This window comes from Pongo abelii, chromosome 11 (assembly GCF_028885655.2).
Source record: "Pongo abelii isolate AG06213 chromosome 11, NHGRI_mPonAbe1-v2.0_pri, whole genome shotgun sequence".
Classification (NCBI taxonomy): Eukaryota; Metazoa; Chordata; class Mammalia; order Primates; family Hominidae; genus Pongo; species Pongo abelii.
In genome coordinates, this window is record NC_071996.2 from 137,575,853 (window position 1) to 137,647,941 (window position 72,089).

A 72,089-nucleotide genomic window follows, 5' to 3' on the forward strand; every position below is an offset into this window, starting at 1 on the left:
CTAGTGGTTACCAATTGTTGAGCAATTAATTGCCAAGTACTCTTCTGAGAGCTTGTTATTTAATCTGTATATGATGACTAATTTAATGTGTCAACTTGGCTAGGCCACGGTACTCAGACATTTTGTCAAACACTATTTTAGACGTTTCTGGGAAGGTATGTTTAAAAATGAGATTAACATTTAAATTAATAGACTTCGTGTAAAGTAGGTTACCCTCCATTATGTGGGTGGGCCTCATCCAATCAGCCAAAGGCCTGAATAGAAAAAGACTGATGTCCCCCGAGCAGGAAGACATTCTGCCAGTCAACTGCGTTTGGCTGAAACAGCAACTCTTCACTGGGGCTCCAGCCTCCCAGCCTACACCACACACTTTGGACTTGCCAGCTTCCACAATTGTGTGAGCAAGCTCCTTAAAATCTCTCTTTCTTGTAAATTTGTTTAAGTTCTTTGTAGATTCTAGGTATTGGCCCTTTGTCAGATGGATAGATCATAAAAATGTTCTCCCATTCTGTAGGTTGCTTGTTCACTCCGATGATAGTTTCTTTTGCTCTGCAGAAGTTCTTTAGTTTAATTAGAGCCCATTTGTCTATTTTGGCTTTTGTTGCCATTGCTTTTGGTGTTTTAGTAATGAAGTCTTTGCCCATGCCTATATCCTGAATGGTATTGCCTAGGTTTTCTTCTAGGGTTTTTATGGTTTTAGGTTTTACGTTTAAGTCTGTAATCCATCTTGAGTTAATTTTTGCATAAGGTGTAAGGAAGGGATCTAGTTTCAGCTTTCTGCATATGGCTAGTCACAAGGAAAAAACAACCAACCCCATTAAAAAGTGGGCAAAAGATATGAACAGACACTTCTCAAAAGAAGATATTTATGCAGCCAACACTCATATGAAAAAATGCTCATCATCATTGGTCATTAGAGAAATGCAAATCAAAACCAGAATGAGATATCATCTCATGCCAGTTAGAATGGTGATCCTTAAAAAGTCAGGAAACAACAGATGCTGGAGAGGATGTGGAGAAATAGAAACACTTTTACACTGTTGGTGGGAGTGTAAATTAGTTCAACCATGTGGAAGACAGTGTGGCAATTCCTCAAGGATCTAGAACTAGAAATACCATTTGACCCAGCAATCCCATTACTGGGTATATACACAAAGGATTATAAATCATTCTACTACAAAGACACATGCACACGTATGTTTATTGTGGCACTGTTCACAATAGCAAAGACTTGGGACCAACCCAAATACCCATCAATGATAGACTGGATTAAGAAAATGTGGCACATATACACGATGGAATACTATGCAGCCATAAAAAGGGATGAGTTCATGTCCTTTGTAGGGACATGGATGAAGCTGGAAACCATCATTCTCAGCAAACTAACACAAGAACAGAAAACCGAACACCACATGTTCTCATTCATAAGTGGGAGTTGAACAATGAGAACAAATGGACACAGGGAGGGGAATATCACACACCGGGGCCTGTTGGGGGGTGGGGGACTGGGGGAGGGATAGTATTAGGAGAAATACCTAATGTAGATGATGGGTTAATGGGTGCAGCAAACAACCATGGCACTTGTATACCTATGTAACAAACCTGAAGGTTCTGCACATGTGCCCCAGAACTTAAAGTATATATTTAAAAAGTCTCTCTTTTTCTCTCACTCTATATTTTGGTTCTCCTTTCTGGAGAACCCTGACTAAGAACACACCTGACATCTAACCATTTACGCCCATTTTATAAATGAGAAAATTGAGGTTCAGAGGTGTTGAGTGCCATGCCCAAAGGTATACACCTGGTACATGGTAGAGCCAAGATCCCGGTCCAGGTCTTTCTGAGACAAAACACAGCTTCTTATGCATGAAATCCACAAATAAGAACACAATGGCCTACATACAACACAAACTGTACTTCCAATTAAGTAGTTCTCCTTTTTAATCATTCAAAAACTACCTTGGGATCTTACAGTACACGGGAATCATCAATATGTAAATACCTTATTATCCAGATGTGCAAAAGTGTCCAGTAGCACAGAAGATTGGTTAATAGGATGGTGTGTCCCAGCTTTTTACTGCACTTGTACTTGCTTCGAATATTTAGGAACCCTATATAAAATTATCTTCTCCAAAGTCATAATTTCCAAGAAGATCTTGTACCCACACTATTTTCATAAGCAGTCAACTGCAAGATCTTTAGAACCATGAGGGGATCTCAATACACAACAATTTAGGATTAACCATTTTGTTGAATGTAAGATTATATCCCCTCCCCAAAAAGAATGAAATTAAAATAGAGAAAAATAAACAGCACAAGTGGAATCCTGAGCCTCTTGATGCCTTTTGCCTTGGGCTAAAGTTCTCTGGTGAGTTGTAAACTTCAAAAGTGTCCTCAAACTGGAACCTTTCCATAGGAAAAGTCAGCAGAAAATATTGACCCCAGGATCAATTGTTTCTGTTTAAGTTACAGATTGCTGCAGTCAAAATAAGCAGCCAGTGTTTGATAAAGACAGCTCCTCTTAGGAAGAATTGTCATCCCCAAACACATAGAGAGACACTGTCTGTCTCTTGATTACAATCATGATTTCCAGAATGGAGAAGATGACGACGATGATGAAGATATTGATTATGTTTGCTCTTGGAATGAACTACTGGTCTTGCTCAGGTAAGGTATTCACCAACCTGGCCACCTGCTCTGGATGATGCAGAGCCACGCTGGCGCCTGTGTCTTGTCTCACTGTGCCCCATGTGCTTGCGTGTCCAGGTTTCCCAGTGTACGACTACGATCCATCCTCCTTAAGGGATGCCCTCAGTGCCTCTGTGGTAAAAGTGAATTCCCAGTCACTGAGTCCGTATCTGTTTCGGGCATTCAGAAGCTCATTAAAAAGAGTAAGTGCACAATGAAATCTTCTCTACTCCTCCTTTCAATGCTGTCTGCCTTTTGTCAGTGCATTGGATATACTTTTAAGAAATTTTCTCCAGTTTAAAAATGATAGTAGCTAGTCATCTCTTTCATACTGTCGCTTTTCTTTGACAGAGAAAGGATTTAATTACAATTTTTGTCATGAGGCTGTCCAAACCACTTTTGATGACTGATTCTTCTGCTGTATTCTCCTCTCTAACCCTGTCTTCTGGTTCCCTGCGTCCTGCTTTTGTACTTGAAGTCCTCGTGATTCTTTCTGAAGTGTTTTATTAAGAACTTCTCATTTACTGGAAATGAGCCTCCTTTCAAATTCAGCAGTTCTGTTCCTAATACCTACTGGAAATAATCTGGCTTTTGAGCCAAAGAAGTCCACCTTTCCTTGTCAATTTCGTAATAATCTGTTTCCTCTTAGCTTTGGGAGCTAAAGAAAGAGTAATCACTTGGGCTTCCAATGACTAAGTCTGTGATATGCAAGGAAAGAAATGTAAAAATATCCTTCAAAGGAAATGAGAAACATAAGCAGCAAGTCATCTCCCTTCTTCCTGTTCCCCAGGTAATTTCACTGCCTTATTATCATCTGCATGGGACTCATTTGGAGGTAGGAATGAACGTATTTTCAAGCAAATTTAGGTTAAGGTGGGAGGTAGAGAGGTTCTATAAAGTTGCACGTCTTAGGAATGAAGGCTCTGTATAGCCAGGCAGCATGGGAATGAGAATGAAGACACGGCTGAAGGTCCAGGCAGCAGAGGCCAGATGGGCATTGTTTTCTCTCTGTCTGCCTGCTGCCTTCTCCCATCCCTCCTGGACTGACTCTTAGCTTGTTCCCTCTGCTACTCTGTAGAGCACATGGCTCACGGTTTCCTAGTTCTAGTCTCCAAATACAACATATTCAGCTTGATCTTCTTCAGAACCTGGCTCCTAGTTTCTCTTTCCCAAATTTCAAGGGAAATGAATCAAAAGGACCCAGTTTTCTTTTCTAGTTTGATTATAGTTCATGAAGACTACAGGCTATGCTTTTTTTAGGTGCCATTCCAGAATCATGGCCAGAGTGGGATCACTTGCTCTGGATGTTGTGGTGTGAAGGCCCTGGTCAGCTGCCACACCAAAGGTTGAGCTGCTCCTGCATCAGAATACAGAACCCCCTTTCCTTGCTTGTATTGTATTTCAAATGCCAGTTTCCATTGGCATTTAATGAAATCCACTTGTGGTGGTGTGGAATCAGGGTCTTGTTGCCAACCTTGCAGATGAACAGTTTAAATGTACTTTTGATTTAGCTATTGGTCACTACAGAAGAAATTTAGCAGTTTATTAGATGAATAAGAGCATGAAGACAGATCCCAAGAGAACCAATTACTGACATCATGGAAATCTGGCCTGTGGAGATGAGCTATCGTGAGGCACAGCCACTAGAGCATGTTCTGGCTCATGCGTCGTCTTGGTATTGTCATCCAGATTTGAGCCCATACACACATGCACCTAAAAATAGATACAATTATATGTGATGTGTGTGACTCTTGATGAGCACATGAAAAATGTTGCCTCTCCACCTCAAGTACACTGCTCCTTTACCTGGAGGTCTGCCTATTCTTGCCTCTCCCTAGCCTTTTCTTATTATTCAAATTCATTGGTCAAGCTACAGTCACTGTGCCCTCTTGTTGAGAACTCTATTTCTTCTCCCACTGGAAGGGAGATTCTCTTCCTTTGATCTCTCCTGGTGATATTTTTTCCTATTGGGAGTGTTTCATATTTTAATTTATGTTGTGTGTATTAACCATGTCTTCTATAAACACCCTATAGATGGCTCCAAATATACCAATTCTCTCTACCCTAGTAGACATGAGGGATACACTAAAAGGCAAAGCCCTCAGGAAAGAGTTGAGTGAATAGATCACTAGCACTGGGTTTACAAACAATTCACAAAAGAGGAAATACAAAAGACTAAGAAAGATTTGGAAAAGTATTCAACCTCTCTGATAGAAAAAAAGTGCAGAATTAAAATAGCAATGTGAAAAAGAAGAATAACAAGGTAAAAGAATAACAGGGTGAAAGAAACATCACAACTACTGCTCGAGAGTTTGTAATTTTGTAAAATTGTATTTGAAAAGCAAGTTGGAAATATGTGTTAAACATATTTACTAGCATGTTAAACGTTAAATTAGTAAATATTTAAAACTTTCAATTGCATAGTTTCACTTCTAAGAATATGTTCAAAGCAAATAAGTGGTTTAGTCATGAGTATTTGGGGGTACAGTTCAATGGTTGTAGGGAGAAGGGTTGGGCCCTTCTGCTTTGCCCCCAGGTTTGCTTACCAAGTGCAGTGTTTCTCTACTCAGACTGTACATCATCAACGTGCGGGAGCTTTAAATATTTCTGATGTCCAGGAGGGATGGTCGACTCCTTAAATCCCAGTCTCTGAGGGCGGGACTCATATTCTTAAATGTTCTCCTGCTCATTCTAATGTATGGTCTGGGTGAAGAACCACTGGGTATTACCAACAGACCTAGATCAAATATTCTTGTAATTGATTTCAAGTTACTCACCTCCTGGGCTCCAAATTTGAAAAAGGATGAGAAAGGAAAAAACCACATGACTTTAGCACTGATGGTTTTCTTGCTCCAACCTTGACATTAGGCTCACTTGGACTGTTCCCTCAGTGGACACAAGCAGAGAAAGGAAAGGTGGGCACTGGCACTGTGCTGGGGAGGAGGAAGCAAAGAGGACAAGTCGGGCTGTGGTTTCATAGGGAGCAGTTTCTACCAGGGAAAGAGAGGGAAAGGAGATGGGGAGGGAGGGGAAGGGGAAGAAAGGGGAAGAGGAAGAGGGCACAGTTAAATAAACCAAATTCATTTCCAATAGTGGAGAGTACCATAGAGGAGGGTAAGCAGGTTGACATGATAGGCCTTGCCTGGGGCAGCAGTCAGATGGGGCAACAGTGTCCTCCGATGCTGCATTTTTGAGCTAAGACTCACTCCAGTGACAAGAAGTTCCCACCGTGGAAAGACCTTTTGAGGAATATTGGGGTGAGCTGGCAGAGTCAGTGGGAGGGCCCTGAAGGACAAAAGACCTCGAGAGGGAGGCTGGCTAGAGCCAAGTGGGCCTGGGAGAGAAAGGTGGGAGTGGACAGAGGTCAGAGAAGTGGGCATGAGTGGGACATGCCTAGGTCATGATTTTGAGGAGTTTGAGGTCTGTTTTAAGGGCAATGGGTAGCCCCTAGGGACATTTGTATTTGCAAAACATCTCTGTTTGGCTTGGGCCACCGTAACAAAGTACGATGAACACATAACAAACCATGGTCTAGGTGGTGCATAAACAACACCATTTTATTTCTCAGAATTCAGGAGGCTGAGAACCGGGATGAGGGTGCCAGCATGGTCCGGTTCTGGTGAGGGCCCTCTTCTGGGCTGCAGACTGCTGATTTCCTGTTGTATCCTCACATGGCAGAAAGAGAGCTAGCTAACTCTCCAGCATCTTCTTGTAAGGATGCTAATCCCACTTATAAGGGCTCTACCTTGAAGACCTAATAACCTCCCAAAGGCCCAACCTCCAAATATCACATCAGGGATTACAGTTTCAATATATGGATTGGGGTCCATTGCAGTCTCTCTAGCTGCTATGTGGAGTGGGGTGTGAGGGGAGAAACTGAGCATGGTGAGATGCTGGTGTGGGGTCTCAAGTCAGGGCAGGGAGGATGCGGGGAGCAGATAGATTTGAGGTACATTTGGAGGCAAAGCCATGGAGGTTTGGGATCCTTGAGTTCTCCATGCCTTTTTTGTGTGTCCATTTTACCTTTCAACCCCTTTGCATTTTTTGGTTTTTGGCTTTCTAAATTATTTTCAGCTAGCCATTTCTGATCTTTACTTTTTGTCCATTAATAAGGGATTCATTTGAAAAACCTAAGTAACCAGTGATGCCCTATTAGTGAGGGTTCTCCAGAGAAACAGAACCAATATGACATGCATACATATATAAATGGATGCATATGAATATATGAGAGAGAGAGAGAGAGACATTGAGAGAGAGAGAGAGATTTATTATAAGGAATTGCCTAATGCAATTTCAAAGGCTGGCCAGTCCAAAAGGAAAAAAGAAAATCTGATGAGGTAGGCCAGCAGGCTGGAGATTCAGGGATAATTTATAGTTTAAATCCAAAGGCAGTCTGCTGGCAGAATTCCTTTCTGATGGGAAGATTTCTGTCTTTATTCTATTAAGGTCTTCAACTGATTCAATGAGGCCCACCCACATAATGGAGGGTCATCTGCTTTACTCAAAGTCCACTGATTTAAATATTAATCCCATTCAAAGAATAGCTTTACAGAAACATTCAGAATAATGCTGACCAAATATCTGGGCACCATGGTTCAGTCAAGTTGACAATATAAAATTAACCATTACAATTGTCAAATGGAATTGCTATGGGTCTTTAATTTTTATATATTTGTATTTCTTTTAAAAATAAAAACGAAAATGTAATCATTACAAAAAGTCAAAAAATACAAGAAAGGGAAAATGAAAAATAACATTCATTATCCATTTCTCTGAGAAACACTCGCTATAAACCCATGAGAGGATATCCTTTTGGAGTTTTTTTATTCTTATGAAGGTATACAATGTATTTTTAAAGAAAAATAGGACCATACTGTAATACTGCTTGTAAATTCTCATAATTTATTTCAGCAATAATGCTGGGTTTTTAATTTTCTCCAGTTGACTTCTTATTTTTTTTTTGGAAATGAATTATTTTATTTTATGAGTATCTTGGTAAGTTTTTTTATTATACTTTAAGTTTTAGGGTACATGTGCACAACGTGCAGGTTTGTTACATATATATAAATGTGCTATGTTGGTGTGCTGCACCCATTAACTCATTATTTAACATTAGGTATATCTCCTAATGCTATCCCTCCTCCCTCCCCAATTGACAAATGGGATCTAAAGAGCTTCTGCACGGCAAAAGAAACTACCATCAGAGTGAACAGGCAACCTACAGAATGGGAGAAAATTTTTGCAATCTACTCATCTGACAAAGGGCTAATATCCAGAATCTACAATGAACTCAAACAAATTTACAAGAAAAAAAACAAACAACCCCATCAACAAGTGGGCGAAGGATATGAACAGACACTTCTCAAAAGAAGACATTTATGAAGCCAAAAGACACATGAAAAAGTGCTCATCATCACTGGCCATCAGAGAAATGCAAATCAAAACCACAATAAGTTGACTTCTTATTGTTCAGCTTTTAGGCTGTCCCACATTTCTTGAATTACACAGAATAGAAATTTACTGGCAGAAAGTGAGTTCAAATGAAACAGCAAAAATGTTAGATGTTTCTCCCTATTCTTGAAAGACCCCTTCAAGATGCAAAAGAGGTTGCAAAGTTATCTCATAGCTCAATACAATGATCTGTACCCCTAAAAACCCCACATTTTCATCTTTTCAGCTAAGCTTTTGTGTTGCCAGTTGCTTCCATCAAATTGCTTTTAGGTGAATTGCTGAAGCACACCCTGCAGTGGAGGGCCCCAAACAATGGACTTCAGTTGATGGGAGAGGTTTTTATTTTTTAATTTTTGAATGAGACATGGATTTAACGTTCAATATATTAAAATTATAAATATATGATGTAGTAATTAATGGTGAGGTTGAGTTTTTATTTCTACTTGTTTTCAGAAAATTCTACTTTTATCAGCACTCATTATGTGTCCTATGTTAGGAGACATAAAGATCCCCATCCTAAGCTTGGAGTTTTGCCACTTTTTTTACAAAACAAAATGTTCTGCATGTGCCTATTATTCCCCACTTGTAAGTAGTTCTCGCTCTCACAGAAAGAGCGCTGCCTCCATCTCTCTCCTCCCTGGGCAGTACGTTCAATGTGTTGCTGACTTCAATTTGCCGCAAGGTGGGTTCAGAAACTAAAAGGCAAGAAGTGACTTGGATCCTGGGGGTGTTGTCAGGTACTGGACCGTGGCAGGCTCCCCACTGGCTTCCTGCTGCCCGCTTGTTCCTGCCCCAATCTGTTTACCTTGCAGCAGCCACAGTGATTCAGGTGCCGCTCTTAAAACCCTGTGATAGCATCTCACTGCAGTGAGAATGAAATCTAAACACCTTCCAATGGGCTCCAAGACCATACCTGACACGCTCCATCTCTCCAAAGTCACAGTATATGGTTCCTGCCTTGGTCAGGTTGCTCCAGCCACAAGAGTCGGAGTTGTCCCTGCCCCAGGGCATTGGCTCTGCTTTCTATTCACAGAATGAGCTTCTTCCCATCCTTCAAAGGCTCAGTTTAAATTTGCCTTCCTTGGGAGGATTTTTCTGGCATTTTCTCTAAAACAGCTGCTTCCTTCCCTCACCCCCATTGCCATGTTGTTGTTTTTCTTGATAGCCCCATAACTATCTGGGATGATCTTGTATAGTTTTCTTTGATGTGTCCACTGTGTGAAACCTCCTCTGGAATTTAAGCCACATGGCATCTTCCCTGCTCTGCCTCTGGTGCTGAACACACAGTGAGTACTCAAGAAGTCACAGGAATTTGTGACATCAGAACTCCCCAGATTTGTCATGGAGTTTAGATTATTTTCCTTTGTGGAAAGGAGAATAAAATCATTTAAACTCATTCACATATCACATATCATTCACATATCATTCACATATCACATTTAAACTCATTCACATTCCTGCTCAAGCAGGAAGCTAGGGCTGGAGAATAGTCTGTACTGCAGAGAGCACTTGTTGCTTAATTATTTATTTCTAGAATTATTAAAAAATTATGGAGCAGTCTTTTAGGAAAATGACACTTAGAAATATGTACAGTTGATTCTTCTTACCTGTAGTAGTTATGTTGTATAAAATCACCATGAACACTGAATTAGCAAACACAGAATCATTGCTCCTAGGGAAAATAGAAGGTTTGGTTCCTGTGAGCCTCGGGTCACAACATTTTCATCAACCCATCAATACTAACCTTGTTTTTGTGAGTTCCTGCTTAAAGATGCTTAAATTAATATATATTGTTGATTCATTAACACTGAACTCACGACCTACAGCACTGTGACTCCTGCCTGAACAAAGCTTACCTTACTCACATATTTTCCATGTCAGCTGCATCACAGACTTGTACTTTGGAACACTAGTGGGTTCTTCCACACCAGGCTTGGGGGCCATCTTAAATACTAAAGCTACTAACAAAAAGCACAAAAATGCAAAAAAAGCCACTAAATAGACCATAAAAAGCACATCTGTTTTCAATATGAGAGTTGAAACAAGAAGGAAGAATGTCTCCTTGTTCGGCTTCTGTTGGTAACATGCACGTTGGGTAACTCAAGATTTTTGTCGTTCTGCATTTGTCCCTAGATGATTGCCAAAGTAAGTGCTACTAGTATTGATTTTGGGGTTACAAATAAATTTTTGTGAGTAGGTGAGTTTGCCAATATGGAATCCACAAATAGTGAGGATCAATTGTCACTGTAAAGTGTTAGAAGCAGTACTGGCCTTGGAGTTAGAACACCTACATTCTGGTTCCATTTTTGTCACTAAACTATTATACGACTTTGTTAAGTCACTTTTCCTCTCTGGTCTGCAGAAGAAAGGCATGGAACTAGGTGATTGCTAAGATAATTTATTGCTTTCATGGTGGACAATTCTGTAATATTTTTTCCATGGGGCAGAAAGAATGGTTTATAGCATCATAAACTTCAGAAATGCATTGATCACACTCTGAAACTTTATTTTTGTGAAGGTTGAGGTCCTAGATGAGAACAACTTGGTCATGAATTTAGAGTTCAGCATCCGGGAGACTACATGCAGGAAGGATTCTGGAGAAGATCCCGCTACATGTGCCTTCCAGAGGGACTACTATGTGGTAAGTGGGAGGAGACCCATCCCAGAAACGAACAAAAGGAAGAGCCTCACTTCTTCCATGACCTGGAGTCACACAAAGAACTTGGTCGCTGCCTGGCTAGCATCTGGCCACACTGCTAACATGTGGACACGGTGTCCCCTGGTGGGGGAAATGTTACTCCAAGGCTGAGCATTAAGCTGTGAAGTCTGAGATCCTGAGTGATCCTGACAAATTACTTTATCCCTGGTGCCTCAGTTTCCTGCTTTTTAACATGAGGATGAATTTGTATCAGGTAAAGTGAATACAACACCAGAGACAAATCCCAGACACACTTAAAATTCTTTTACAAAGGATTATGAATCACTGACTTTTCCTGGCACATGTCACATTCTTTTGCCATTGACTGTTGAATGACATCTGTCTTCCCTACTAGTTCAGGCTCAGTGAGATCAGGAACATGGCATGTTCGTTTTCGTGTCTCTCATGACCAGAGCATGTACAGCACTGTTCCATGGTGAGCAGGTCCATGCAAACCTAACCCCAAAGGCCAAGGGAGCTGAGAGGCTGAAGAAAGAGGCTCCCAAATCCAGTTTCTCAGAAAAACAAACAAACAAAAAACACTTCATAGGGACTTACGAACAGAACGCAAGTCTTGGGTGGAGGTGAGACAGTGGATCCCTGTGCCATTACCTTCCAGATCCAGGGCTTACATACTGTAGGGAATTTGACCCAAGGCCAGGATTTATGGTATGCTCATGAAAGTGGAAATCTTAGAGAGATTCCCAGAAACGGGTTAATCAGAAGTCATCATGGCAGATTGGCATCCAAGGTGGAATAGCTTTAGTCTCCACAGACACTTAGTCAACACTCATGGGCAATAATCCCATCTGAAAAGGGCAACGCCAGCAGTCCAAAATTTGCTTTCCAAAGTGTTTGCATTCTGAGGTTCAAGCTTGTGGGTTTTGTTACTTAAAAGAGGATTGTTTGATTTGTTATTTGTTTCATGAAACTACTCACTGTGACTCTGTTTTACAAAGGACTCATACCAAAGTGTCACAAGCTTCTATTTCTAATGAAATCTGAGGGCAAAGAAGAAGAGAGTGAAGTCCTATGGGGTTCTTCATCATATCTTTTTGTCCAAATGAAAATTGACTCAGGGCAGCCCCAGTTAGCACTCATGGGGGAAATGTTTGCTTTTCCTAGAGACTTGTAATGGGTCAAACAGCAAAGAGGTGTTTAAATATTCCATTTGTTTCTGCTTTGGTCTTGAGGAATTTTCATTTTGAAAAAATAAAATGCCTCTGTGAAGTTTTTCTTTGTCATTTCATCAAACCTGACATTTATTTCCTGATTTACTCAATGGAGGCTATCCTTTTTCACAAGCAGCTGAAGAGAGAACTCACCACTTTGTCTTTTCCAGCCCACAGCTGTTTGCAGAAGCACCGTGAAGGTATCTGCCCAGCAGGTGCAGGGCGTGCATGCTCGCTGCAGCTGGTCCTCCTCCACGTCTGAGTCTTACAGCAGTGAAGAGGTATGACTGGGGCCTTGTCTCCTCCCAGACCACACCTCTTAGGGTCTGTGTGGGTTTGTGAAAAACAGTGGTTTGCTGGGTAGCTGGATCATCACCTGGGCTTGGGGACGCAGAACTCTGCTGACACAGTGGGATTCTCTCTTGGACACCTACAGCCTCATTGTCCACATCCCCTACTTCTCCCAGCTTATTCTTTCACTCTTGTACGTCCTCTCTCTTTCTCTCTCTCTCTCACACACACACATGCACACACACACACATGCACACACACACATACACACACGCACACACACACGCACACACACTTGATTTCCCTGGGATTGGGAAATGGCCTTCAAGTAAAATTAGCAAACCTTTAAAGTTTCAGATCTAAGTATGTGGGTCACTGGCACTGTGGTTTAGTGCAATCAAGAAGGACGTTTTTGTTGGACCAGTGTTCAAAACTATTTCTCAGCTCTGTAGTCCAGGTCAGGATACTTGACTTTCATTTAACCCTCATGATCCACGGCTTCTTCATCTGTTAAATGCTAGCAGTCATAAAGACCACCTTATAGGTTGTTGAGAAAATCTGGTAAGCTGATGGACATGAAGGATCTGGCCTGGCACTGGGATACTCAACGGATGGCAGGACCCTTATTTTTCCTCAATTGCATTGAAAGTTTGATTTGCAATAATACCGTAATATTAATAATATATACATTTTTTTCCTTGAAATTATATTATATGTGTCCAATTATTGGCTGCTTTCCTTACTAGACTGTATGTCTCATGAGGGCAGGGAATGTTTGTTTTTGTCAGTCTAGGGCAATGTTTGATGCAGCACAATGTTTGACACAGCTCACTAAATACTTGTTGTATAAATGCAAGAAAACTGGGGAAGAAATGGACAAGAATATGATAAGAAGAGGCCATCTCTTCACTTTAAACTAGGGATAAAACATGACATATTGTTTGTTCATGTGTAATAGGATAATATTATTGACAGATATTTTAAAAATATTTCCAACATTATATGGATGATTCTGTCAAACAATCTTTCTTTCCTTTTTATATTTTTGTTCAGTTTTTCAAGATTTAAATCTGTAGTGAAAATTACATTAAAATATTATAAAATTTCTACTTCAAGAATTACACATAAAAGTTAATTTTCCCATATAATTAATATAATCCTGCCTTAACTATTTTGTCTGGAGGTACGTTTTAGAATTAGAAAGTAATGAAACTAATGACTGAGACACTCCTATTGCAGAGGATGGCCTTATTGGTACAAAGAGAACTTCACACAGTTTATTAGGACTTTCTCCACAAAAAGTTCAGTTGAGCACGGCCTTATTGATTGATCCCGTTCACACTGGCAACTTTTGAAGGTCAACTCCCAGGTGATCTCTGAACTTGTCCTGGAGCCATAGCTGAAGAATCTTTTCTCAGTGCTGGGGCGAGTACCACGGGCCTCCTTTCTTAGACCCTATTGAAATATTTAGGAAGTCAAATACATTCTGCTGTAACACACTCATACACTGTGGCCCAGCTAACCAGAAATGACAAGGACCAAGCTTATCACTTCACAAGCCTTTTGTTAGTCTTGATTTGTGGTTCATATGAGAAAAAAGACAGTGGGGAGGAAGACAAGCAGAGTGCTAGCCTTTGTGGAGTTTATAGACATGTCTTGGGGAAAGATGCCCACTAAGCAAGAATTACCCTGACTATCAGACAGGCACTGGGGGCCACATAGTGAGAGGAATGCATGTCACCTGGGGAGCAGACAGCTTCCCCCAGGAACTGACCTTCCAGCCAAGAACTGGAAGGTGGGTAGAAGTCAGAACAAACAGGGCAGAGTGTGGAGGGGGAAGGGTATTTCAAGCATAGGGGAAATCAGGTGGGGTACCCTGAATTGCCAGGAAAGCTGGTGGGTTGAAATGAACAGAACTCCATTACAACAGGAATGAGAAAAACATGGGGAGAGAGGCACAAGGTGGAGCTGGAGGAACATTAGCAGTCAAGACGGACTTTGAGGGTCTTGTCGAGGATGTCTGGCTCTATCCTAAAGACACAGGGGCTATGAAAGAGTTTTAAGTGTGTGTGTGTTGGGAGCAGAGGAGGGTAACAGAATCAGATGATGAATAGATTGGAACTAGGTAAGAATAAATATGGAGTAAATATGAAATAAATAAGAGGTGAGAGAGAATGCTAACTGGGTCTAGGGCTTAGTAGTGAATGTTGAGAGAAATGGATTCTGGTTCATTTTATGACCTTTAACACAAAATGAATTTAGTAAATGGCCAGCTAAGTTAACGCTTCTTCCACCCCTGATTCGGAAAGTGGGTTCTGATTGTTTGCAAAGCCTACAAATCTGTTGCAGCTTTCTAATTGCTTGGTGAAGACCACTCTCTTGTCTTCCAATTCCAAGTTTTCTAAGAAGACTCAGATATTAAGTTAGCCCTTGTAAAAAACTAGATCTTAAAATAAACTCCCTGGTTGCTTGTTCTTAAAGGTTAGGTGATCATAAACATTTTTGAGCAAATTTATTTTTAAAAATTCTCAAATTAAAAAATTCTACAATTTGAAAGAAAAGAAGAAAGCAGATAGAAACTTAAGTAATTCCTGGAAACTCTGAAATGAATTTCTTGCATGAAACAGAGAAGAAATGAGAGAACAGCTGGTAATCACTTTCAGTGAAAAAAATGGTGATATTATAAATATGAAAGACATTAGATTAGGATACATTTAGTCATAGAACAAATAAATTATTGTTGGAAGGAAGAAATAGAAGAAATAAAACTGAAAAAACTCCCAGAGTAATAAAAATAAAGATCACTTGAAAAACATATAGAGAATGTAGAAGAATTTCCAGAGTAAGGAATATAAGGTAAAGAAAAATGGAAGCCATGGCAAATAAGTCCCAAAATCCAAATTATGACTAATAAGGACTTAGAGTAAGTCTGGTAAGGACATAATGAAAGCCCTGAATATAAAATATTTGGACTTTCCATAACATAATTTTTAAAAATATAGTAACAATAAAAAATTGAGAAAATAAATTTCTAAATTTGCAAATATTCTCCTATCGTTAACTAAATAGATAGGTGAATTATCAGTAGTTTTTATTATTTCTTTTTCAATCCCAAAATAGAAATGTGAAGAGGAGAAAAGCTTTCCTTATGGTGCATAAGCGCTCATTCAACTTTGTACTGGTGCAGGCGCCATCAGGAGTACGATGCTGAAATGGTACAATGTAGTACAGTTGTAGGTTGGAGCTCTCTTTTTCTTTCTTCAGTTTCTAATAAGTGAGCTTGACTTTAGACAAATCCTTCTGATTTGGAGCAGATAGGATGAAGTCAGCCAGGGTTTCCGACACGAGACCCAAAATAAGAGAGAGAAACTGAGGAAGAATGATGACAGGAATTCTGAGCTCAAGGGAGGGGTGACGGGCATTTAATTTATTTACTGCCTGTCATTTCAAAAGATAGATATTCAACTAGAAGTAGTCTAAGCCAAAAAGAGGTAATTCCTTGGATCACATTCCCAGAAAGGAAGGAGAGAAGTTGGCTTCAGGGACAACTCGACTTAGAGTCCTTCAGTCCTGTATGTGCCACATTCTTCTCCTTCCCCTTCTCTCCCAGCCTCCCCTCCCCTCTGCCCCTCCCTCTTCCTTCTCCCCCTCATTCCCTTTTCTCTCTCTCTCTTCCTCCCTTTCCTCCTCCCTCTCCCTCTCCTTCCTTCTCTGAGCCTCCTCCATCTTCTCCTCCTTCCTCTCTCTCTCTATCTGTCGCTGTGCCTCCTGCACTCCACGCCCACCTTTGCTGCAGAGAAGCTTTCCCCTTGCAGCAGGAAGTAAAGCCTCAAGCTACTCCAGACTTATGTCCTCTGTACTTAGGAAGGAAAGGAGGCATTTCTCTCTGTTGCCAGTTAGAGAAACCTCTTGGCATTCCCTCTATTGGCCTGGCTTAGGCGTCCCCTCTTTTTGTTCTTGTATACATATAACTTTATTATTAATTTATTTTAAATTTTATATATTTACTTGTGTACAATGTGATGTTTTGATACCCCCCTTTAAAAATACATTTTGGTGGAGATGTAATTTACATACCATAGAATTCACCTTTTTAATGTGTACAGTTCAGTGGTTTTTAGTATATTCACAACTGCCACCACCATTTAAATCCAGAACACTTTCACCACATGAAAGAGAGACCCCAATAACAGTCGTTCTCTATTCCTCATTCCTCCCAACACCTGGCAACCACTAATCTACTTTGTGTGTCTATGGATTTGTCCATTCTGATCTTTTCATACAAATGGAATCGTACAGCCTGTGTTCTTTTGTGACTGACTTGTTTCACTTAGCACAATGTTCTGGAGGTTTATCTATGTTGTAGCATGCATCAATGCTTCATTCCTTTGTATTGTTCCATTTTACAGAGCCACATTTCACTGATCCATTCATTCATTGATGGACATTTGGTTTATTTCTCCCTGTTTGGCTATCGTAGATAATGACGCTAGAGGCATTCATGTGCAAGTTTTTGTGTACGCATGTGTTTAATTCTCTTGGAAACAGAATTCCTGGATCACATAGTAACTCTATGTTTAATGACCGTATAGTGACTTTATGTTTAACTTTTTGAGGAACTGCCACATTATTTCCATAGCAGCTGTACCATTTTACATTTCCACCAGTAATGTATGAGGATTTCAGTTTCTATACATTTTTGTCAATACTTGTTGGTGCCTGTCTTTTTGATTTTAGCCATTCTAGTGAGTGTGACATGGTATCTCGTTGTAGTTTGTTTTTGTTGTTGTTGTTGACAGAGTCTCACTCTGTCACTCAGTCTGGAGTGAGACAATCTCAGCTCACTATAACCTCTGTCTCCTGGGTTCAAGCAATTGTAGTGCCTCAGCCTCCCAAGAAGCTGGGACTACACGTGTGTGCCACCATGCATGGCTAATTTTAGTATTTTTAGTAGAGACTGGGTTTTGCCATGTTGGCCTGCCTGGTCTCCAACTCCTGGCCTCAGCTGGTCTGCCTGCCTCGCCTCCCAAAGTGCCGGGATTACAGGTATGAGCCACTGTGCCTCGCTCTCATTGTGGTTTTAATTTACATTTTTCTAATGACTAATGATTGGCCATTACACATCTTCTTTGAAGAAATGTCTATTCAAATCCTTGCCTATGATTTAATTGCACTATTTGTCTTTTTATTTAGTTGTTTTGAAATATTTTCACCCCCTCTGTGGGTTGTCTTTTACTTTCTTGATGGTGCCCTTTGAAAAGCAAAATTAAATTTTGATGAAGTCCAGTTTATCTATTTTTTGTTTTGTTGTTTCTGTAGTCTTACATTAGGTCTATGATCCATGTTGACTTGATTTTTGCATATGATGTGAGGAAGGGGTTCGACTTCATTCTTTTGCATGTGCGTATATGGTAGTATCAGTACTATCTGTTGAAAAGAATGTTCTTTCTCTCTTAAATTGTCTTGGTATGTGTCCCTTCCCGGTCCAATTACTGTGATGGAGGCCAAGAGATTACCTGACTGTTCAGAATGGGGAGGACAGCCTACCAAGGCTCTTGGTAGAAAGACTGTGAGCCAAGCAACCACTTTACTTTGCGATGATTGCATGGACTTTTAGTGGTTTCATGAAAACTTCTTGCAGACCCCTTTTCCTACTGAACATATTACGGTGACTTTGTACAGAGAAAACTCTAAAATTTGACCTAAACTTAGTCTATGTGCAAGTCTGTGTAACAGGTTTTTGCTTTTCTGGAAGTTGGCAATGTTTGGGAGTACATTCTCAGTCTAGGGGAAAGATCTGTGGGTAATTTAAACTTCACATTGGTTGCTCCTCCCCATGTGCTTTTTTAGACTTATATGTTTGATATATATAAAGTTATTTAATATAATGTATTGCCTATTTCATTAAAAATGGATTATATAACATATATCAGAGTCTTTCAGATGACATTTACATTTTTCAGTGTCTTTCCTTTTTCTTTCTTTCATGTGCTGACACATCCTGATGCCTGAATTTCTTTAGATGATTTTTGGGGACATGTTGGGATCTCATAAATGGAGACACAATTATCTATTTGGTAAGTTAAGATCTGTTCTTTTTATCTTTTTTTCTTAAAATAACTCCATATTGCAACTCTTTGTTAGTGAGTCATTTAAAACTAGAAATACATATGTATGTAATCTTGCAACAATTACAGCCATAGAAAATTAACATTTTGTTTTGCTTTTGCTTATTTTTTATCACTAGGTAATAATGATACAACTATTCACTTAGATATTCCTTTGTATTCACAACAGAGCTTTTCCATAGATAATTCCATTTGATGGCCCCAACATCTCTGCCAAGTAAAGGGAGCCAGTGTTGGTTTTCCCCTTAAGAATGTGTAGCTGGAAGGATCAGGAGTAAACAGGCTGAATTCTATCGTCTTTCAGCCATACAACTAGATCTGATCATCTCTTTGAATGTCTTGGTTCAGAGAAGAAGGGCTCTTCTTCTTTCTTTTCTTGTGTGGCTTTTAATACAAAGTGGGTTGGGTTAGTGTTCTATGATTTAGGAGGCATTTTTCCTAGTAGTGCTGACGGCAATAAAACTCAATGGTGATCTCTTACTGCTTCGTTGCTTAAGAAGCATATTTGTTGCATTAATAATAAAGTCATAGAACATTCTGGAGTAGTGAGAGGAGTCTTGTCTTATGATTATTACTGTGTTACAGGTCTCATTCCAGATGAGTCCATAAGTGAACAATTTTATGATCGGTCACTTGGTAAGTGGTTTCTTTCCTGCTGTGCCACCAGACCCTTTTCTGATCAATCTGGACTCCTGAGAAATACTATTTCATAGCTGTTTCCTGTTTGATAGGAGTTAAATCTCTGAAACACAAAATATTTTAAGTAAAAAATGAAAAGAATAGTAATGTATAAACTTGCTTTGCAAATCATTAAAAAGGTAGCCTTGAGGCACTAACTGACTTAAAAGTTACCAAGAATCAAAATATCAAATCTGGCTCAGGAAATAAGCATTCACTTTTTTTTTTTTTTCCTGACACTCTCTGAAGCATTTAAAAAGTAGCATGAACTCTAATAATCTTCTATTTTAAAACTAAAAAATTTAATTTTATGGGTACATAGGAGGTATATACATTTATGATGTACATGAGATATTTTGATACAGGCATACAATGTGTCTAATGATCTTCTTTTTGCTATACTCAACCAAACTTCTCACCAAATGGATGAAACAAAGTTATTTTGTCCCTCTCCTGTACAGATCAGTTTTCTTATTTGGTCCTCATGATAGCCCTGTCAACCAGGTGTGTTACCTGCTTATATAGACGAATAAAGCAGTAAGAACTCATGGCATTAATTGGCATATGCAAACTGTCTACCCTGTACTAATTGCCTAACACGATTTTCTTCTTCAGTGTCACAAACATTCTGTGAGGTAGCACTATGTTCTTTCCAATTTTGTAGGTGAGCTAACTGAGGCTTAGTGAGTTCCTGTAATTTGCTTCTGGCTACATTGCCAATGTAGGACTTTAATCAGATTTGTCAGAATCTAAAACCTGTGCCTGTTTCATGCTGCCTCCCAGAAGAGCTGCGAAATCCACCTGATGTTCAGCATTCCCCATTAAAATAAATAACAGAGATATTAACATTTCAATAAGCTCAAAGTCTGACCTTCATTAGGCAAACTCCAGTTTATTTGAAGTGCTAGAGCTTATAACCTGATGCTTGATTTTTTTAAAATGCCATTTTATATCTCATCCAAGTTGTCACTTTGGGAGAACATACAGTTATTATGACAGCATGACTACTGCTGAAACGTTTTTATGAGCTTTTCTTTTAGAATTGTCTTCAGAATCCTGGCTTTTTTTTTTTTTTTAAATCTCTGTACTGGTGGCAAACATTTGCCCTTGGATTTGATGTTGAGAGTATTCAAAAGACATTTGGAAACATATCTGATTAATCAGACTAATAATCAACTTGGGTGTGTTGGTTATCTATTGCTATGTATCAAATTACCCCAAAATTTGGCAGCTTAAAACAACACACATTTATTATCTCACAGTTTGTGAGGGTCAAAGACCCAGGAGAAACTTAGCTGGGTGGTTCTGGCTCAGAGTCTATCAAAAGGTTTCAGATAAGACATTGACTGGGCTGTGATCTCATCTGAAGCTTGACTGGGGTTGAAGGAGCCACTTCCAAGCCCACTCACATGTTGTTGGGAAGCCTCAGTTCTTCACAGGCTGGTGGACCAAGGGCTTCAGTTTCTCACCATATGACCTTTCCATAGGACTTCTGAATGTCCTCACATCATGACAGCTGGATCCCCCCAGAGATGATTATTTGAGAGAAAGAGAGAGAGAGAGAGAGAGAGAGAGAGAGAGAGAGAGAATGAGCAAACAAGAGCACTGAAGGCAGAAGACACAGTCTTTTATGAACTAATCTTGGAAGTGATGTATCATCACTTCTGCATAATCTATTATTAAACACACAGGCCAATCCTGCCCCAATGTGGGAAGGGACTGCCCAGGAGTGTGAATACCAGGAACCATCTTGGAAACTGATTATTGTATTGGACAAATGCCTTTTGGGACTAAAAATATTATATGGATATAAATTAATGTGACCAATTCTTTTATATATCTCAGAAGAAATTTCTAAGCCAAAATCTAAAAACACATTGGGCCTGGGGGAGCATCATTGACACAGAAGTGCAGCTGTCTTGGAGACTGCTTTGAACATGATGATTTAATTTAATTCAACAAATGTGTGTGACAAACACTGGGTAGATCCCTTGGAGGACTGAAAGATAAATATGGCAGTTCCTGCCCTCCAGGGCATTCATGGTGGCTGAGACATCACATGTAGTAATACAGAGTGGGGAGAAATGAGCACTAGACCCAGCTGAAACACAACACAGGGGAGAAGGAGAGAGAGTGGAATAAAGAAGATGAAGTTATTGCGCCCTCAGGTATTTTCATGGCAGATGGGTTCAGGTTATGCTTGTCACAATCCTTCTCATTAATTTGTAGTAACATTGTCCACACTGTCTCAGATCTTGATGTGACTGACAGAGACTATGCTTCCCTTTTCTATCTTTAGAGATCATGAGAAGGGTATTGCCTCCTGGAAACAGAAGGTACCCAAACCACCGGCACAGAGCAAGAATAAATACTGACTTTGAGTAACAGCCTTGAGGTAAGAAAATGCAGGTGCACACAAGTGTATTTAGAAATAGAAGCTACGTGGAGTGAATGCCTTAAAACTGCCAACCTCCAAATATCTGCAATGTGCTATTCAAATCCTTGCTTTTCAGCTTCTCTGACCTCCTTCCCAAGACTTCTCCTCAATTGCCTCTTCAATCTCATGCACCCTCAATCTTTTTCCCATGACATTTGTATCTGTTGCCACTGATATGGTCAAGTCTGTCCATGTGAGGAGCAAACAAACAGCAAGGGCACAGCCCCTTCTTTTGGCCCATCTCATCCATCTAAGCAACTGCCTTCCCTCCATCCTTCCTTCCTTGCTAAACTTTTTGATACAACTGTGGTCTCTGGTTGCTTCCTCAACCTCCTCACCTCACATCTATGAAATCTCATCTAGCTTCCGTTTCTTGATGTGTACTTTATTTACTATTTATTAATTTATTTTTCGAGAGGGAGTTTCACTCTTGTTGCCCATGCTGCAATGCAATGGCGTGATCTTGGCTCACTGCAACCTCTGCCTCCTGGGTTCAAGCGATTCTCCCACCTCAGCCTCTCTAGTAGCTGGGATTACAGGCTCCTGCCACCACGCTCAGCTAATATTTGTATTTTTAGTAGAGATAGGGTTTTACCATGTTAGCCAGGCTGGTCTCAACTCCTGACCTCAGGTGATTCGCCTGCCTCAGCCTCCCAAAGTGCTAGGGTTACAGGTGTGAGCCACCGTGCCTGGCCTACGGATACTTTAAATACTGGTGAGCATTTGTATGATCTCCTTAGTTTAATTATTTCCCTATTCTGTAGATTACTCTTTTACCTCTTCTTCTTGCTTGACTTTAACTATCAATGATGCATAATTATTTCCAAACACATGTCTCTTACCACACTGTACATCCGGATCCAGGCCTTTATATCAACTGCCTATTGGATGGTGTTGCCATTGTGTATCCTGGGTGTCCCTGAAACTCAACTAGCTTCCTGCCAAGCTCCCTTTCTTAATTGATGGCATTACCATCCACCTAATTTGCTCAAGCTGAAAATCTTGAGGGCATCACTGACTCCCCTTCACCCTTCATCTTCTTGGAACGTACATTGGGGGCCAGTCTTATTCATTCCCCCCCCACCCACATTTCTCTGGCGTTGGTCCATCACTTCACTACCATCACCAGTGAACTATTGATTGTATTCTTGCCTCAGGCTCTGATCCCACACTGTCTACCTTGCTTGCTGTCTTCAGGTTTATCGTGAAACATGGAGGAGACTCTGATCCTTGCCCCATATAAACTAATGCTTGCTTCACTTGTGGGACTGAACAGAGGTGGGCAACAGCCGGACACTGGGCCAAGAGGAGGAACAGCCTATCTGCCCCAGTTCTGTAGAAAGCTAGAGACGGAGTCCTGGTTTATCATACTGGCACTGAGCTTCATAGAGTTTCACATGTGTATAAATTCCCAGTTACTAGGGATGGGATTGGAGCAAATGTAGCTATCACGAAGGGCACACGTAAGAGGAACCTCAAGATGGAATTATAGTTGTCGATTCCATGCATAGGTATTTTACATGCACACATGTGCACACATAAGTTAATAATGAAGTTGGAGTGTTCACAGGCTTTACAGTCTGCATAACACTGCATGCTTTCAGGATAAAGTCCAAACTCCCAGTGTAGCTCACAATGGCTTTCATGACCTAGGTCTGCCCACATCTCCAGCCTCACCTGGCCGCTCAGCTCCTGAGGCACTGAGGTACTTGCAGCTCCTCCGGCTGCTGCCTCTACTGGGACCATCCACCTGACTAGTTCTGCCTCACCGTTCAGGTCCCAGCTCAGTTGTCGCTTCCCTTTGGAGGTCTACGTTGACACCACAAACCACCACCACTGAATCAGAGATGATGTCCCTTTTTGGGCCTCTGTAGGTTCCTCATCACAGGGCACTGCCATTGGTTGTTTCCTGTCACCCATCTGACTACCAGACTCCCCAAGAGGAGGTCTCAAGGAACTTCAACTGCCACTATCCCCCAGTGCCCTGCACGTAGCCCAGCACACTCAATAAATAGCACTCAGTAAATATTTTTTAAGTGAATGAAATCCTTCACTTTGGGTTCTTGAAATTCTTTTGCCAAAAACATCAGTTAAGCATGGTATAATTAATTTTTAACCACTGAAATTTGAAAGAAGTCAACTGACATTTTACTAAAATAGAAGGGAAATTCACCAGTGAGGCCTTCTTGGATGAAAGACACAAATGGTAGGTTTTCTTTTTAATGTATGGCACAACTCTAAATATAAAAACCAGCTCCATACTGAGATCAAGAATCTACTCATTATGAAGCAACAGATGCCTCATGTTCCTTTTTTATAAATGCAAATGATCTCTTTTTTTTCTTTCAGAACATCATGGGTTGGGGGCAGGGAGGATAGAGTTCTCAATGGATTGGCTGTATTTTGTTTATTAGTAATATGATAATGTTGGATGTGTATACATATGTGTATTGCAATATAAATTCATCATCTGATTTTTATGAAGAAATTGATCACTCAAAACATTTATTTTTAAAGACAGCTGCAGCCCTGACCTGAACATTGGATTTGACTGAAGTCCCAGTTATGTCTCTGCCCTCCCATGACCTGTAGCAGGGCAGGTTTCTACACTGTGCCGGGTTCCCTGAAATCACAGAATGAGACTGATAAGGCCGGCACAGTGGGTCTAGTGAGGAGGTCAATCCGATGGGATCTGGAATCCACGGGCTTGGTTCTGAGCCTGCTCTCCCATCTGTAATGGTGATCCAGTTCCTTAACCTCTCAGGGTGCAATTCCTTCAAGGGTTTATTATTACTTTTTGCTTTTTCTTGACCATACTAGACCATAAGCTTCCTTTTTATTTTGAGACAGAGTGTTGCTCTGTTGCCCAGGCTAGAGTGCAGTGGCACAATCTCTGCTCGCTGAAAACTCCGCCTCCCAGGTTCAAGCGATTCTCCTGCCTCAGCCTCTCCCGAGTAGCTGGGATTGCAGGTTCGCACCACCACACCCAGATAATTTTTGTATTTTTAGTAGAGATGGGGTTTCACCATGTTGGCCAGGATGGTCTCAAATCCTGACCTCAAGTGATCCACATGACTTGGCCTCCCAAATTGCTGGGATTACAGGCATGAGCCACCATGCCTGGCCGACCATAAACTTCTTGAGGATGCATTCTCCTTGTTAATTATTGCAGTTTTACAACATGTAAAAATATTATTAATGATATGTCTATACGAAATTATTAAAAATATCTTTTGTCCATTTCATAGGGCTAATAACACTGTATAGAATACAATCAATCAGATTGGGAGGAAAGAATGAATGAGTGCATGACCAGAAACAAAATTACTCTTTTGAAATTGTGAGTGTCATTTTTCCACTGGGGAGCTCTTTGAAGGTAGAGACTTGGGCTATTTGTTATGAAATCCCCAGAGCCCTAAACACTGTTCTAGGATTCTTTCATGTTGCCAGAAAATTATTTAATATATGAGTAGATAATGAAATGTAATATTTAAATAAAATACTCTGAATTTTTTTCTTATTTATTGCTCTAAGGTAGGAAATGTAGAAAATCAGGTCCCAACTCTCATGTTGAAAAGATCTCTTTGAGAATCTTAGACTTTCTTATCTTTGTAGCTGGAATAATTCTGACTTTTCAATTATGTAGTGGCCAGAAGACCCTCAGCACCCAAACCATAGCTGCATGAGTGATACATTTTTCTTTATGTCACAATCTTGATTATTAATGTGAAGTTCCTAAACTATGCCCAAGAGCAGCAAAGGGGGCAGTTCTTATTGAGGCCTTTTGTCAATACGGGTACAGTAAAAAGAATCATTCTCATGATTTTATCCATTTATTCTACAAATGTTCATTAAATGCCCCTCTATGCCTGGCCTCTGTGCCCATGAATATCACAGCTCTCAAGTATGCCTGGGCCTGTGTTTGGACCCATCTCATACATTCTCTTGCATAAACCTTGGAACAATCAAATGAAGTTTTATTCTTGTTGTTCTCTCTGTTTCATTGAGGAGGAAGCAGAGGCATTTAGAGGCCCCTGCCCTCAGAGATAGTGTTGGGATTGGAATTGAACTCTTGATGTCTGTCTGTTTCCAAAGCCTCTTCCCTTGTCCTCCCTGTTTTTCTCATATCTCTGTATTTAAAAAAATAGTATGAGAGGGCAAAACTTCAAGGCTTATTTGTTTAAGAAGCATTTGTCATGCGTTGGGTGAAACTAGAAACGTAGTCACCAACTAGATGGCGAAGACTTTAATTGATAGGAAGTGTTAGCAACATATCTGCTTATCATCAACTATGTGGAAGGACCGGTCCCTAAAACCTGCACCACCACTGCCAGCTTTCTGAGTGATTTCCACTTTCAGGTATCAGACTCATTCGTGACAACTTCTTGTCATGGTCTCCCATGACAGCCCCCCCTACTGAAGAGAGCCAGATGCCCCACAGAAGACAGAAAAGATCCAGCCGAGACTCCAGTGGCAGAGACATGGCTATGTGCAGTTGTATTCATTTACACTTACTCTGATTCACATTCACAGCACACTCTATTAATTGCTGCACCAAGTAGAGTTGGTTCTTATGATCTGAGGCAGCTATGGTCTACACAGTTGCTTCAAACATTGAATTAGTGAATACTAAACTATCGCTCATATAGGCAATGCAGGGTTAGAGTTCTCTGAGCCTCTGTTCCCAATGTTTTCCTCAACTGATTAGTATATAACCTTGTTTTATGTGTGTTTCTGTTTAGATGCCGTATTTAATAGATACTGTTGACTCATTAACGATGAACTTATGGCCAACAGCACTATAACTCATGCCTGAATGAAGCTTCTCTAACACACATATTTTCTCTGTAAGGCACATCACAGCCTTTTTGCACTTAGAAACACTTGACACCATTATACTTGGGGGCTATTTTAAACAGTGACATCATCAACAAAAAGCACAAAAATGCAAAAAAATGGGGCACTAAGTAGACCGTGAAAAGGACACTTGTTGACAGCAGGAGAGCTGAGACATGGAGGCAGAGCGTTGCCTTGTTTGACCTCAGCTGGCAAGGTGTGGGTAGGATGACTCCAAGTTTTTGCTGCTCCATGCCTGTCTGAGAATGAATGAGAAAGCACCATGAGTACTGATTTTGGGGTTTCAAATAGCTGTTAGTGAGCAGTGAGTAGGCGAATTCACAAATACAGCATCTGTGACTAATGAGGATTGACTGCTGAGTGGGTTCCTGGCCCCTCGTTCATCCCTAGCTTCTCATTACTCTCCGTTGATCTCTTCTCATCCTGTCTTTTTAAAAACACCATCTGCATTAGTTCCCCAGGGCCTCACGCAGTCTCTCCTCCTGCACCCAACACTGCCCTGCTCTGTAGCCACTTCACTGCTGTCCTATCCCCAGGTCCACCCCTTCTCCTTCTGGACCTCACGGCCGCGTTGGATGTGGGTGACCACTCCTTCTTTCTTGAAACCCTCTGACCTCTGAGATTTGGTCCCCTCTCAGGCCAAGACTTCTTACTATTCACAGACTGCCTTCTTCCTGCTGCCCCTGAAACCATGATGTTCCCCAGGGTTCCAGCCTCGGCTCTCCTGCTCATGGCCTTCCCTCTCCTGGGTGATGCCAAGCACCCCCAGGGCTTTGACACCCAGCTGTCTGGGGATTCTTCCCCCCTCCTCCACACTGTCCCTCCAGCCTGGACTCCAAGCTCGAATCAACGGCAGCCTGCCAGACACCTCCGTCTGGGTATTCCACACCACATTCAAAATGCGATTCTTCCCTTGGAGACTCACTCTTCCCCTGTCTCCAACTCATCTTCAAAGGTCCCCCAGGCCTGAAGCAGATGCATCTCAGACCTCCTCCCCACCTCACCCAGTTGGTCACCGAGGTCTGCTAATCCCTCCTCCGAAATGTTTCACAGCTCTGTCCTCTTCGCGCTATTGGCTCCAGTTCCAGCTGCATCTCTAGCCTGCTATGTTCAGCATTTTCCTGGTGGCTGTGTCTTGTTCCCTTCAAAGGCACCTGTGCACTATCATCAGAGTCGTCTTATAATGAGTCTGGGGCCTTGCTCTGCTGGAGGATGGGGATGAGCTCCCTCAGAGTGTGCGCCTCAGCAGTCCTCACCCACACACCCGGCAGTGTGCTCCCTGTCTGTCCCCAGTTGGGTGCTGCTTCTGTCTCCCGGGTCGCATGGGAGAACCTCACACAGCTGACTGTTCTCCTGGGGTCCCAGTTTGGGTCTCACCTCCACTCTCAGGCCCCCTCTGCTGGGATACTGTATCCCTGCCCCATATTATCCTCCGAGTTCAGCTTACATGTCCTCTCCAGGAACCCTTTTCCTCTGGTTTCCTGCACATGGGCGTCTCTGGAATTGGCATTTACCAAGCTGTACTCTTAACTACTTCCATCCCCTTCACTAGGTTGTGGGAGGTTTTTGAGGTCAAAACTATGCCTCATTGATCTTTGTAACCCCCATCAAATGCTCAGTGCATACGTGTTTATTGAACAGATGAATTGATAAATGGATGAATGGCTGGATGGCGTATCTTGATCTCCAGCCCCACACCCGCACATGGTGGCAGCTGTGGCCAGCCTACTCTTTTGCTTTTGCTTGGTTCCTTCCTTCCTGACCTCATACCACAAACACCTTCATAGACCCACATGGGGCCCAACACCTGACTGAAGCCTCTGCTTGGGGTCTCTTTGATTCTTCCCTTTATGAGAGATTTGAGCTTCCTTTCTGGGGCTGTGTATCTGCTCCCCAGACCCAGTTACCTGTTCTTCCTTCTGCAGGTGTCTCTCGCCCTTTTGGTTTGTTCAAGGAGCTGCTGCTTTGCATAGCTGCTCTAGCATCTGGTATCATCGGATCTGGTTTTGAATAATGCCCAGGAGTCCTGGGTCCCTGGCCTCCAAAGCTGGAATGTGAACCCATGCCACGGTGGTCTGACCCTCACGCTCCTTTTCTCTTAACAGCAAAATGCAATGGAAGGAAGAGAAGTTCCAGCAAAGAAGGATTTTGTGAATTCTGTGATTTTTCTTCTGATCAGTTTCAATATGTAATAAATGCCCTATTTTTCAAGTAAGACTTTTTCTTTCATTGCCTGGTTGTTGTTGTTGTTGTTGTTGTTGTTTTTAAAGTAACATTAACTAAGAAATTTTTCGATGAGAAACTAATAAGATTGGTATTAGCTAAGGATTTTAGGAGTTGAGGACTCTCAAAGTGACTGGCGTATTTCAGGTCAGTTTAAAACTGTTGTAAATTTCTTGTTATTAGAAAAGCAAGCAGCTCAGTGTCAGAAGAGCTATGCTTTTCTCTTTATGTCTAATTTTTGTTTGTTTGTTTGTTTTCTTGAGACGGAGTCTCGCTCTGTCGCCCAGGCTGGAGTGCAATGGTGCGATCTTGGCTCACTGCAAGCTCCACCTCCCAGGTTCATGCCATTCTCCTGCCTCAGCCTCCCGAGTAGCTGGGACTACAGGCGTGTGCCACCACGCCTGGCTATTTTTTTTGTATTTTTAGTAGAGACGGGGTTTCACCGTGTTAGCCAGGATGGTCTCGATCTCCTGACCTCGTGATCCACCCACCTTGGCCTCCCGAAGTGCTGGGATTACAGGCGTGAGCCACCGCACCCGCCCTATTTCTGATTTTAATTTTGAAAAATCATCCATGGAGCTCAGGGGACTTCCAGGACAGTGAAACTGCTCTGTATGATACTGAAATGGGAGATGCATGACATTATGCACTGTGAAAACCTGGAGGATGTGCGACACAGAGCGCACACCCTAATGCTCCACACTCATGCGAGATGTTAATGGTAGAGGAAATTCTGTGGGGTGAGGTTTAGGGTGGGGAAAGGAGGTATCTGAGAACACACTGTGTTTTCTGCTCAACTTTTTAAGAAACCTAACACTGGTCTAAAAAATAAAGTTTATTAATAAAAGAATTATCTGGTGGCTAAGGAGTAAGAGGTATCACAGTCATCAGTGTCCCCATAAAAATACCCTTGTTGCTGCTTTTCCTCCAGGTTTCTCAGTCCAGGGAATCTATAGCAAAGTGAGCTTTCTATCAAAGCAGGTATTGCCAGGAAGAGATCCAGAGGACTGGGGCTTCTGTTCTCCAAGCCACTTAGAAATGTGCTCCAAATTGGTTCCGTTCCTGGAGCCGGGCCTGCTTTGGGGCTGATTGAGCAGTGAAAGAATTTGAGGATGTGAGAATCTACCAAGCCAATCACAGTCTCCTGCTGGGACTGAAACCCACATGCGTTACCATGGCGGTGGCTGAAGACATCATGAACCCTTGAAAACTATTTCCTGGATGAATGTTACACTAAGTCATTATCAGTCATTTGTGCCTGGGTGTAGATGTGACTATTTAATTCTGCTCCATAGCAAACTGCTTTACTTATTACAGCTTTTAAATGTCTGATAAGGCTAGTCCCTATCTCACCCTGATTCTTCTATAATTTTTCCAGAACTTTCCTGAATATTTTCATATGCTTATTTTATTTCAACTGTAGTATCAGCTTGTCAGGTTATGAAGAAAACTCTGATAGCGTTTCAAATCAAATTAATTACATCAAATTTACAAATTAAGTTAGAAAAACATGACACCTTTGGATTTTTGAGTTTTGCTACATAAGCCTAAAATATACATTTCCATGTACTAAAGTCTTCCTTTATGCCCCTCTGGAGTTTAAGAATTTTCTCATATGTGTTCTGCATATTTCCTTTAAGATTCATTTATTGCTATAATTCTTTTCATTGTTATTATAAATGGGATCTTTTGTCATTATATTTCATAATATAAAATTGACTAACTTATATTAGGATTTTGGCCTCTCTTCCTGCTGACTTTTCATAGTGTTAATAATAGATTTTCAGCTGACACTCTTGAATATTCCATGTATTACAACCATAACTTTTTCAAATAATATTAATTTTGCCTTCTTTTCATTTTTTTAAACTTTATTTCTTTCTTTTTCCTATTTTCTTTGATGAGTCTATTCCAACAGGACTACATTACAGGGTGATGATAGACTCCTCTGTGTCCCGTTCCTTACTTTGACAATATTCTAAGAAGCATTTTAGTGTTTCACCGTGGACAATGCTGACCTCTGTTTTGGTATAAGAGGGTCTGTATTTTTAAGCACATTAAAGTTGCATCTGTTCTTCCACTATTAAGAGCTTACAACATAAATGTATATTGAACTTTACTAAATGTCTTGAAATTATCTCATTTTGTTCTTCTTTGATTAAAAAATGTAGAATGAATTGTTAACAAATCATCTTATTAAACCATCTTTGCTTTCTTGGGACAACCCCACTTGGTCATGTTTTACTACTCTGTAAATACGCTGCTGTTTCATTCAGGTTGTTTATATTAAGCTCCCTAAGTGAGAACTGACTGTAGTTTATTCTATGCTGTCTTTGTTTGGTTTTGGTGTCCGAGTTGTGAAGTCCCTTCCATCTCTGTAGTCTCTCCACAGCATCGCCTCCTGTCCCTAAAACCTCCAACACTCTGGTCTAGTAAAGGACCCATCTTTATTATTTTTTATTTATATATCTATATATATATTTTTATTATACTTTAAGTTCTAGAGTACATGTGCACAATGTGCAGGTTTGCTACATATGTATACATGTGCCATGTTGGTATGCTAAACCCATTAACTCATCATTTACATTAAGTATATCTCCTAATGCTATCCCTCCCCCCTCCCCCCACCCCACAACCCCTTCCTGTGTCCAAGTGTTCTCAGTGTTCAATTCCCACCTATGAATGAGAACATGCAGTGTTTGGTTTTTTTGTCCTTGTGATAGTTTGCTGAGAATGATGGTTTCCAGGTTCATCCATGTCCCTACAAAGGACATGAACTCATCATTTTTTATGGCTGCATAGTATTCCATGGTGTATATGTGCCACATTTTCTTAATCCAGTCTATCATTGTGGGACATTTGGATTGGTTCCAAGTCTTTGCTATTGTGAGTAGTGCTGCAATAAACATACGTGTGCATGTGTCTTTATAGCAGCATGATTTATATTCCTTTGGGTATATACACAGTAATGGGATGGCTGGCTCAAATGGTATTTCTAGCTCTAGATCCCTGAGGAATCGCCACACTGTCTTCCACAATGGTTGAACTAGTTTACAGTCCCACCAACACTGTAAAAGTGTTCCTGTTTCTCCACATCCTCTCCAGCACCTGTTGTTTCCTGACTTTTTAATGATTGCCATTCTAACTGGTGTGAGATGATATCTCATCGTGGTTTTGATTTGCATTTCTCGGATGGCCAGTGATGATGAGCATTTTTTCATGTGTCTGTTGGCTGCATAAATGTCTTCTTTTGAGAAGTGTCTGTTCATATCCTTCACCCACTTTTTGACGGGGTTGTTTGTTTTTTTCTTGTAAATTTGTTTGAGTTCTTTGTAGATTCTGGATATTAGCCCTTTGTCAGATGAATAGATTGCAAAAATTTTCTCCCATTCTGTAGGTTGCCTGTTCACTCTGATGGTAGTTTCTTTTGCTGTGCAGAGGCTCTTTAGTTTAATGAGATCCCATTTGTCAATTTTGGCTTTTGTTGCCATTGCTTTTGGTGTTTTAGACATGAAGTCCTTGCCCACGCCTATGTCCTGAATGGTATTGCCTAGGTTTTCTTCTAGGGTTTTTATGGTTTTAGGTCTAGTATTTAAGTCTTTAATCCATCTTGAATTAATTTTTGTATAAGGTGTAAGGAAGGGATCCAGTTTCAGCTTTCTACATACAGCTAGCCAGTTTTCCCAGCATCATTTGTTAAATAGGGAATCCTTTCCCCATTTCTTGTTTTTGTCATGTTTGTCAAAAATCAGATGGTTGTAGATGTGTGGTATTATTTCTGAGGGCTATGTTCTGTTCCATTGGTCTATATCTCTGTTTTGGTACCAGTGCCATGCTGTTTTGGTTACTGTAGCCTTGTAGTATAGTTTGAAGTCAGGTAGCGTGATGCCTCCAGCTTTGTTCTTTTGTCTTAGGATTGACTTGGCAATGCAGGCTCTTTTTTGGTTCCATATGAACTTTAAAGTAGTTTTTTCCAATTCTGTGAAGAAAGTCATTGGTAGCTTGATGGGGATGGCATTGAATCTATAAATAACCTTGGGCAGTATGGCCATTTTCACAATATTGATTCTTCCTATCCATGAGCATGGAATGTTCTTCCATTTGTTTGTGTCCTCTTTTATTTGGTTAAGCAGTGGTTTGTAGTTCTCCTTAAAGAGGTCCTTCACATCCCTTGTAAGTTGGATTCCTAGGTATTTTATTCTCTTTGAAGCAATTGTGAATGGGAGTTCACTCATGATTTGGGTCTCTGTTAGTCTGTTATTGATGTATAAGAATGCTCGTGATTTTTGCACATTGATTTTGTGTCCTGAGACTTTTCTGAAGTTGCTTATCAGCTTAATGAGATTTTGGCCTGAGACGATGGGGTTTTCTAGATATACAATCATGTCATCTGCAAACAGGGACAATTTGACTTCTTCTGTAAAGGACCCATCTTTAAACATCCATGGAGGGCAGGTGTGATTTTTCTTTATGGTCTGAATAGAATATTAACTATATATAAAGTAATATATATTAATTTACATATTTTTGTAATCTGCTAATCTTTGAATTCATCAACCTTTTCCAAGCCTTTTTCTTCCACTTTCTTCTGGAAAGTTGGCAAAAATATTCTTCATTTTTATTTCACTTTCTTCTGGAGAGAGAGAACAGTAGCAAACAAATACTAGGCCTGGAATGTTAGATCCTTGCTTAGCAATGGTCATTGGCCCAGGATCGTGCTGCGATGTGTAAGGGGTACTGGTATCGGAATATTAGATCCTTTCTTGGCAACGGCCGTTGGTCCAGGAGAGTGCTGGGGTGTGTAAGGGGTACTGGCATCGGAACTATCTCATGTGTTTTAGAAATGTGTCCTTTGGGATTGTGGGAGCCAATTCCATCATTAACCTGGCTACCAGGCCCCAGCTCAGCCCATGCCTTTTCAGAGCACTGCCTTTCCTTGGGCATTAGCAGACCAGTAGAAATAGAAACACACGTGGTGGGGAACACGGCTGTAGGCAGCAACAGAGACGTCATGGAAGATGCAGACGGAGGCTGTGGGACCCACATACTCTGCACCTTCAGCCGAGCCTGTTTCTGAAAACAAACATGATCTACTTCCTTCAAGCCAGAATCCAGGTGTGTCATTAATTTTCTGTTAAAGAGAACTGTGGCTTTTTTGAGTGGAGCACACCTGTCCCCACTTGTGGGGTTGCAGAATGTGGTCACTGCCAGGATTCCCTCTCAGCTCTCACCTCTGTAGAAATCACGGCACAACACAAACAATGGAAAGCCCCTCTATTAAAATGTCTGGGTGCCACTGCGAGGCTTGCAGCAGAACAATTTTGGCCTCTCTCCAGAGGCAGGTGTGACCGGAGCCAACCTGTCTGGAGTGACTTTTTTACTATGAGACTATCAGCAGCATGGACGAGCGAAACAATGTTGCATTATTTGGAGCCCCTGGGAATGTGCACACCCTTTATAAATGGACTGTGTTTACCCTCCTGTCCCTTCACAGCTGGGATTAAAAATTGCCAGAGTTCAAATATTTAATGTTCTTTCTTGTTTTCTATCCTTGGAATGTCTCAGTGCCCCCTGACTTGTTGCCAACACGTACACCACCTTGTTCCTCCCTCGCCCAGGTTATTGCGTGTATGAGAAGTTGGACGGTCAGTTCTTGTCACCTTTGGTGATGTGTCAGCCTGAAAATCAGCCGGTGCCCTCCTCAAGTTTGGAGGCAGCCTCCTAGGGCTATTCTGTTCTATGTTATTTTTCTTTCCAGGTTGCAACAAGAGATTTAATTTTGATCATGAGAATAATTTTATATTGCATTTCACAATATGTTATTTCATTTCCTCAGTGATTTTGGAATGTTAGTGGTCACAAAAGGATGTATGTAAGAGAAGTGGGAAAGGGGCAAGTTATGAATTACTCTATAGAATGTTATGTACCTCAAAGATGACAAGTTCTATCTTTCTTTCTTGCTCAAGACCCCTGTCAGATCAGACTGCTTGGCAAGAGGAAGAATTTGAGTGAGAAAGTGGTGCTTCCAGATATTTAGCAGACCAGGCTGAGTCCTGATGTCTAAACACAGGCTGCAAGTGGCATTGCACAGTCAGGGGTTCAGCTATAGTTGCTATGGTAGTGGCTGGGGCCACTGGTCCAAGGACACATGAAATCTCTAACTGGGGTGAGCTGTAGGGAGCTTCTAGGATCACAGAGGGGCAAAAGAACAATGGCAGTGTCTTAGTCGGCTTGGGGGGCAATCAAAAGATACTATAGACTGGGATGCTTAAACAACAGACATTTATGGCTCTCACAGTCCTAGAGGCCAGGAAATCCAGCATCAAGGTGCCAGCAGATTTGGTTCCTGGTGAATGCCCTTTTTCTGACTGGTGGCTGACTTGGTGGCTGACTGCTCACTGTGTGCTCACAGTGAAGAGAGAAGGAGCTCTGACCCCTCTTCCTCTTCTTATAAGGATACCTGCCAATCCCATCATGGAGCCACACCCTCAGGACTTCATCTAAACCTAATTGCCCCCCAAGGGCTTCATCTCCAAATACCATCATATCACGGATTACAGCTTCAACATGTGAATTTTGAGGGGGAGACAAATATTCAGTCCATAACAGTCATGAAGCATTAGATACACCAGAGCAATTACACACTCCACTGACCACGGGAGCTCTGAGAGCTAGGGTCACATATTTAGCTGCTGACCAACTTCACTCCCACTTTCCCGAACCAGTGCTAGCCCATTCCCCAGATCAGCAGGGGTGTGTCTGCTTCACCTGTGGACTCTCACAGTTGCTACAGTCCCAGTTCAGCCCCCCAAGATCACCCTGAGAAAGGACTCCCCAGGGTAAGAACCAGTCTTCCTGGAGGTACCAACAGGCAGAGAAAGAGAAACCTCCTCAACCTGCTCATTCTTATTGATTTTCCAACCACATTTATTTCCATGGAACAGCAATAGGTCAGTGACAGAAGCCACAGTCTGAGACTCACAGATTTCTCACATGCACACGTTTGAGTTTGCATATATACCCCCAAACCACACTTTTTCTTGTTCCCTCTTTCGATTCCACCTTCATCTGTGCCCTCCACCTCACCAGGATATTCTGTGTCACTCCTGGGTGGGGCCCCAGAGCTGACTTCTTCCTTGCCCAGCTCAAGTTTGTACATCTCCCTCCTGGTATTTTTGTGCCCTTATAACGTAGGACGTGGTTTGGGTCCCAAATGTCTGTGATGGACCCCCATGTTTTCCTTCCTTGGTAGTAGATTGCTTTGGCTATTATTCTTTTATGATCCAAGTTATGCAAAGTATCAAGCATTTATTTTCTTAACTTTCTTAAGTTAGTAATAAAGTGAGCTGAATATTTCCCTTCACTGTCCATTATTGTTTTGTGCTATTTGTTGTGCAGACCATTTTATTTCAAATGCTATCTACTCATTTCTAAAGTCCTATTTGAATGTGACTAAATTAATATATTAAATGGTCAGTTTCTCAATCAATATTTTACTTGCTAATAGGTTCACCCTGACCAAACCCTTGGACTGGGAGGAAATCCCTTCCATAAAAATAAAAATTTTGAATTTTCTGATCGTGAAGTTAGAGAGATAGACGAGTGGAAACAGAGAGTCACAACTTTCCAGAGCAGAAATCCACAAGCATAAACCTCTGGGGAAACCATGCCAGGGTAGGGAAAGCTGAACTGTAATTGATGAATTGCTGATGGCTCAGGATGGACAGGCAGGTCTGAGTTTTAAAAACTCCAGGGGACACACTCAAAGGAAGTCTCCACACATTTGTGTTTCACCCTGAGATGCTCTAGCATCCTCACAGTGAACATTGGAGAAAAATACCCTGAGGAATCATATTTACCTTTCAATAAAAAAATTACAAAACATACTAATGGGGAAAAACCCTACAGTTTGAAGAGACTGAACAAATATCAGAACCAGAGTCAGATATGGCAGGAATTTTGGAATTTTCCATACAGGAATAATTTTTAGAACTCCAAAACTATGATCGATATGCTAAGGGCTTTAATGAAAAAAAAGAGACAACATCCAAAAGCAGATGGATAATGTAAGCAGAGAGATAGGCTAGAGATAAAAAATATTGAAAGAGAAATGAAGAATGCTGTTGATGGGCTCGTTAGTAGATTGGACACAGACAAGGAAAGAATCTCCAAGTTTGAGGATATGTCAATAGAAATTTCCAAAACCGGAAAGCAAAGAAAAAATGACCAACCCCACTCCCCATCCCCCTTCCCAACCAAAAACAAAACAAAACAAATAACAGAGCAGAATATCCAAGAACTGTGAGATGACTACAAAAAGCATAACATATGTGTAATGGGGATACTAGAAGACAAAGAAAGAGGGGAAGAAACAAAGCAATATTTGAAGCAACAATGACTGATAGTTTCCCCAAAATAATGTCAGACGCCAAAACTACAGATCCAGGAATCCCAGAGAACACCAAGCAGGATAAATACCCAAAAGAAATACACCTAGGCCAGGCATATCATATTCAAACTTCAGAAAAATCAAAGATAAAGAAAATGTCTTGAAAGAAGCCAGAAGAAGAAAACACCTTACTTAGAGAGAGGAAAAGATAACAATGACATGTGACGTTTTCTCAGAAACCATGCAAGCAGGGAGGGAGTGGAGTGAAACATCTGAAATGTTGAGAGAAGAAACCCACTTCTCTACTCTGCATGTAATTATCCTTCTTAGGTGAAGAAGAAATAAGGACATTCTTAGACAAAAATTGAAAGAATTTGTTGCCAGTAGGCCTGCCTTTGAAAGAAATGTTAAGAGAAGTTGTTTGACGAGAAAGAAAATGTTATAGGTCAGAAACTTGTATCTACATTAAGAAATGAAGAGCATTGGAGAAGGAATAAGTGGAGACAAAGCAAAACTTTTATTGTTCTTATTCTTATTTGATCTAACATAATAGTTTGTTCAGAATAATAATAGCTACATTGTGTTCTAATGTATCTATAATATGCTTATGTATAAATGAAATAAATGGCAACAATGACACAAGGAAGAAGAGGGAGAAATTAGGAATATTTTGTTATTATAAGGTACTTGCATTACCCATGAAATGGCAAAGTGTTATTTGAAAGTGGACTTGGATTAGTTGTAATGTGTGTTGGAAACTCTGAGGTAATCACTAAAAAGAGTAAAGAAAGAAAAAAAGAAATATAATATGCTAAGAAAGAAGAGAAAATAGCATCATATAAAATGCTCAGTTGAAATAAAAGGCAGAAACAGTGTAGAAGACAAAAATAAGAGCAAAGAACAAGTGCAACAAACAGAAAATAGTAACAAATTTGGTAGATATTAGTCCAATGATCTCAATAATCACTTTAAACATCAATTTCCTAAATATTAGATTGGTGCAAAAGTAATTGTGGGTTTTGCTATTACTTTTTTTTTTTTTTTTTTTTGAGATGGAATCTCACTCTGTTGCCAGGCTGGAGTGTAGTGGCACGATCTCAGCTCAATGCAACCTCTGACTCCCGGGTTCAAGCTGGGATTACAGGCACGCACCACCATGCCCAGCTAATTTTTGTATTTTTAGTAGAGACGGGGTTTCACCATGTTGGCCAGGATGGTCTTCATCTCCTGACCTCATGATCTGCCACCTCAGCCTCCCAGGGTGTTGGGATTACAGGCGTGAGCCACCGCGCCAGGCCTGCTATTACTTTTAACGGCAAAAACTGCAATTACTTTTACACCAACCTAATACATCAATTAAAGACAGAGGTTGTTAGAATGGATCAAAATATGACCCAACATCTTGTCTAAAAAAAGTCCACTTTAAATATATAAAGACACGTATAGGTTAAAAGTAAAGCTATGGAAAAGGATATATCATACTAACACCAATCAAAAGAAAGCAGGAGTCATTGTATTAGTTTCAGACAGAGCAGAATTCAGAGCAAGGAAAGTTATCCGGGTTAAAGACGGTGATTATATAATGATGAAGGAGTCAATATTCCATGAAAACAACAATCATTCATGTGTATGTGCCTGATAAAAGAGCATCAAAATATGTGAGACCAAAACCAATAAAACTGCTTGGAGAAATAGATGAATCCACTATTATGGTTGGAGATTTTAACATTCTTCTATCAGAGATGGACAGATTCAGCAGGCAGAAAATCAGGAAGGACATAGTTGAACTCAATAGCACTATCACTCGGCTGGATATAATTGACGTCTACAGACTACTTTATCTAACAACAGCATATTACACATTCTTCTCAAGCTCATATGGAATATTCACCAAGATGTACCACATTCTGAGCCATAAAACACATCTTAACGAATTTAAAAGAATATAAATCATACGATGTCTGCTTTCGTACCACAGTGGAATTAAATTAGAAATTAATACAGAAAGATAACTGAAAAATTCCCCAATACTTGGAGATTAAACAACATACTTTTAAGTCACAAATGGGTCAAAGAAAAACTCTTAAGGGAAATTCCAAAAAAAATTGAACTAAATTAAAATGAAAACACAACTTAATTTGTGGAGTGCTGGAAAAGCAGTGCTTAGGGGAACTTTTTTAGCATTGAATGCATATGAAAAAGAGGAAAAAATATCTGAAATCAATAGTCTAAGTTTACATTTTAGGAAACTAGAAAAAGAAGAGAAAATTAAATCCAAAGTAAGCAGAAGAAATATAATAAAGATTAGCGCAGAAATCAGTGAAATTGAGGATAGGAACTCAACAGAGAAAAGTCAATAAAACCAAGAGCTGGTTCTTTGAAAAGATTAATAAAATGTATCAGCCTGTAGCCAGGGTAACAAAGGAAAGGAAAAGAAAAGAAAAGAAAAGTAAGATAAGAAAAGAAAAGAAAAAAGAGAGATAACACAAATTATTAATATCACAATAAAAGAAGGGACATCGCTACAGATCCCATGGACATTAAAAGAACAATAAAGGAATGCTATGAATAAATCTAAGCCCACAAATTTGATAACCTAGGTGAAACAAACTATTCCTTAAAGGATACAATTTGCCAAAACTTACACATGAAAAAATAGACAATTGGAATAAGCCCATACCTATTAAGAAATAGAATCAATAATGAATAACCTTCCAAATAGAATGCTCAAAGCCCAGATGGGTTCACTGGTGAATTCTACCAAACATTTAAGGAAGAAATTATAAAAGTTCTCTATAGTCTGTTCTAGAACATAGAAGTAAAGGAAATGTTTCCTAATTCTATGAGGCCAACATTAACTTAAAACCAAAACCAAACAAAGAGGTTACAAGAAAATAAAAAATATATAGACCAATATCACTCTTGAACATAGATGCAAAAATTCTCAACAAAATATTAACAAATCAAATATAATAATGTATAATTAGAATTATTCAAAACAATCCCAGTAAAGATCCAAGAAAGGTATTTTGTGATATCAATACTGATTCTAAAATGTATATAAAGATGCTGAAAACCCAAAATACAGAAATGAAGAATGACAAGAAAGCCAGAAGATTGATACTACTCAACTTTAAGACATAAGTAGAACTCATCAAAGAAGATATACAAATGGCAAATACGCATATGAAAAAATGCCAAACATCACATGCCATTAAGGAATTGCAAATTAAAACAACAATGAGATACCACTACACATCTACTAGAATGGCCAAAAACCAAAACACAGACAATTCCAAATGCTCTTGAGGATGTGTAGCAACGAGAAGACTCATTCATTACTGTGGGAATGCAAAATGGTACAGCCAGTTTGGTAGTTTCTTACAAAGCTGAACATACTTGTAACCTAAGATCAAGCAATCATGCTCCATGGTGTTTACCCAAATGATTTGAAAACTTACACTTGGATATTTACAATAGCTTTATTTATAATTGCCAAAACCTGGAATCAACCAAGATGTCCTTCAGTAGATAAATGGGTGAATAAACTGTGGCATATCCAGACAATGGAGTATTATTCAGTGCCAAAAAAAAATGAACTATTAAGTCATGAAGACACGGAAAAAAACTTAAATGTATGTTACTAAGTGAAAGAAGCTAATCTGAAAAGACTACATGCTGTAGAATTCCAACTATATGACATTTTGGAAAATGCAAAGCTATGGAGACTTTGCATTGGTGGTTGTGAAGGGTTGAAAGATCGGTGGTTGTGAAGGGTTGGGGAGAGGAAGGGATGAATAGTTGGAGCACTGGGAATTTTTAGGGCCATGAAACTCTTTTGTATGATACTACAACAGTGGAAAAATGTCATTATACATTTGTCCAAACCCACAAAATGCACAACATTAAGATTAAATCCTAATGAAACTATAGATTTGGGGTGATGAGGTGTCAGTGCATGTTCATCAGTTGTAACCAATGCACCACTGTGGTGTCTGGGTTGCTGATCATGAGAGAGGCTGAGCATGTGTGGTAGCAGGGAGTATACAGGAACTCTGTCCTTTCTACTCAGTTTGACCATGAACCTAAAACTTCTCTGAAAATTGAAGTGTATTTATTTGCAAAGAAATAGCCTGACCCAATGTCATGATTCATGTGACACATTTGGGGTCGGGGGGGGGCAGTTGGTAGTTATACTTGTATTAGTTTCCTATTGCTGCTAAACAAATTGCCACAAACTTAGTAGATTAAAAAAATTCAGATTTATTACCTTACAGTCTTGGAAGACAGACATCTGAAATGGGTCTCATTGGGCTAAAATCAAGGTGTTGGCAGGGCCGGTTCCTGTGGGGGCTCCAGGGGAGAATGTTTCCATGTTGTTTCCAGCTTCTAGGGGCCACCTGTATTCCTTGGCTCATGGTCCCTTTCTCTGTCTTCCCCATGAGAAATTCCAGCCTTGGTTTCCATCATCATATGGCTGGCTTTCTCTCAGACTCTGACTCTCTTCTCTCCTTCTTAGAAGAGCCCTTGTGGTTACATTGGGTCCACCTGGATAATCCAGAATAATCTCCTCATCTCAAGATCCTTAACCTAATAACACCTTCCCCTTTTACCATGTAAGGGAACTGTTATGGACAGAATTGTGTCTCCCAAAACCCGTATGTTTAAGTCCTAATCTCCAGTTTCTCAGAATGTGGCTGTATTTGGAGAGAGGGCCTTTAAAGAGGAAGTTAAAATAAAGTGAGTTCATAAAGGTGGGTCAACATGAGTAGTGTCCTTATAAGAAGATGAGATTAGGACACAGACACACAGAGGAAAAATGATGTGAAGACACAGGGAGAAGACGGCCACCCACAAGCCAGGGAGACAGGCCTCAGGACAATCCAAACCTGATGACACTTTGATCTCAGACTTCCAGCCTCCAGAACTGTAAGAAAATACTTTTCTACTGCTTAAGCCACCCAGCCTGTTGTATTTTGTTATGGCAGCCCAAACAAAATGGAAGTAGCATATTCACAGATTCTGGGGATGAGGATGTGAACACCTTTGTGGGTAGGGAAGGCATTTTTCAATCTACCACAACCACCACAAACCATCCAAATGGCTGCCACATGTTGAATGTTGCAGGCCAGGCAGGAATCTTACATGTACTATATTATTTAATTCTTAAAACAACCCTACTGTGTAGCTACCATCACTATCCCAATTTTACAAATAAGGAAAAGATGACTTAGAGAAAACTTGTTGCATTGCTAGTAAGAGGCAAAATCAAGACTTACATTTTAACTCTCTGGTTCCTATTTTCTCCCCTGTATTAAAAGAAAAAACAATCAATGGAGTTGCAGCTCTCTGGATAGATATGAAGCAAAGGAGATGATAGCCACACTGCTGGCCTGATATACCTCTCTGGCTATCAGATGTTGTCAGTGTTTGCTTCTTTTTTTTGTTTTGTTTTGAGACCGAATCTCGCTCTCTCGCTAGTGCAGTGGTGTGATCTGCAAGCTCTGCCTCCCGGGTTCACGCCATTCTCCTGCCTCAGCCTCTGGAGTAGCTGGGACTACAGGCACCCGCCACCATGCCCGGCTAATATTTTGTATTTTTAGTAGAGACAGGTGGCTTCACCATGTTAGCCAGGATGGTCTCGATCTCCTGACCTTGTGATCTGCCTGCCTCAGCCTCCCAAAGTGCTGGGATTACAGGCATGAGCCACTGTACCCGGCCCAGTGTTTGCTTCTTACAGAATGATTGCAAGCCCCCCTTGCACTCCTGCCTGCCTTTCTAAAAAATGTGCATTGAGTGGCTTCATAAGGAAATCCAGAGACCTTGGTTCTCTGAGTCTAATGCAGCTACAGACACTGTGCAGATGCGGGTGTGGAATTATTTTACCCTAAAGGACCCTGTTAAACACTCACACTTTTGCCTGAATCCTAGACCAAAGGCCTGAAGTTTTCAGCTCATGAAATTAGACAAGGAGCTGGGGTTCATTCCAAGTTTCCCTTTGCCCATGACCCTGGCATTCTTTCTTTTGACATCCAAATAGACACTCCCTTGGCTTCCACTCAACAGAAAATTGGCATCCTGAAAAACCAAATAAAACCTGCCTCAAAAGGGAAAACAAAATTAGTGAACAGACAGGAAATCTGAGACTTATTTTTCTCTGAAGTAGGATACGGGGGAGGTAATGGCTTTGTGAATAAACTGGAGGAGGAGGGAGAGACAAACAAAGCTGGGTTTCCAAGGTTGATTCCCCAGCTGCTCCGGGTGTTTTGAGCTAGAGGGCACTCAGTGGCAGAGTTTGTTAAGCACCGTGGCTCCGTGGGCTCCCAGGGCCCCAGGCTCGTGGCGACGAGAGCAAGGCTTGGTATTTTCTCCAGGTTCCAGTCAATTATCACAGTTAAATTGGAACATGCATGTCCTTCTGTGGACAGAAGTGCAGGAGCTGCCGCAGCTTCTTCCAAAATAGAGCTCTCCTGGCTGCTGCAGCTGCTGACGTCTTCCTGCATCTCTCAACCTGCTCTTCCTCTCCTTTCTTCCCGCCATGCCATCTCCCCTCGCCTGCTTCCCCTCACTCAGACTGGGGCCTGCTGGGACATCACCCAGTCTACCACCCTGGTGTCTCAGAGGGTGGGTGAGGTCACTGTTTTCCATTCCAAACCACACCTGGTGTTAGGAACATTCCATTTTCAACTCTTCACTGGTTTGCTCCTGTGGGGGCAAAACTCAGATTTTTAAGAAAATGCATTTCATTGTAAAAGGATCCTTCAGATTACAAAAAAAAAGAAATCAATTCACCAAGAATCCCACCACATACATTTTGTGTCTCTTGCGCTCCCTTTAAAATCTATTGTGGAAATCCTCCCCTGAACAAGAACGGGAATGCTGGCTGACCGTGGCTACTCTCAGATAATTAAAAGCTCTGTGGTCAATTCCAGTGCTAAAATAGACCCACGTCTTTAATTAGGACGATACCAAGTTGCAGGATACGTAGGCATAGTGCGTATCAATACATACATATTAGCATATGTCCTCGATACAGTCAACACTCTAAGCCAGGTATCACATTTCTTGCCTCTTCCTTTCAGTTGCATTTGCAGCTGAACCTGCGAAGGGGAAAAGGAGGTGGTTCTGTTATACACCCTCACCCTGCAAGCACAGGCTGGGGACTGGACAGTTTGCAGGGGACTGGGTAGTTTGGTGCCCTGACCTTGGCAGACGGTAATCTGGTTCTTCCACTCAGGGCTCCTAAGAAATGCCCTGTGTTCCCTTCTCTCTGGTGTTCTTTTCCCCTGGGCTTAGAGTGGACCCAGCTCCATTCCGAATATTACCTGCAGCTCCTCGCTCAGCCCCAGGTCAACCTGCAACACACCTGCCCTCCTTCCCAGTCCACACTTCATGTGAACTGACTCAGGATGACTCCATCTTGTCCTGGGTCAAATAGTCTCACCCCAAAATTCATGTGCACACAGAACCTCAGAAGGTGACATTATTTGGTGATAGGATCTTTGCAGATGAAATTAATTAAGTTTAATTTAGTTAAATTTGTTTAAGATGAAATCATACTAGATTAGAGTGGTTTCTAATCCAATAATGGGTGTCCTTATAAGAAGAGAAAACAAAGATGCTGAGGCAGAGGAAAGAAGGCCATGTGACGATGGAGGCAGGATTGGAGTTGCACGACCACAAGTCAGAAAATGCTGAGGGGTGCTGGAGCCGTGGAGAGCTAGGAGGGAGGCATGGAACAGTTTGTCCCTCAGAACTTCGAAGGAAGCAACCCTGCCAACAACCAGGTTTCAGACTTTCGACCTCCAGAGCTGTGAAAAAAATTAATATATGTTGGTATAAACCCCTCCATTTGAGATAATATTTTATGACAGCCCCTGGAAGAGAATACACTGGCTTGTTCCCCATTTGCCACATGTAGTCCCAGGAAGCACCCATGCATCGTTTGTCGTCATGAACCCTGGAGGGCAGGCTGGTCCTCCTAGCGCAGCCCTCTCCTGGCCCTTCCTCCAAAGCGCTTGCACAGCTCTGCTCTGGTCCCTCAATCTCCTGGTGGCAGTTGCATCCCAATCCTCTGTCCATTTTCTCCATCTCAGTTTTGGGTTGGACACCAGGTATCACTAACTTCAAATGGTCCCCTTGAAGCTCCCTCCAAGGCTATGGCTTAGCACTAGCATCCCCTTCCTTTTTCCTAAGGATGGGCTTCCACAGCAAGGAAACTGTTCTCTCCAGAGATCTCTTCACAGTCTGTTCTCCAAAGACTCCCTCCCTCTGACCCCTTTGCAAATCTGTGGTCCTGCCAAGAGCTCCATGCCATGGGCCACAAGTTCTCCTTCATTCCCTTTGAAAATTCTGCATATGGGCTTAGCAGCAGGGTCTTTTTGGTCATTTTGGTTCTCCAAGCCCGTCCTAGCATCCTGTTACATATCTATGTTCTTCCACTGTGGAGGGAGGACCGTGTATAGTAATATCTACCGCCTTTCTGACTCGTTGTAGTGGGTTGGCTTGTGGTCCCCTCATTCCACCTCCCCAAAAAACATGACCAAACAGAGCCTGTGGATGTGACCTCAGATGGGAAAAGGGTCGTTGCAGATAAAATTCAGTCGAGGATCTTGAGATGAGATCACCCTGGGTTTAGGATAAGCCCTAACCCCGAGACAGGTGTCCTTATTAGAAGAGAGGAAGACACAGAGACACAGAGAAAAGAAGGCAATGTGACCACAAAAGCAAAGGTAGCAGTGGTACTACCACAAGCCAAGGAACACCTGGAGCCACTGGAAGCTGGGGGAGACATGGAGCATCCTCGCCTAGAGTCTCGGGAGGGAGCATGTCCCTATCAACACCTTGATTTTGGACTTCTGGCCTTCATAATTGTGAGAGAATACATGTCTGTTGTTTTAAGCCATCCAGTTCATAGTACTTTGTTATGGCAGTCACAGAAAACTAATACCCAAAAAATATATATAAACATTTTTTTTCTAATGGCAGAACATTATTATGTAGTATGAGGAAGCCAATCTATTCTTTATCATAAAATATTTAATATTTGAAAATTGAACTACAATAACTAATAAGAAATGAACCACACTTGAACATACATTTTGAGTATCTGACCATTTCCTTAGGAAATTTTCCTAGAGATGGAATTACTGGGTCAAGGGATACACCCTCTGCATTGGCGCCATACGTGCCTCTCTTGCCTGAAGCCTATTGCTCAAAGCCTATAATTTCCATAAATATTATTTTCTACTAGTTGTTAGAAGACATGTAATAACTATGATTCATTTATATAACAATGATTTCAAATGAGTCCTTGTGAGCATGAAAAACGACCATCTGAAAACCAGGCACAACCCAGTACTTAGGCTGTCTGGGTTACCCATTTAATATATTTTAGTCACAATTAGCTCACATCCCTTAAATTTGGTGTCAGATGTGTATTTAAAAACGTGCTTCTTTGTGGCTTTTTTTTTTATTGGTCTCAACTCTAAAAGCAAATTCTGAAATATAGCAAACTATTCTTAAGTACCACGAACAAAAGTGGTTTGGGTCAGCTCCCTCCTCATTCTTTAAGGCCTAATAAAATAAATCCACCAGCGGTGGCAGTAAAGTTAGCTCAAGAAGGCTTTGAGCATCTTTGTTTTGAAGAAGTCGGCCTAGAAGAACTACTGAAAACTGTGTTCATCTAGAGTCAAAGGATCTGGGATTCCACTTGTATTTTGCTAACTTTTAATTATTTTTTCCTTGGGAGTGTTTGTGAGTCACTTAAACTTGGCAACATATTCTGGGCAACAAGGACGGTGGGCTAAGTAAACTCTAAGACTTCCAAGATTTGATCCTCTTGCTAACGTTTAAATGGCCCATGTGACGGCCACTTGCACATCCATTTCCAAGTACTGAGGCAAATATGTCTGAACCACATCATGTGGACAAGTCATTCCATGTGCTCTGCTCAAAGACAGTATTCATAAGTTGAGCCCTTGCTAAAATAACCATCATAAAGGTCATAATTATATTAAACAGATGCAATTATACCAGGAGCTGAGATTGGTTTTTTTTCAGTTGAATAAAACATTTGATTGTTATATAAACAACTATCTTGATACTCAAGGTTATAATTAGAAACAATATAATAAATCACGAAATTATTACCCAACTAGCTATTGTGCTGAGGCACAAATACTAATTGCAAGTTTATAGGCGCCCTATGGCCTCTCATAAGCTTATAAAAAAAAAGTCTCTGTAATTTTAACTCAGGGTCAAAATTCCACAGACTTTTAAAATGATAGTAAAAATTTAGTCTAGAAAGAAGTTGATTAGTATGATCAAATAAGAAAAACATTATTACTTTGGCCAATAACTATTAAATAACACTCCTTGATTCTAAAAAAGAAACACAAGCACACACACACCCATTCGTACACACATGCACACACACACCCATTCATACACACATGCACACACACACCCATTTGTACACACATGCACACACACACCCATTCTTACACACACCCATTCTTACACACACATGCACACACACCCATTCATACACACATGCACACACACCCATTCATACACACATGCGCACACACACCCATTCGTATACACATGCACACACCCATTCATATACACATACACACACACACCCATTCATCCACACATGCACACACACACCCATTCACACACACATGCACACACACACCCATTCATACACACATGCACACACACACTAAAAGGACAAAGCAGATGCACAGTAACTCTTTGCCTTCCTCTTTCTAGCATCTTTTTTCCAGTGTCTCTTCTTTAGGAAGAGATAATACCACCATAGAGCATGAAGAGAGGTTGTCTTAGAAAAATTGTCAGGGAGAGGATGATATAACATCCCTTTTGAAGTATATGAAAAGCTAAAAGACATTCGTCCTTAAGTTGCACACAGTATCACGAGAAGGCCCAACGACAATTTAACTAAATTATTTGGAATTAGGTTTCTTTAATAGCATGCCTCTAGTTTGGTTTCCTTGATTTTTCTAAGTTTTAATTTTTTAAATTGTTTTACAAAACTTGTTGACTCTTTAGAGTTAGATGAAACTTTAGAGACCTTCTACAGTAGATGCACAAATTCTATTCCAACATCCTTTCTGTCTCTTTCACAGTTTGGGCCAATGTGGTCTCAGCCAGTGGTGGGAACACCAGCTCCTTCCAGTGACTGGTTCAGAAATGGGCCCATGAGTCCATGCAGGCTGGGGTTGAGCAAGAGCGAGTCTGCTGGAGCCTGCTGGGTACATTTTCCTGCTTTATGAGTCTCTCCTTCCTCTACAAAACTGAAGATGAAGTTGCCGCCTGGCAGAGGACAGAGCTGAGAGAATCAGAGACACGGAGCCAGAGCCACAGGGTTCAAGTAAGCCTCAAACCCATCCTGCACGTCCAGAGCCAATGCATTCTTTACTGTTTAAGTCATTTTGTGCTGCCTGTTATTGCAAAAGTGTCATAAGTGTGATATACTATCATGTTCAATACATTTCATTTTATGCAAGAAACCAGAGTCCAACAGGCCAAGGCTAAAGGACTTGTCCAGGATCATTGATTGTTTAGAGCAAGATCAGAAACCAGGACCCAGTCTCTTGATAACAGTCTACAGTTCTTTCCATCTCACAGTCCACAGTCCTCACGAGCTGGAGCAGGTCTTCCACACACCTTTCTAAACACACTGCGCTTTGGTGGATAAACAGGCTTCTCGGAGAGATCTTTAATGTTCAGAGAAAGCAGATAAGGTCAGTGAGGCAGCATTTGTTTGGGACATCTTATCTTCATAACCCAACGTATTGAGGTTTTTCTTTTCTTTTTTTTATTTTTTTTGAGACAGGGTGCCAGAGTGCTGTGGCGTGATTATAGCTCACCACAGCCTGGAACTCCTGGGTTCAAACAATCCTCCCACCTCAGCCTCCAGACTAGATGGAATTACAGGTGCCTGCTACCATGCCTACCTAATTTTAAAAATTTTTTGTAGAGATAGGGTCTTGCTATGTTGCCCAGGCTGGTCTCAAACTCCTGGCCTCAAGTGATCATCCCTCCTTTGCCTCCCAAAGCACTGGGATTACGGGCTTGAGCCCCTTCGCCCAACCTGACACTTTTCTTGAGGCTTGCAGAAGCACCAAGGTGCCTGCCTATGCCTGGCCAATAACATTTTAGCGTTTTGACATGGGCAGGCATGCTAATTGAGAGTCCAGTTCTCCAGTTAGTTCTTGCTTTTGGATTGGAATGTTCCTGCCCATTGCTGTTGGAATGCTCAGAAAGGGCCTTGGCCTCCTGAGGACATCTTCCTCACATGCCTGCTCTAGCCTGTGCCTCCCTGGGAAAAAGGAGAGGACCAGGGAAGCCTGTGGACATCCCTTCCTCCCACAGGCTGGGACATTTTTCAGAGTGGGTGAATCCCCTCTCTTTTATCTCTCTCCTCTTTGTGGCTTACATTATTCTTCCCCACTCTCCTTCCCTCATTAACACAACTTTTTGTTGTTGTTGTTGTTGTTGTTCCGGGCAATATATTGAAAACAAAGGTTACTAGACGGCAAATCAGACAACCTGCTTTAACATCTGGAAATGACTTTGAACAGAGTAACTTAATGTCTCCAGGCTCTGCTCACACATCTGAATATGAAAATAACAACATCTGCCCAGCACATTTTTCATCTGAGCTGCCCTGCACCCCAACCTCGTTGCGGTGATCAGTTCTCCAACACGTTTTGGGTAACCATTATGTAAAAGGCACATTGCTAGGGAGGAAATATCAGTGTAAATTGTTGAGCATTATCTAAATGTAAAGTCTCATTACCATTAGTAAAACACTCATCTGGAAACTATATACAACAGTATATTTCTTCTTCAACTACTGGTTCTCGTCCACCTCCATAAACTTCCCAGCTCTTCTGTTACTCGCATTAGAGAGAAAAGCAAAATGCCATCTTTTTCATGCTCTGTCACCTTCCTCCACTGAGCAATAACCATGTCGACCGGCAATATTAGAAAGGTCATCCGGTGAAGCGTTCACTCTGCAGTTGTGCACCATTGGGTTTTGAGAGTGCTGGCTAAATATTTTAAGTGATGGATGTCCCTGCCACTTCTCACTTTTCATTTTTTATGTAATCAGTCTCACATGGATCAAGAAAAACACAAACCTTTACTCCCTGTGAAAACATTGCAGTCAAAACAGATTAAGCGTGTTTAACTCAGGCTATGGTAGCATGCTAGTAAAAAGCATCCTTGGTATAGGCTATGAATTGAATTTTTCACTGCCTCCCACAGCCCCACTAAAAAAAGAGATATCTAAGGTTCTAACCTTTAGTACTTCAGAATGTCATTTTGTTTGGAAATAGGGTCCTTGCAGATGTGACTGGTTAAATTGAGATGAGGTCATTCTGGACTAAGGTGGGCCCCTAATCCAATATGACTGGTGTCTTTATGGAAAGAGGGTCTGCGAAGACAGAGCTGCACAGGGAAAAACCATGTGACAACAGGCGCAAGATTAGAGTTCATGCAGCTGTAAGCCAATAAATGTGAAGGATTGAAGCAACCACAGAAAACGGAAGTATTCTCCTCTACAGGTTTCAGAGGAAGCACGGCCCTGCCAACGCATTCATTTCAGATTTCTAGCTTCCAAAACTGTGAAGCAATACATCTCTGTTGTTTTAAGCCACCCAGTTTGTGGCACAGTCATCCCTCAGTATCCCTGGAGGATTAGTCCCAGGTCCCCGCATGGATACCAACATCCACACATGTTCAAGTCTTTTATATAAAGTAATGTAATATTTGCATATGACCTAGGTACATCTTCTCACATACTTTAAATCATCTCCAGGTTACTTGTAATAGTACCTAATACAATGAAAATGCTGTGTAAAGAGTTGTTCTAGTGTATTGCCCAGGGAATAATGACAAGAAAAAACTCTGTACATGCTTCAGCACAGATGCAGGCATTCATTCTTTTCTTTCAAATATTTTCGATCTATAGTTGATCAGATCCACAGATACAGAACCCACAGATATGGAGGCTGGGGATACTTTGTTATAGAAGCTCTGTGAGACTAATACAGTACAGAAGAAGTTTGAGAAAAGGAGGTTTTCCAAATGGTGCTGTATTTAGCTATCTATTGCTATATAACAAATCACTACAAACTTAGTCACTTAAAACAACACCCATTTCACAATTTCTATAGGTCAGGGACCTGAGCATAACTTACCATCTGCTGTTTCAAAGTCTCACATAGGCTACAGTCAAAGTGTTGGCCAGGTGTCTCATCTGAAGGCTCAATTGGGATAGAGTCCATTATAAACTGGTGGTGGGGCCTGGTCCTAGCTGTAGTTAGTGTGCAGGTGACAGAGGGGGCCATTGGGTAGGCTCTTAAAATCAGCAATAGAGGCTCATCTATCTTCAGATACTAAGAGAAAGGATAGCTTATCTTAATCTAATAGGTTAAAATCTGTAGGGACGGCTGGGCATGGAGGCTCACGTCTGTAATCCCAGAACTTTGGGAGGCCAAGGTAGGCAGATCACCTGAGGTCAGGAGTTTGAGATCAGCCTGGCCAACATGGTGAAACCCTGTCTCCACTAAAAATACAAAAATTAGCCGGGCATGGAGGTGGGTGCCTGTAATCCCAGCTACTCAGAAGACTCAGGCAGGGAGAATTGCTTGAGCCCGGGAGGCAGAGGTTGCAGTGAGGCAAGATCAGGCCACTGCACTCCAGCCTGGGTGACAAAGTGAGACTCTGTCTCAAAAAAAAAAAAAAAGAAAGTCTGTAGGGACAAAAGAACAGAGCATATTTAATGTAGGTAAACTGTGGCTTAAACTAAGACTGCATATTTGGTTATCTTTTCTGTAGTTGATATATTTTTGGAAATGTAATATTTTTGACCATGTCAACATAAGATAGATTGATGATTGAGGAAATGAAGGCTTCTTGTCATTTCCTTTTGTGATATTTTAGGGAAATCTGTGGTAAGACCTCAGTCCTCTGAAATGTTGGGACTGTAGGTGAAAGCAAAAACAACAGCAGCACAGCTGACATTTAACATAAAATTGTGTGCCCAATACTTGTATTTACATACTCAATTACTTTCCTAGAACATGCGTGTTAAGACATATATCTACCATTTTACATATATATTGAGCCTGCACTATATGCTGGGGTCTATGCTTGGCACTGGAGATATGGCAGATAACAAGACAAGCTTTGTGGTTAAGATTTAAAGGGATAAATAATTAAATCCCTTGTCAGAGTGCTAAATTGTGTCACATAGAAACATAAGTATCAAATATGAATAAAAACTGCTTTGTGACTGATGGATTAGAAACTACAGTGTGATTCAAAGTCTTCCTACCTATCAGGGATTGGCAAACTCTTCTCAGTAGCAGGAAGGAATTATAGCGTAGAAAGAAAAAAAAAATCAGTCAAGTATAACTGTTCTCATAGTTCCAGGGAAAAGAATAATAAATGAACTAACTCATTCACAGATAAAATGCACCAATCCTGGCTTTACCCCTGGTTTTGAGGATAGCCTTCCTAGCCTCATTCCATCCACACTTCCCTCATAAATCAATAAAAGGCAAAATCCTAAACTTCTGTTTGGAAATGTGGAAAGGAATATGCAGGGAAGCAACATGATCGTCCCTAAAGCCAGTCTGGAACCAAGTGACTGAGAGAGGCCCACACAGGCACATGATGTGTGTAGAAATCAGTCTAGGTGTATGTCCAGGTGTGTTCAAAGACTGAATGGAGACCTCCTCTGCAACTGCTGATCTCTCTTGACTAAGGAAATTGGAAACCTAAACCTAAAACAAAACAAAAAACTCACACATAAACCTGTGTGTCATCAGTAACTTCACTGGACACCAGGAAAAAGTGCTTTAGGCTGGGAGAAGACCCTGGTCCATAGGCCCCAGCAGCTTCTCCCTATAGTTTGTCCAGGAGCTTAGCTCACTAACAATGAGTCTGAATAAAGAAGGAATCAGTACAGAATCTATACAACAGCAATATATAAAAAATGAGAAAAGAAACAGCAAACATATATAGCAGACAAGCAAGCCTCACAGAAAAAACGTTACCATGGGTCAGATGAACATTGTGATTAAACCAATTGCTGAGAATTTTCTAAAATATTAGTGAAGAAATAGAGTTTTATAAAAAAAAAATAAACCAGGCACAGTGGCTCACACCTGTAATTCCAGCACTTTGGGAGGCTGAGGTGGACAGATTGCTTGAGCTCAGGAGTTCAAGACTAGCCTGGGCAAAATGGCAAAACCCCATCTCTACAAAAAATACAGAAATATGCGGGCATGGTAGTGTGTGCCTGTAGTCCTAGCTACTTGGGAGGCTGAGGCAGGAGGATTGCTTGAGCCCAGGAGGTCAAGGCTGCAGTGAGCTATGACTGCACCACTGCACTCCATCCTGGGCAACAGAGCAAGACCTTGCCTGAATAAAAAAATAGAATTCTTTAGAAAACCAGAGCCCAAAGATAGGAGCTCAGGGATGACATGGTCAGATAAGAGAATGAGATAAAGCATGAATTGAGAGAGGTCTTGAAAGGGGTGGATGAGAAATGAAACAACTATAAGAAGGAAAGCCAGATGGGAAGCAGTGCAGAAGGGAAGAGCTGATGTTGAAAATGTCAAAGGTAATGGATGATAAGATGGAGAAAGATGGGAAAAATAAAATTCGTATGAGCCAAGAGTCATAAGAGGATTGCAGAGAAAGTGAGAAATAAGCAAGACAGACAAAGAAGTTCAAACCACCCACAATCGATGCCTCCAAAGAAGATAACCAAGTATGTTATTACATATTTTAAGAAGGTTAGGGGTAGAAACTGGGGAGATGTTGTTCAAAGGATGCAGAATTCTGGTTCATTAGAGGAGTAGTTCAAGAGATCTATTGTATTATACACTAGATATACAATGGTGACTATAGTTAGCAATATATTATATTCTTTAAAAATGCTGAGAGGGATGTCAAGTGTTCTCAACATAAACATGATAAAACTATGTGTGGTAATGCATAGATTTATTAGCTAGAGTCAGTCACTCCACAATGTGTACATACTTCAACCATATGTCATACACAGTAAATATGTACAATTTTATCTGTCATTAAAACATAAATAAATTCAACCTTCCTACCAAAAATAAAAAATAAAGATATAATCCAAGTACAATTACTAAAAATAAAGAAAGACTTGGCTCTTCAACTTGAAAGATCATAACAGTATGTCTTAGAGGGAAATATTTACAGAACCATTGATACGGAGCCTCATCTGAGTGAAGTTACTGAACATCAGAGAGAAAGAAAGAATCTTTTGGACAGATAGATCAAGAGATCAAATTACCTCTTAACAGGAAAATATCAGCCTGGCTCAAAGCACTTCACAGCCTCAATCGACCCTTGAAGTCAGTAGAGCAAAGTCTACAAAGTCCTAAAGAGAAAACGTGTATTTTATAGCCTTCTGTACCATGCATCATAAATAAGGCAGCAGAAAAGCGTCTTTGAACCTGCAAGCACTTAGGGATTGTGGTTTCCATAAGTCATTTTCGAAGAAACTACTAAAGGATGACATTCAGGCAATTTTTTATTGGAAAAAAAAATATGGTAAAAAGACCACCAGGGAGCACTGACTGACTCCATTAAGGTGTAGGATTAAGACCAAAGTGATCTGGTTACCGGCATGTCGAAATTATGCAGCTGATGAAAACCAGGAGACAAGGAAACTGTGTACTGGAGAAGGTAAAGGAGGCAGGTGTTTTCCCTTGTTTAATATTTGCTATTTCCTGAATTTTGGCCCACAGACACTTATTATCTATTCAAGAAATAAATAATGTATTTAAAAACAACATGAAAAGGATGAGCCAACAGTTGAAGCTTCACTGTCTGTCAGCTAGAAACCAAAAGATGTGTACAGTTCTGTATTACCTCAACCACAACAAATGGGGGTGGAGAGGAGTTGTTCTCTCACACAGTCAGAAAAAAGGATAAGAAGAAAAAGGAAAGGAAAGGGAGCATTCTTTCTTAGGGTTGGCATTTTTCCAGCAACCAGCATTCGAGTCATCCTTCTACAAGGACACCTTGTTATGTTGGTGTGCATTTGTGAAAGGAAGAGGTTATTGGGCTGACTTTTCATATCAAATTATGTCCATAGTGAGCCTGTGGCTTTTCATCCCTGTGAGCCTCACTAGATCCCCATGGCTTCCTTTTCCAAGTTCTGCCCTAACCTTGGTTCCAGAGGGGTTCAGATGGCATCTAAGCCTCAGCAGCTGGTCTGTGGTGGTTCAGTCCTGGATGCCTTCTCATCTTCAGAGCCACCCATTTCCCATGTTGTAGTCTCATTCGTCTCTCTGGGCCTCAGTTTCCTGGCCTGGGATTCTGCTTTGCTTTGTTTGGCTGTCTCCTGCTCCTCCCAACTTCTCCCCCAAGAGAATGTGGCCTTTTCCTTGAATCCCAGCCCAGTAGCAAGACCCTACCATACCTTAGAAAGCTCTGTTGGACAATGATAGACTGAACCCTGTCCTCATTGTGTCAAGGCTCCTCAGTGGGACCCTTCCACCTTCTTTTGCAATGTCCAGTTCTATTTTTACATTAGGCTTATTGTTATTGTTGAGTGGCGTTTGGCCACCTGACGTCCCAATGTGGACCACGTTAACTTCATGACCTTTGACTTGAATGGGTAGGTTTCTTGCCAAGCTCTAACATCCCTCTCCTTCTGTTGGAACGTGGAATCATCAATTCTTTTGCCTGATTATTTAAATCAATTATCCATAAGAGTGCACCTCAATTTTAATGTTCCTATGAATGATCTGGGTTCTTATTAAAATGTAAATTCTAGTTCATTAGAGCTGGTGAGAGTCTACACACCTAATAAGCTTCTAGATGATGATATCAGGCACTCCTGGATATACAGACCACACTTTGAGTAGCAAGGAATCTGTATCATATCACTTTAATTGGAGAGAGAAAGATTTTTTTAAGAAATTTATTTTTTGCAAATCAAAACCACAATGAGATAACCATCTCACACCAGTCAGAATGGCGATTATTAAAAAGTCAGGAAACAACAGATGACGGTGAGGCTGTGGAGAAATAGGAACGCTTTTACACTGTTGGTAGGAGTGCAAATTAGTTCAACCATTGTGGAAGACAGTGTGGTGATTTCTCAAGGATCTACAACCAGAAATACCATTTGACCTAGCAATCCCATTACTGGGTATATACCCCCCAAATTCTAAATTATTCTACTATAAAGACACATGCACACATATGTTTATTGCAGCACTATTTGTAGTAGCAAAGACTTGGAACAAACCCAAATGCCCATCAATGATAGACTGGATAAAAAAATGTGGCACATATAGACCATGGAATACTACGCAGCCATAAAAAAGAATGAGTTCATGTCCTTTGCAGGGACACGGATGAAGCTGGAAGCCATCATTCTCAGCAAACTAACACAGGAAGAGAAAACCAAACAGCGCATGTTCTCACTCATAAGTTGAATAATGGGAACACTTGGACACAGTGAGGGGAACATCATACACTGGAGCCTGTTGCGGGGTGGGGAGCAAGGGGAGGGAGAGCATTAGGACAAATGCCTAATGCATGTGGGGCTTAAAACCTAGATGACAGGTTGATAGGTGCAGCAAACCACCATGGCACATGTATACCCGTATAACAAACCTGCAGGTTCTGGACGTGTATCCCAGAACTTAAAGTAAAATTTTTTAAAAAATTGTTTTTAATTGGCAAATAATAATTGTGTATATGTATGAGGTACAGTGTGATGTTTTGATATATGTTTATAGTATGGAATGATTAAATCAGGCTAATTAAGCACTCCATCACCTCATATACTTTTTTTGCTGTGAAAACATTTAAAATCTACTCTTAGAAATACACAACACATGATTATCTTTTTGAAATAGACAATGCGTTATGATTTATTATAGTCCCCATTTTGTGCAACAGGTCACTAAAGCTTATTCCTCCTGTCTAGCTGTGCTCTTCACTCTGTACTCTTTACTCTTTGACCAACATCTCCCCTTTCCACTACAGTTGCTTTTCAGGCTCTTGGGTTCTGGAAAGATGTGTTTTTGACATTGCAACTTGGAAGTCACAATGCGTTTTTCACAAAACAGTGCAGCTAGATGTAGTAAAAATAGTCTGATTAGAGCTGTAATTTGGGTGTTTGTGGGTTAAATAACCTTTTGCTCACTGTCTGGAAATCATACCACCAGGAATGAAGTTGTCACTGAGGAAGAATCTACTCAGGGTTGCAACTAGCTTATATGCAGAATTCAACCTGGGCTTAATTGGGGTAGTGGACTTTGCTGGATTTCTCACAGCAAAGCTTTTTCTCAAGCTTAAAATATGCATCCCTTTTTGAATGACTGAATCTAACATGAATGGTTTTTACTTGTTGCCAACTTATGTGCCTTGAAATCCTGAGATGTGCTTTCATGTTGAATTTTCCTTAGGAATTAAAGAAATCCTTAATAAATGTCTTGCAATTATAATCAACTTTAATTACTTGTTGCTATGGAGTTTTGCTTGGTTACAAATTCTTCATCTGCTGTTTCTAATTCAGCTCAAGTTTCTGCAGCTAAAGGGATATTTTGACTCTAATGAGAGAAAATACATAAATTTTTTAATAGTTTTAGTCTTTCCTCTAGCAATGGCTATCCAAGCAGCACCAAGAGAAGAAAGCAGAACAGGGGAGAGTGATATTTCATAAGAGCTCTAGTACTGATTTTTTTTTTTTTTTTGAGACGGAGTCTCACTCTGTTGCCCAGGCTGGAGTGCAGTGGTGCGATCTCGGCTCACTGCAAGCTCCGCCTCCCGGGTTCACCCATTCTCCTGCCTCAGCCTCCCGAGTAGCTGGGACTACAGGCGCCCGCCACCACGCCCAGCTAATTTTTTTGTATTTTTAGTAGAGACGGGGTTTCACCGTGTTAGCCAGGATGGTCTCAATCTCCTGACCTCGTGATCCGCCTGCCTTGGCCTCCCAAAGTGCTAGGATTACAGGCTTGAGCCACCACGCCCGGTCTCTAGTACTGATCTTAAGAAGAAAGATTTGGAATGGTTTGCCTTTTCCAGAATGGAAATTTTGCTGTAATAGCTTGAGAACAGGAGAAAAAAAATATTTGTCAATAGGCTAATCCTAAAGCTTAAGCTACTAGTTGGAAAGCAGTGTCCCCACCACAAGTTTTGTGCTCTTTTTCCTGAAGAAATTTTTAAAAGTTTCGTATGTGTCAAACAATTTTGATGGTTTCATTCTACATTTAGTAGAGGAAAATAAAAATCATCTCCATACCAGACCAGATGAATCTAATAAAATCTTTTTTTAAAAAGAAGGTATTGTATTAAATGAGAGTAGCATCAAATTGCAATCATGCATGGCCTTGTTGCAAACACTTACATCCATGCCACTCGTGAGAGCTGCGCATTTGCCGTTGTATGTTCCTTGGTCTGCTGTTCTCTTCTGCCATGTAAGAGTGGGCCTTGGGCATGAAGGCTGAAGCATTTAGAGGTAAAGGGCCAACATTTTTTAAAACCTATTTTGAAATTATGGCTTTATAACGTGTCAACTTGACTAAGCTGAACTATGTTCCCAGGATTCCCTCTCCTGTATGTTTCTCATTAGGTCGGACCACAAAAGACAAACGGGAGATTTTGAGGGCAGGGGAGAAGCCACAGCCATTTGGCAGCTCTAGTGCATCATCAAGGAGTAGGTGGCTCCCTTCTCCCCCTCACCTGTTGGCAAGCATTCTGCCTTCCCCGGGACCTCCTCCAGCTGCTCCAGCTCCTGGGTCATGTGTGTGCTTTTAGCTTCATAAGGAGGGACCCGTGTCTTCCCCCTTCCCCTCACCTGTTGGTAGGAGTCAGCAGGGCCTGCAAGCATTCTGCCATCTCTGGAATCCTCCTCCAGCTGTTCCAGCTCCTGGGACAGGTGTGTGCATTTATCTTCATAGGGAGGGACCCCTGGTTTCACTAGGACACCCACTTCATCAGGGTTGGAAGTGACAAGAATGATGGGAGTCTACCAATGGTAGACTTACCTGTTCCCTGAAGACCAGTCATCTGCCCAACCAGGTGAAGGCCCAGCTCACACTAGTGGGTTCCAGCCTGCTCTTGGTCTCCCCCGTTCCACATCCATCTTGCTTTCTTGACTCTTGCTCTGTGAGCCTTAAGCTCCAGCATAAAACATGAAGAACAGCCTTGCAGATATGAAGAAATGCAGATAGACAGTGACTCTGCTTTTCTGATTGAACCCAGCTGACACACAAGCCTACCTGCATATACAAATAAGTACATATTTATGTATGCATATTATATGTATATATATTCATATATATTATATATATTCATGTTTAATATATACATTTTATTTTTGTATAAACTTTTATATATTTATGCCTATATATACAAACATAAACATATGTAAATGTATTTGAAATGTTAAAAGAAATCAAATAAATTGTTTAACAATTATTAAACCTAGGTAGTGAGTGTGTGATTGTTTATTTTACTCTCCTTTCAACTTTTTCTTGTGTTTGAACTTTCCTATATAAATAATTTGGGAAAAGAAAGAATAGATCTTAACAATAAGTAAAGCCTGCAGATCCTTAGTCCAAAGAGCTGTGGAGTAAAGTCTCAGCAAAAGTTTTTTTTTCATTGAAATTAAATATCATTACATAAGTACTGAAGTGCCCACTAGGTGCCAGGCATTGTCCTAGGTGCTGAGGAGTGAATGGCGAGACAATCATGAGTTCCTTGCTTCCTGCAGTTTATATTCTAGGGTTTCTCTAAACAGCCATGGTTCTTTGAAGTCTTACATTCTGGCTCCTCATGGCCACTCCTGGTATAAACCAAAAATGCAAATGGTAGTAACCAATCATAGATTTCCCCTGCTGTCTGAAGAGTAGACATTAACTGTCTCTTTTGTTTCCAGTGGGAACCTATCATAGGCTTGGCCCTGATTAGCGAATAAGATGCCAGGGAACTTTTTTGGACTATGGTCTTCGAGTTGTACCTGGACAGCAAAACTGACCTCAGTAGAGGAACTGTTGATGTTTTGGGGGTCCTTTTCAGTTGGGGACCAGCCACTGAGTTGCATATCTGGTCAGTGCTTTGTGAGGATTGTGGTTGGGGGCTGGTGGAGGTGTGATGCTGGATCACAGGTACCTGGACTCAGAGTTAAGGGGATGATGAGTGGAGATGGGCCGAAGACAAGCACAGGCTTCACAAGCTGAGATCCTCCTCTGCCAGCAAGCCTCGGTATGCCTGTTATGACACATGTCTTTTTGATAAAAGGTTCTAAATGTCTCGGATGACAGTATTTTAGGAGTGTTCTTTTGCTTTTTGGCAAATACAGCATAGGAAAAGCAAGCTTTTGTAGTTTTGGAAGGGAAAGAATAAGTGGAAGATTACAATCTCAATATGCTTAAAACCATCTGGTTTCTATAAGCTCAAAAGTGGGGCAGGTTGTCACTTTTATTATCTTGTGCCAGTGAATCATCTCTATGCCAGCACTGTCCCTCTGTAATGATGGCATCAGCTTCTAGCTGTGGTGAACCTCTGGGCTGACCCTTGCTGGGCATCTCAGCACAAAGCCTCAAATGATGGGAATGAAAAAAATATATATACATAATGCACACATTAATTATACATATGTATTGATTCACATATTCTTCAGCAACTCTCTTGTTAAGCTGCATTTCCAGTTGTGTGGCCCCACTTCCTACTGGTAGTACCATCACGGGGCATGCACCATTTAATCAAAATCAATGTTGATGTGTTGTAGAAATGTTTTTATAACTGGTATGCATTGATTCCAGTTGTCTCTTTATTCCTGAATAAAAGCAGGCAAGAACAACATTGCTTTAAGATGCCTATGGAAAATGTCAACTGTTAGACTGCGATTGTTCTTTCATTGCATTAGAAAGTATATTACTATATGGTACTCTATGATCTTAAATAATGATAACCCCACCCATGACATTTCTGTTCTTATTATTATCTCAGAGGCCACTAATAGCTGGCCTCTGAGATGACTGTCTGTGATGTCACCTTCTGGTATTTATGCCCTTGTGAAGGGCCCTCTACACTGAGTCAGAGTTGGCCCTGTGTGCCCCGTAGAATATGGCAGAGGTGCCAGTGTGTGACTAAGGATAAGTCATAAAAGGAATTTCAATGCCCATCTTTGTGTCTTGTTCAAGTTTTCCATAGCTTTAATGATTTTTGTCTATTTGCTCTATAGTTTACTGAGAGAGCAGGATTGAAATCCCAGACTATAATTACAAATTTGCCAATTTCTTTTCATTTCTATCATTGTTTTGTTTATGTATTTTGAAGCTGTTACTAGACACACATGCACGTAGATTATGTCTTTTTAATCAATTAACTCATTCATCATTAAAAAATGCTTCCTCTAAATCCCTTTTAATATTGCTTGTTCTAAAATTCTTTGTCTATATTAATATAAGCACTCCAGGTTTTTTGATCAATATTTGCATTATATATTATATATATTATCAATATATATAATATATAATGCAAATATATATAATGCATATATATATATCACACGTGTGTGTGTGTGTGTGTATTTCTATCATGCTACTTTCAGCCTGTCTGTGCCTTTATATTTAAAATGCATTTCTCTTAAACAACATGCCGTCAAATTTTATTGCTTTATTGATTCAGAAAAGCCTTTTAATTGATGGATATATGTTGGATTTCAACCAGAGAAGCAAAACCAGTAGGAGATATATAGTAAGAGATTTACTGTAAGAAATTGGCTTATGTGATTGTGGTAACTGGCTAGGCAAGTTGGAAATCATAGGGTAGTTCACTGGGAAGGGTGAACCGGAACTCAGGCTTGGTGGATGCTGCTGTCCACAGGCAGGATTGCTTCTTCATCGGAGAGTGTTCAGCTCTGCTCTTAGCCCTTTCAACTGACTGAGTAAGTCCCACCCAGATTATCTAGGATAATTTCATTTACTTAATGTCAACTGATTATAGACTTTAATCATGTCTACAAAATAACTTCATAGCAACACCTAGATTCATGTTTGGTTAAGATATTGTGAACTGTAGCCCACAGAAGCCAACACATCATTAGGCCATCACAGTGAGGTTGATTACAAGCCATTTACATTAAATGTAATTATTAATAGAGTTGGGTTTAAATTTACCATGCTGAGATTTATTTTATATTCATTTCCTATTTCCCTTGTAATTTTTCTGTATTCCCTGACATCTTTTGGATTGAGCACTTTTTATGGTAGTTATTCCTCTTCATGTTACTTTTTTAACGGTTTCTAAGGGATTTCCAGTATAATTTTTTCACTGAGTGATGAATTCTAGGTTGATTTTTTTTTTCTTTCAGCACTTTAAAAACATGGCTTTACTGTATTCAGATGTGCATAACTTTTTATGTTTCCTGTTTTCCTTGTCTTTGTTGCCTCTGTTTAAAGTGTCTTTTTTGTTTTTATTTTTGTTTTTGTTTTTGAGATGGAGCCTCACTCTGTCACCCAGGCTGGAGTGCAGTGGCACGATCTCAGCTCACTGCAACCTCTGCCTCCTGGGTTCAAGCAATTCTCCTGCCTCAGCCTCCTGAGCAGCTGGGATTACAGGTGCATGCCACCACGCTCAGCTAATTTTTGTATTTTTGGTAGAGACAGGGTTTCACCATGTTGGTCTTATTGGTCTCAAACTCTTGACCTTGTCATGCTCCTGTCTTGGCCTCCCAAAGTGCTGGGATTACAGGCATGAGCCACCAAGCCCGGCCCTAAAGTGTCATTTTTAGGAACAAGTTTTAGTGTTCTTTTTTTGGTCACCAGGTTTTAGAAATCTGGTTATGATGTGGCTTGAAATGGTTTGAAAGTTTATTTTACTGACCTTCTTGGATCTGAAGACTTACAGTTTTCATAAAGATTTGTAAAACAACAGATGTGGCCATTATTTCTTCAAATGTTTTTCCTGTATCTGCCCTTTCTCTCCTAGAACTCCATACATGTGTGTTAGAACATTTAATGGTATACATAGTCATGGATACTCTTGTTAATTCCTCCCATCTTTTTTCTGTTTTATTTTGAATAGGTTTTTATTGCTTTGTATTCCCGTTCACTGATATTTTTTTCTGCAGTGTCTAATTCGCTGTTAATGCCTCTTCAGACATATTTTACTTTTCATCTCTAGAAGTTCTATTTGGGTCTTTTCATATGTTACATCTTTCACCTCATCATATTTATGTTTTCCTATACGTTCATGAACATATGTGGGCTATTTATAACTGTTTTTAACATCCTCTTCTGCTAGTTTCATCATGTCTATCATTTCTGGCTCAGTGGCTAATGAGTAAATTTTTTTCTTGCTTCTTTGTATGGTAACTTTTGTTGGACACAGAACATTGTAAATTTTTTGTTTTCAAGTGCTAGATTTTTTGAATTCCTTACTGGTGTTTAATTTTGTTTTATCACTTAGTTAAGTTACTTGGAATCAGATTTTTTAAGGCTTGCTTTTAAGCTTTGTTAGGGCTTGTTCAGTGCAACTTTTAATCTAGGTCTAGTTCCTAGCCCCACAAGGAAAGCAATTCTCTGAGGGTTTTACCCAATGCCTCATGTATCACATAGTCTTTTTGGATGGTGGGAACACAGACCATTTCCAGCTCTGGGTGAGCTCAGAGAATTGTTCTACATTCTACTTTCTGGTGACTTTTTGCCAGACTCAGATAATGGTCTCTCCTGTATTCACAGATGAACTCTCAGCCAAAGATTTGAAGGCTCTTCTCTGGCAATCTCCAGAACTCTCACTCTCTCTTTGTAGCTCTCTCCTCTCCGGTATTTTGCTGTGAAAATTCTTGCCATCTTGACCAAACTTCAATTTCTTTTTCTCAACTGGGGGAGACCACCAGGCTCTGTTTGGATTCTCTTCCGTTTGTTGAATCTTGAAAACTTCTTCTAGATAGTGAGCTGGAGAAACCTTAGGGAATTATTTGCTTACCTTCTCTACAGGCCCCTGAACTTTTTAAAACACCCAGTTTATAGAAAACATTATTTTTACCATTCTCTAGTTGTTTAAGACAGGAAGGTTGCTGTTACTCCATCTTGGCCAGAAGCAGAAATGTCCATTTATTTGTTTTGAACAAAATAGAATATTGTCATAAAATAACCTTTTAATATTTAAAATTTAACATCATAGAAAGAAGGAAAGAGACCCAGTTATAAACACAGGATAAACCTTAGAGTTACGTCTTACATTTCTAACTTTAACGCAGCAATTGAAGTGTAAAATTCTCATAGGGTAATTATTTTAATAAACCATTACCCTTTCACAGTTTTAGCCGTCAAATTTTGTACACCAACAGAGTCCTTCAGGCTCCATGAATCTGGTTACAAATTCTGCTTGATAGGAATCTGTCTCAGGCCACTGAGCCTCGAGTCTATTTTTCCCCTTGAGATATGTAAGTATATTTCTAGGTAAATAAGAATTGGAAATGAGCCCCTTACCCTCACTCTAGTGATTGGCTAGGTCAGCCCAATATCTAATAGTGCTGACAACCCAATAACTTTCTTTTGAAGACCATCTAACAAACAGCCAAGATTACTTAGCTAGATAGCAACAGAAAAATAATTTGAGAGCTTCAAGTATATTGAACTTCTGGGATGAGGTTTTGCAATGAATCTGTAAAATTCTCACACATATTTGATGTTTTATATTACATATAATGACTCCTTTCATTTAAATATGGCTCTAATTTTTATCTTTTTCTCTAAGTTACCACAAAAATTAAAATTTTGTTTTATATACGCAAATGTTGGTTTTGTACACTGATTTTTACTGTTCTCTTAACACACTAACCACATCACTGCAATCATCATTCTTATGAAATACTTCTGTTTTGTAAAACAACCATATATGCAAAGTAACCCCCCAAAATGCTGAAGGAGCCGAGAGACCAAAGGGAAAGGTAGACAAATCTTGTTTGTCAGTATGGGATGATTCAGTGGGAGAACTTAGAGTCAGAAGTGTGGTCTTGGGTGGCCACAAGACAGGTAGATTGCCACACCATAACCCCCTAGATGCAGGGATTATGTTTGGGGAAAAAGGATACGCGCTCTGGAAAGAATGTGTAGGTAGCTACAGGTATCACAGCCTGTGATTTCCGCAACAACATCAAGGTTGTTTGGAAGAAAACTTACGGTGAATGGGTGTTCCTACATAAAGAGTAATTTATCAACAACATTTTGGAGGCATTCCCAGACTTGGGGGTTAGTTAGAAGTGACATGGCAGATTAGCATTTAAGATTAAGTCATTCTTGTCCCCGTATCTTCCTTTTTGATATTTCAACTCTTCAACTGGGAAGGTTATTTTTGCTTCAAAACCCTTCAGAAATTAATTTTGGCATAACCCTTTTACTCCTTCCAAGCTTCTTTGAAACTTTCATCGTTTCTCTGAAATTATAACAACAGTATTTTTGTTTCCTTTGAAAAAGAAAATCCTTCATTTCACTTTGAAGCATATTTTTAAAAGTGTGTAACACTCACTTGGTAAAATATGATAATTTAAATTTAGACAAATGTCTATAAACTCGTATCATTGAGGAATTGTTTAACACATTTGTTTCACAAACTTCCAGTATTTCAAATACTTAAAAATCTACTCAATACGTACTGCAATGTAAATCATGTCTTATAAAAATTGATAATTTGGGAGCGATTGCTATTTTCCTATGCAAGATCCATTTTCTTGTCCTTTTTTAAGAGAAACAGAGAAATAACCCTAATGTTAGCTGGTTGGAATAAAGACTACCTTTCCCAACTGCCCCTGCGTGTGGGTAAGACTATGTGATTAAGTCCCAGTCAATGCGACATAAGCAGAAGCATCGTGTGGGACTTCTGAGAAGCTCCTTAAAGTCAACTGGCCCCACTGGGAGCTGTGTCCTCTTTTGGCTTCTCCTCTTTCTCCTTCTTCCTCATAGCCTAGAATTCAGATTGACGGAGCTCCTGTAGCCAGCTGGCACGATGAAACAAACATGAGAATGGAAACCATACATTAGAAGGGTAGAAAGAGAGAAAGAGCTTGGGTCCTTGATGACTATGGAGCTACTTTATCAACCTTGTGCTGACCTCTTGCTTTCTCTTAAGGAAGAGAGAAAATCTTCTATTTTGTTTTAGCCACTATATTGTATATATATGTGTGTGTATACATATATACGTAGGTATACACACATATATGTCTATATACATAGATGTCTATATATATACATATATACATATATATACATATATACATATATGTACATATATACATATATACATATATGTATATATATACATATGCATATATGTGTGTATATATATACATATGCGTATATGTGTATACATATATACATATGCATATATACATATATACGTATATGTCTATATACATATATACGTAGGTATACACACATATATGTCTATATACATACACATATATGTGTGTATGTGTGTATATATGTATATATGTATGTGTATATATGTATATATGTATATATATGTGTATATATGTATATATGTATATATACACACACATACATATACACACACATACACACATATATACACACATATATACATATACATATGTGTGTATGTGTGTGTATATGTATATATGTGCACACACATATATAGACATATACAGACACATATATACAATATACTGGCTAAAACATATTCACACACACACACACATACATATATATATATAGAGAGAGAGAGAGAGAGAGAGAGAGATGGAGTTTCATTCTTGTTGCCCAGGCTGGAGTGCAGTGGCATGATCTCAGCTCACTGCAAACTCCACCTCCCAGGTTCAAGCAATTTTCCTGCCTCAGCCTTCTGAGCAGCTGGGATTACAGGTGCCTGCCACCATGCCAGGGTAATTTTATTGTATTTTTAGTAGAGATGAGGTTTTGCCATGTTGGCCAGGCTGGTCTTGAACTCCTGACCTCAGGTGATCCACTCACCTCGGCCTCCCAAAGTGCTGGGATTACAGGTGTAAGCCACTGAGCCCAGTCTAATTTTTTGTTATGTACAACAGAAACTAATCCTAAGTAATACAACAATAGTGATATCATTTTTTAAATAATTAAAATCTTCAAAAACCTCAAACTATATGCATAAAAATATACAGATATATTATAGGTGTAAGTACATATATTTATGTATACACATACACATATGTATGGTGATCATATGCATACAGTGATTGGCATTTATTTCAGGAAGTTTGCTAAGACTCCTTTGTATTTGCACAGCCTGGTCTTTTGCCTATGCTATCACAGGCCATGCCACATTTTATCAAAATGAATTTTGATTTTTTGTAGAAATACTTTTATGATTGGTAAAAATACTTTTATCATTGTTTATTTTGTTTACCTATTTATTAATGAAAAAACAGCAACATTGCTTTTAGTAAAATAGCCATAGAAAATATAAAGTACTAGACTGGCTGCTGTTAATTCATTGCACTAAAAGATATATTATTGTGTGTTATCTTATATGCTTAGATAATGATGATCTCACCCGTGATATATTGGTCCATACTGTTCTGTAATAACTAGCTCCAAGATGGCCCTTAATGATTCTCATCTCTTATACCCTTTTGTATCCCTACCCACACTGAATTGGTGCTGATCTTTTGTGCCTCATAGTATATGGCAGAAGTGACAATGTGTGAACTCTGGGGCTGGGACATAGGAGGTATTTCAGGTTTCACCTTGCTCTCTGGGGTCACTTGCCCTGGGAGAGGCTAGCATCAGGTTGTGAGGACACTCAAATAACCCTATGGCGAAGTCCACATGGGGAGAAGAGGACTTGCCAAAACTGGCCTGCCAGGCATGTGAATGAGCCATCTTGGAACTGGATTCTCCAGCCCCCATCAAGCCTTCGGATGATGGCAGCTCCAGTTGAAATCTGCCTCAGCTCCATGAGAAACTCAGAGCCAGAATCATATAATCAAGCTGCTCTTGAATTGATGACCCACAGAATCCAAGAGAGATAAAAAATGACTGTGGTTACTTTAAGCCACTGTGTTTTGCGGTAATTTGCTACACAGCATTAGTAAATAATAGATATGCTATGATTGATTATAGAACTTTGGATATTTTTATAGAAATCAAATTGAGCTCATCATTAGAGCTCTTTCTTCTTTAACCTTTGGTAAATTTCTAATAATTCACAAAAGGTTTTTTTTTCTTTTTTCGGGAAAACAAAAACTTATTAATGGCAATCACAGGTTTACAAGAAATAAATATTTTCAACTCTAATTTTCATGTATATTTTATCCTTTCTTAAAACTTATTTTGAGTGAGTAGATAATAATTTATTAGCTACAGTTTTATTTTAAAGAGCTCTAGTCCAAAATTATTATTATTTCAGTTATTTCAGGCATTTTATTTCTAATTTCCTGAAAATTTTTAGAATTGTTTTTCCAGATAGAAGCTCCTTGTATCATAAGTAGATGTTTTACACAACTGATTTTCTTATTGACATAATAGTAGACAGGAAGAAATGTTAAAACAATGCATCCTTGGTAACTGTATTCAACCTATTGAAAATCTGAAATTCAAAGTTCTTTGACATCTTACAATTGGCCTTGAATTGTTTTCTATGTTCTGATTTAATTGTTACCCATGGCCCAAATACCCTATCTCCACGTGTTCTGAGGTGTAGATTTGGGGTCTGTGCTCTGGATTTAATCCCCATAGACCCATGGCTAGGAAGGTGGAGTCTGAGCCTTGCTCTAATGTACAGGCTCCCAGGATCCAGGTGATACTTTCGGACTGCCTGGAAGGGGGGCTTGATCTTTCTAGTTTATTCCATGCCTATGTGAAGGCCCCCGGCAGGTCCTATGGAAGGAATCACAGGTGACATGAGCCGAAAACTGCATCCGAGTCTCAGGTAAAAAGTAAGCTCTCCACTGAGGGGCCTGAAGGCAGGTGGACAGAGCGGGTAAGTGGTGTCTATTCTGATAGCAAGAAATCCCAAAGTCTGTGATTCTTTGGTGACATATGGCAAGGATTTTTAAAATGCAGAGAGGCTTTTACAAGGCCAGGTTCACCGTGCAGACGGATGGAAGCCAAGGGAGGTCTCTTTCCTTTGGATACTTCTTGCCCATTGAAGCATCTGGAATTTGGCACAGGGTCTGTGATTTTTCTCACCATGGAAATCCTCTCTGTGGAGGAGCTCTCTGGTAACAGGGGCAGAGCTGATCTTGCTCAGAGACCCTTGAAGAGCTGCACCTTGTTGTGCATAAGGGACCTATCTCCAGGTGGAAGGAGGAGGGTTGCTTACTGGTGATGGTGGCAGTACACATAGAATGAGACCCACTGGCTTTGGAGTTAGATGGATCTGGAATTAGACAGATCCTAATTCACCAACTATGATGCTTTGGAAAAATTTACTCAGACTCACTATATCTCAGTCTTCTCATTCTTTAAAAGCAGAATAATGAAACTTCCCTCAAAGAGTTGTTGGGACTCAATGACTTCTGCCCAACCCTTCACCCCATAATGGGTGAGTGCTCAAGAGATGAAGGCAATTATTCTTATCATCCAATTAACTCTAGATGTGCATTTAGGTTGTTGTGGGTGATAGCTGGCATAGTTATCCTCTCCTCTGCTCTCCCCCGGGTCCCCCAGGCCACCCCAGTCTCAAACTTGAGGCAAAGACTCAAAGAAACCTCTGAAGGAAGACACCTGGGCATAAAGTGGAAAGATTCTTGCAGAAGTCATTTTCCATTGTCAAAGACTAGAGAGTGAGCAAAGGAAGGGGGAGGCTGCTGGAAAGAGGAAGAAGGCAAAATACTCCCAGCCCCAAAGCAAGAACGACCTTCAGATTGTCCCAAGAGAGCAATAGGGACAGAGGGACAGCTCAGTACTTAGCTTTCCAGAGTATAGACTCCACTGACACATCTTCTGGGGACATCTGCTGTCCAACAGGTGTGGCCACTTGCTTCTGAGCAAAGAGTAGGAACCTGGGCACCAAGTCCCAAGAGTGGGGATGTAAAGCATAAGCCTTACTCCCTGACCAAGCACTAATGGGGAAAGACCAAGTGAGAACTGCCCTGTGGCCAGGACACAGGGGGCATCTTCTCCCCCTCCCCTGGTGCTGGGCCCTTGTCACCATCCTTCCTTTGCCAACACATAGGAGGGACACAGATGCTAGATGGGTCACTCACAGACCCTAGGATAATGTGGCTCACAATAATTTGTACAGATATATATATTTTGGAGACCATATATGTTGACAAAGTTTTGCTTAAAAATGATGTTAAGATAAACAAACTACCTTTTCTTAGCACCACCAATTTACCAAAGAAAGGACATTCTGCTAGAAAGAAAAGGTTAGAAAGGACACTATCAGAATAAAGACGTGCTCTTCAAATGGAAGAATTTGGCTTTCTTCAAAATGAACAGTGCCCTTGGTTCTCTTTTTTGTAGGTGGTGGAGCCTGTTTGTGCCCAGCACAGGAGTCGGAACCTTTCTGAAGATCCACCTTGAAATGGGCCCCATGTTCCTTAGGAGGTTGGGCATAGGAGTCTGATGCCCTGGGATGGCATCTGCTCTGGTCCTTAGTGTCTGCATGGCCTCAGGGGAATTGCTTAGGGTCTCTGGGTCACAGTTGCTTCCTGGGTAACATGGAGTATGTGAGATGTGCTCAAGAGATGAAAGCAATTATTCTTATCATCCAATTAACTCTGGATGTTCATTCAGGTTGTGGTGAGTGATAGCTGGCATAGCTATCCTCTCCTCTGTTCTCCCCTGCCCACCTAATAGAATTGTTCTGAGGATAATTTAGGTTAATATCAGCAAAGCACTTAGGTCAATATCCAGAACTAGGAAAGGGGTTTATAAGTGAGAGCTGCCATTATTTTTCATTATTTTAACTTTAGATCATCCAGAGACTGCTATGTTTATCTAGGAGGTACTGTTTTCTATTAATTCAGTGGTGTCACTTGGCTAGCTATAGGGACTTTTGATAATATCCATAACATACTCATGCATGCCCGAAAAAAAGCCCTCATGTCAACCAAGTTATGGAGTGATCTAGAACGTGTTTTACAATTGCCTTATGTGAACCAGGTAAGGGGTCTGACCCTCACCAGCTTAGCCACCCATTAACCTTCCAGCGTTTGGTCCTGAGGCTTTGGGCAGAAGTCAATGCTGATTCCATAGTCCTCCCGGGAGATGAGTCTGCCCTCTCCCCTTGCACTTTAAAGGAGGTTAATCTGGCCCTGGGTCTTCTGGAGTTGAGTAAGGTTTTTTTCTGGAGGGTGATTCTGAGATATGCCTTATTTCTCCCTCTCTCTCTCCTTGTCCTCCCTCACCCTACTCCTTTCTGCAAATAATGGGTATGTGATTGTTTAAGAGACAGCCTGACCTACAACCTGCATGTTTGGACAGAACCATTGGAGAGGTAGACGCTAAGCACTGTGAGCCCAGCTCACTGTCCAAACTCACAGCTCTCAACAGAGGGTGCCCAATAAAGCAAGTTCTGTCTTATTTCTTATTCTTACCCTTCTGCTTTCATCCCAACTTTTTGGCTTATATCTAAAAGTTGAAAAGTACCCCATACTAGATTTGCTTTTTTTCTTTTTGGAGACAGAGTCTCACTGTGTTGCCCAGGCTGGAGTGCAGTGGTGTGATCTCGGCTCACTGCAGCCTCCACTTCCTGGGCTCAAGCAATCCTTCCACCTCAGCCTCCCGAGTAGCTGAGACTAAAGGTGTGCACCACCACGCCTGGCTAATTTTTTATATTTTAGTAGAGATGGGGTTTTACCATGTTGCCGAGGCTGGTCTCGAACTCCTGAGCTCAGGCAATCCACCCACCTTGGCCTCCCGAAGTGCTAGGATTACAGACGTGAGCTACAGTGCCCAGCCTAAATTTGCTTTGAATATTAAAAAGATGGGGATATGAATTACTTTCTGTAACATTAATATCAAATGCTGAAAGCATAAGTACTTTATAAGGAAATACTTGAGTAATTCACTGAACC

General features: G+C 40.6%; 1 protein-coding gene across 2 annotated transcripts; it reads left to right on the top strand.

Moving 5' to 3' along the window:
- Positions 1 to 2,497: 2,497 nt before the first annotated feature.
- Positions 2,498 to 28,615, top strand: SPP2 (secreted phosphoprotein 2). Of its 2 annotated transcripts, XM_024243609.2 has the most exons (8): positions 2,498 to 2,667; positions 2,767 to 2,891; positions 10,658 to 10,780; positions 12,180 to 12,290; positions 18,323 to 18,377; positions 19,014 to 19,064; positions 21,406 to 21,501; positions 28,326 to 28,615. In XM_024243609.2, the coding sequence occupies exons 1-7, from the start codon at positions 2,583 to 2,585 to the stop codon at positions 21,489 to 21,491; spliced, it is 636 nt and encodes a 211-aa protein (XP_024099377.1). In that variant the 5' UTR covers positions 2,498 to 2,582; the 3' UTR covers positions 21,492 to 21,501; positions 28,326 to 28,615. The 2 variants fall into 2 exon arrangements, 1 of the variants encoding a protein (XP_024099377.1); XR_008522674.1 differs by lacking the exons at positions 2,498 to 2,667; positions 2,767 to 2,891; positions 10,658 to 10,780; ... (2 more) ...; positions 19,014 to 19,064; positions 28,326 to 28,615 and adding an exon at positions 21,221 to 21,274 and having other exon boundaries at positions 21,406 to 21,468.
- The last annotated feature ends 43,474 nt before the right edge of the window (positions 28,616 to 72,089 follow it).

What these genes read in the sequence shown, in the direction of transcription:
- SPP2 (XM_024243609.2), top strand. Translation starts at nt 2,583, where the DNA reads ATGATTTCCAGAATGGAGAAGATGACGACGATGATGAAGATATTGATT. An exon ending in AGTCTTACAGCAGTGAAGAG is followed by an intron (nt 12,291 to 18,322) that starts GTATGACTGGGG and finishes GAATTTCTTTAG; the next exon opens with ATGATTTTTGGGGACATGTT. An exon ending in ATTTTATGATCGGTCACTTG is followed by an intron (nt 19,065 to 21,405) that starts GTAAGTGGTTTC and finishes TTCTATCTTTAG; the next exon opens with AGATCATGAGAAGGGTATTG.